General features: G+C 44.3%; 4 protein-coding genes across 5 annotated transcripts; 3 read left to right on the forward strand and 1 right to left on the reverse strand.

Moving 5' to 3' along the window:
* On the forward strand, positions 12,614 to 16,151 carry LOC109820559. Of its 2 annotated transcripts, XM_020386717.1 has the most exons (5): positions 12,614 to 12,844; positions 12,919 to 13,062; positions 13,157 to 13,222; positions 13,476 to 13,565; positions 16,042 to 16,151. In XM_020386717.1, exons 1-5 carry the CDS (start codon positions 12,629 to 12,631, stop codon positions 16,045 to 16,047), a joined length of 522 nt encoding a protein of 173 aa, XP_020242306.1. In that variant the 5' UTR covers positions 12,614 to 12,628; the 3' UTR covers positions 16,048 to 16,151. The 2 variants fall into 2 exon arrangements, 1 of the variants encoding a protein (XP_020242306.1); XR_002241896.1 differs by lacking the exons at positions 12,614 to 12,844; positions 12,919 to 13,062; positions 13,157 to 13,222; positions 13,476 to 13,565 and adding exons at positions 15,202 to 15,387; positions 15,474 to 15,781.
* On the forward strand, positions 16,386 to 18,327 carry LOC109821519. Its single transcript, XM_020387703.1, has 6 exons — positions 16,386 to 16,399; positions 17,176 to 17,260; positions 17,337 to 17,435; positions 17,522 to 17,752; positions 17,856 to 17,929; positions 18,090 to 18,327. The coding sequence occupies exons 1-6, from the start codon at positions 16,386 to 16,388 to the stop codon at positions 18,325 to 18,327; spliced, it is 741 nt and encodes a 246-aa protein (XP_020243292.1).
* On the reverse strand, positions 19,400 to 23,035 carry LOC109821520. Its single transcript, XM_020387704.1, has 4 exons — positions 22,728 to 23,035; positions 21,895 to 22,527; positions 20,024 to 20,665; positions 19,400 to 19,799 (listed from the first exon to the last, which is right to left on the reverse strand). The coding sequence occupies exons 1-4, from the start codon at positions 23,033 to 23,035 to the stop codon at positions 19,400 to 19,402; spliced, it is 1,983 nt and encodes a 660-aa protein (XP_020243293.1).
* Positions 24,161 to 28,497, forward strand: LOC109822395. The gene is made up of 2 exons (XM_020388592.1): positions 24,161 to 25,487; positions 28,208 to 28,497. Exon 1 carries the CDS (start codon positions 24,297 to 24,299, stop codon positions 25,440 to 25,442), a length of 1,146 nt encoding a protein of 381 aa, XP_020244181.1. The 5' UTR covers positions 24,161 to 24,296; the 3' UTR covers positions 25,443 to 25,487; positions 28,208 to 28,497.

Below are 71,502 nucleotides of genomic sequence, written 5' to 3' on the forward strand. Positions count from 1 at the left end.
TCAAATGTATTGTCTTGAAACACTGGGTGTATGTTTTGCTTTTTTGAACATGTCGTTATGACTTTCGCAATTGCAAAAAGACCATAACTTTGTTCAAATGTACTGTCTTAAAGTGTCAATGAGGTTTGCTCATTGTGCGTATTCTCTTTGGATACGTCGCTTTCCAGTGTCTTGCTCTGTAATTGCAGGTGATCTCGTATCGCGGGTGAAGTCCTTCATGCGGCGACAAGCCCACTTTCGAAGTTAAACTCTACTCTGGTGAGTTTACGCTACCGGCGAAACCAGGGCGACGTCGAGCTCACCGAGATGGTGAAACTCGGCCCCTGACGAATTCGAATTGCTGGTAAGGTGAAACTCAATTGGTTGACGAGTTTGTTTGTCGGCGAGACTTGATCGCAGCGAGTTTTGCTTGGAAGCTAAACTCAATTGTTGGCGAATTCTAGTAGAGGACTGAACTCATTTGCTGGCGAGTTTCGCTTAGAAGCGGAACTCAACGGCTGGCGAGTTTATGTTGCGGGCGAAACCCGTATAGTGTTGGACTTGTGTTGGAAACCCGACTCGATTCGCCTGGCGAGTTTGATCTGTAGGCGAAGTTTGAGCAGTAGCGAATTCGTCCGAAAATTGGAGATCCAACCGCGGGCGAAAACTCCTGTCACGTGTCGGTCAGCGGGCCCAAGTGCTTGCCAGCCAAGACTTTGCAGGCGCATTAATGCTCATTAATGGTGAAGCGACCGATCGCTTCGCCTCTCGTGCCCAATCCGATATGTCGGTTTGGGGTTTCGAGAGCAGCCTTAAAGGCGCTGAGTTCGAAGCGTCGCAGGGCGTTCTGACCGTTTGATCGCTCGGGGTGCCGAATCTCAGCCGTTGGGTTTCTTATAATATATCCGTATTCGTCTCTCTCCAGCAGAATCCTTACTGCTTCAAGAGAAATCCGCCAGAAAGAGCTTTCCCAAGAACTTCTCCCTCTATGGCTTCTTCTTCCGATCATAGTGATGCTGAGGGAGTCCCCCTACCATCACGCGCTTCCTCTTGTGGAAGCGGCCTTGGAGGCGGTCCGTCGTGCTGGCGACGCCTCGCTCACACGGCGATGTGAGCGAGAGCTTGAGCGGGTGGCGGGGTGGACGTACCGCCTCGAGGAGCTGTTTTACGAGGACTCCTCCGACACGTCCCCGCCCTCCTCTCTGTGCTTTCTGCTCGAGCGCGAAGAACGAGCGAAGCGGATCCAGGCGAAGGAAGCGGAACTCCGACGTCTGCAGCAGCGGCAACAAGCGGTGCTGGACCGGATGGACGCCTACCTAGACCGGGCTTTCTTCGAGGATGCCGGTTCCCTCCGCGGCGAGGCGAAGCTGGTGGAGCGCGGGCACGAGGCAAGGAGGCTCGGCGAGGTCGCCGCGAGAGTGGACCAGGAGCTCCGACTCCTTCATCAAGAGGAAGAAGCCAGCCAGGCGAATTTGGCCAAGCAGCAGCAAAAGAAGAAGGAGGAGGCGAGGATCCGACGTGCGGCCGAGCGTGCGAAGCTCAAAGCCAAGATCGGCTCGTTCAGCCTGCTGAAGTTCTTGTAGTCCACATGCCGCCTATGTCTTCTTTGCTTTTGTTCATTGTGTTAGCTTAATTGACATCTTAGGCATCCTAGTCAAACTGCAAACTTATGTAAATTATGGCCCGTAGTGGCCCTTTTGCTTGTTTTGGCTTTGTCTTGCACAATTTTCTGTCTTTATCTGTGCTATTTGGCGTAATTGAACTCGGCGAGCTTTAGACTATGGATTTAGTCGTTTTAGGCTCTTGCTCTGCCCTCTGTTGTTCACAGTGTGGGATCGGATTAACTCCGCTCTTCGCGATGTAACTCCAATGGGGTCAAGAGAGCAACACTTGGCTCGTAGCAAAGAACAAATGTTTGCTTCTGCGGCCAACTGAAGAACCCAACTTCGACTCGCCTTTCGGTGAGTTGTTGTTTGGGGTACTGTTCGACGATTGTCGTCACGTGGGAATGAGACAATTGATTGTGGTAAAAGTCATCGCCTGGTAGACTCTACCCATCAGTTATCCTAAAGCAATGTTAGGACATCCGGAACAGGTCAGATAGTTCAGGGACGTAGGAGTGTGACTATTGACAGAAGTAATGGCACGTCGCATGGTAGGCCATTATTCAGGCTATGCTATTCGTAAGAATAACGGTGCCAATCATCAGAGGTGATCATTAACTTGATGAGGTTTTGTCGCGATTGGAGCGACCGTGGGAGGGGGGCCTACCATTCCTCAGAATAGGAGTGGTAAGCGGATTTTGTCAGAGGTTTAATGTTAACGTGACAGGGGATGTTATTCGTAAGAATAACGGTGCCAATCATCAGAGGTGATCATTAACTTGATGAGATCTTGTCGCGATTGGAGCGACCGTGGGGGGAGGCTACCATTTCTCAGAATAAGAGTGGTAAGCGGATTTTGTCAGAGGTTTGATGTTAACTTGACGGGGAATGTCGTGATTGGAACGACTTTGAGGACCCACCATCCTTTAGAAGAGGATTGGTAAGTTGATTTTGTCAGAGGTTTGATGTTAACATGACAGAGGATGTCGTGATTGGAACGACTTTGAGGACCCACCATCCTTTAGAAGAGGATTGGTAAGTTGATTTTGTCAGAGGTTTAATGTTAACGTGACAGGGAAGGTCGTGATTGGAACGACTTTAATGGATCTGCCATCCCATTAGAGAAGATAGGCGAATTGAGTGGATTTGTCGTGATATGAACGACTTTAGTGGATCCGCCATCTCATTGGAGGAGATAGGCGAATTGAATCCCACAAGAGGCTTTCGCCAGAGCGGGCAAAGTAGGAACAGTTTAGCCTCGTGTACCAGTTGGAGGTTTTGAGGGCCAGTTTAGACTCATGCACTCTTGGGAGTTTGTGAAGGAGCACTATGGGTAGTACTTCTTCAGGTACTTGCCGTTGATGGGCATCATGATCTTATCACCGTTCGGTTTGACGAGGCGATAGGCACCGTTTGAGTAGACCGTCTCTACCACGAATGGCCCTTCCCATTTGGACTGGAATTTCCCCTTCTTCTTGGAAGTAAGGATCATTGGTCGACGGACGGAGAGCACGAGCTCTCCCTCTTTGAAGGCTCGGCGCTTGACTTTCTTGTCGAAGCTCCCGGCCATCCGAGCTTGGTAAAACTCAATCTTGGCCATCCGAGCTTGGTAAAACTCAATGTGCTGCTGAGCTTCCAGTCGCTTGTCGTCCAGTGCTTCGAGCTCTGCGAGTCGAAGTTGGTGATTTTCCTCAGTCGTCATCCCTGTCGCTAGGGCGACGCGCAGGGATGGAATCTGAATTTCTAATGGCAATACAGCTTCACAGCCGTATACCAACGAGTAAGGCGTGGTGCCAGTCGGTGTACGAACCGTCGTGCGATATGCCCACAGGCTCTCGCCTAGCTTTTCATTCCAGTCGCGCTTGCTAGTGGAAGTCAACTTGGTCAGGATCTTGATGATCGTCTTGTTGAAAGCTTCGGCCAGACCATTCGCTGAAGGGTTGTAGGCCGTGGACGAGAGGTTCTGTATTCGAAATTTGTCACAGAACCTGTTGAAGGCATGGCTAACGAATTGCGTGCCATTGTCGTGAATGATACGCCGGGGTACGCCGTATCGGTAGATGACATGGTGCTTGATGAATTTGATCACGTCGCTAGTCTTGACTTCTCTTAAGGGGATGGCTTCTGCCCATTTAGAGAAATAGTCGGTGATCGCGAGAATGAAGCGATGGCCTCTCGCCGATGGTGGAGAAATTGGCCCGACTATGTCCATCCCCCATGCCTCGAAGGGCCAAGATGCCCTCGTCGGATGTAGATCCTCAGGAGGCTGGTGTATGTAGTTGGCGTGGATCTGGCATTCGTAACATCGCTTAGCATAAGCGACTGCATCAGTAACCATCCCAGGCCAGAAGTAGCCCATCCTTCGTAAGCGATCCCAAAGCTTGGGTCCGGGCTGATGAGCTCCGCACACGCCGTCATGTGCTTCGCGTACGGCTTCTTGCGCCTCCGCTTTTGAAAGACAGCGAAGTAGCAGGCCGTCGTATGACCTGCGATACAATGTTTTAGTGGTCGAATCGTAGTAGAACCGTGAGGCACGTCGTCGGACCGACTCTCGTTCCTTCGAATCCTCAGGCAACATGCCGTATAGGACATAATCGATGATCGGGAGACGCCAGTCTTCCTGATCTGGCTGACCCGAGGCTTGATGAGTGGCGTTTGCTTCTGGGACGTCTTTGGGTCGAAAGAGTTTTCGGCTGGCGACAGCGACCTTTTGGGTCGTTCCAGGAGGCTGGGCTAAGTTAGCTGCCAAGGATGCGAGAGCATCCGCATGGGTGTTCTTTGAACGGAGCACGTGCTCAATACGGAAGCTCTCGAATGACTCCACTAGTCTGACCGCTGCTCGGTGGAGCGGGATAAGATCTTCATTCCTGACTTCGTATTCGCCAGTCATTTGTTTGACAATGAGTTGCGAATCGCCATAAGCCTCCAGATGCTTTATCCCGAGCTCTTTGGCTAACTCGAGCCCTATGAGCAACGCGTTGTACTCGGCTACGTTGTTGGTACATGGTTCCGTCAAGGAAAAGGCCCGGGGAAACACGTGACCATGCGGGGAGGTGAGGGCCACCCCCACTCCTGCAGAAATAGAGCCGCTCACGCCTGCGCGAGACGCGCCGTCGAAGAACATCTGCCACACCTCTGGCGACGAAGTCATGTTGGCTTCGGGAGGTTCATCCGGCAGATCTTCGAAAAGATAGGCCTTCACCCCCAACGGGTGACTAGCCATGAGATCGCAGATGGCTTGTCCCTTGACTGATTTCTGCGGCATGAAATGAATATCGTATTGAGAGAGTAGAAGCGCCCACCTGGCCAGGCGCCAGTTTAACGCTGCGGGTTGTGTCATGAAGCCCCGAATGGGATTCATCCTGGAGATGACATGGATGGTTTGGCCAACCAAGTAGTGCCGCATCTTTTGGATAGCGAACACCAAGGCTAGGCATTCCTTCTCGACCATTGGGTACCGTTGCTCGGCGCCCTGCAAGGTTCTGCTCAGGTAGTAGATGCCCTGCTCGTGGCCTGCATCATCGTTCTGAGCTAAGAGGGCACCCAGAGAATGTTCCATAGCCCGTATGTATATGAGGAATGGCCTTCCTGAGATTGGCGCCGCAAGGACAGGCGGATTCGAGAGATAAGCTTTGATCTCCTCGAAAGCCTTTTGGCATGGCTCATCCCAGACGAAGGAGGTACCTTTCTTCATCAGCTTAGAGAAGGGTTGGCACTTGCCCGAGAGATTCGAGATGAATCTTCGGATATAAGCCAGTCGTCCTTGAAGGCCTCTCAGTTCTTTAAGATTTCGGGGCGGTTGGAGCTCTTGAATAGCCCGCACCTTGTCTGGATCAATTCGGATCCCTTTCGTCGTGACGACGAAACCGAGGAATTTACCGCTAGACATTCCCAAGAATGACTTGGTAGGATTCATCTTGAGCTGATGAGTCCTCATGAGTTCGAACATAGCCTTCAAGTCTTGGAGGTGATCCTCCTTATGGCGACTCTTCACGACCAAGTCGTCCACATAGCATTCGACCGTCTTTCGCAAATGATCTCGAAAGATCATGCTCATGGCTCGTTGGTAGGTTGCGCCAGCGTTCTTGAGTCCGAACGGCATGACGGTATAGCAGTACACCCCCATGGGGGTCCTGAATGCAGTGTGCTTCTCGTCTTCGGGGTGCATTTTGATTTGGTTGTACCCCGAGAAGCCGTCCATGAAGGACATCCTCTCGAATCCGCACGTATTGTCAATGATGACATCCGTGATGGGCAGAGGGAATTCGTCTTTAGGGCACGCGGCGTTGAGGTTCCTAAAGTCGATGCAGATGCGGATCTTGCCGTTCTTCTTCAAGACTGGAACAATATTCGCCACCCAGTCGGGGTGTTGCTCCTCTCTGATGAAGCCGGATTCGATCAGCTTCTTTACTTCAGATTCGATCGCCTCCATGATTTGGGGGCGAAACCGCCTCTGCTGTTGTTTGACTGGCTTGGCGTCAGGGCTGATGTTGAGGCGATGCGTGGCGACCCGCGGATCCAGGCCAGGCATATCCTCGTAATTCCAGGCGAAGACGTCAATGTATTCCCGTACAAGGGCGATGAGATCCTCTTTTTCTTGAGGAGGCAGACTGCCGCTGATGAATATGGGTTTGGGATTCGCCTCGGTACCCATGTTCACCTGGAGGACTTCGTCTTCAGTTGGTGGTTCGCGCTGTTCGAAGCGACTGTTCCACTGGGCGCTAACATGGCGATCCCATGTCTCGTCGTAAAGTGGAAGTTGTTCGTCCCTCGCCATTTCGGCGGGGTCTACTGTAGCCATGTTGACTGTAAGGCCATCGAACAGATCCCTTACGCTGACGTCGGAGTCCCAGGCCGAGGTTGTTGACGACTGATCCCCTGAACATGCGTAATCGGAATCTTCGTCGACGTAAAAACAACACTCCGATGAGGAGGAGGAGTAGCCTAAGCCTCTCCTAGTCCTGTTGAAGTAATTTGAGGGCTTCCCTTTGGGGACGTAGGCGGGTTTGATGACCGTCTTGCGCCCTCGGCCGTAATTCAGGCCCTCTGAGCGAGTGAGGTCGTACCCCATGTTGCTCATTATGCGTTTCGCCACTCGACTGTATTGCGAGAACTGGGGCGCTGGGTCTTCGTCCTCAGATTCGTCCCATAGCGTGCGTAGGGGACGATCGATTCGACCGAAGATGATGTCTTTTCGATACCTCTTCCGTGCTGGCACGACGAACACAGCTCGCGATGGCTCGATCAGTCGCGTCTTGAAGACGTATGACGAACATACCGGCAAGTGTAGAGAAGACTCACTGTAGAGTGTCGACCATAGGTTATTAGGTGCGTCATCTTCGGACGAGGAGCAAGACGACAAATAAGCAAGGTCGGATTTCTCATTCATGATAAGCTTCTCTGCCTGAACGGCGTTAGTTACATGGTGACTCTCATAACCAATTACAATCGACTCAAAGTCGTTCAGAATTAAGCTGTCACCGTATTCAGGCTCGCTGTCCGCCTCATTACCACTCTCCAGTTCTTCCACTGGTGGCTGTTCGGGGTCCTGGTACAGCAGAGAATCCGCGAAGTAGTTCTCGACCCCTTTAAAGGGATGTTTGTCGGCCACTACCGTTCTTACTCGCTCGTAGTCGTCCACATACTTCAAACATTGGTGTAGTGTGGATGGAACGATCCGGTTGCCATGAATCCACGGACGCCCCAGGAGTATGTTGTAGGAGGGTTCAGCATCGATAACGTAGCACGTCACCTCTGTCTTCATGTCGCCTATCCGACATTTCAGGCGGATTTTGCCGAGTGGCCGAGTCCCAGTGGCGTTGAAGCCGAAGATGGTAGTCGAGGTCGAGGCTAGGCGCTTCGACGGTATCCCCAAATGCTTGATTAGCTTCAGGGGCACGATGCTCAGCGCGGACCCCGGGTCAACCTGGATCCGATCCACTTTCGCCGAGCCGACGTATCCTGTGAAGTACAGCGGCCGGTCGTGGGACGTGTTCTTGATGAGCATGTCCTCGGGGGTGAAAGTGATGCAGGGGATCTGTCTCTCGGAGACTTGGCAGCAAGTTGTACAGCCCTGTTCGATCTCCGTTTCTTTCGAGAAATGGGTCGAGAACGCCTCTGCGTCAGCCAACGCCTCTTGTAAGGCTTCCCGGGTAGGCCTAGACAACCGGAGGAGGTCGTACACGGTGATTCGCGCGGGTATGCTTTTCAATTGCGCGAGCACGTTGAACCGGTAAGGCTGGCGGCTTGAACTTGGCTCATCCGGATTGGGAGGGACTGCTGCGGCCGGCCTCGCGGGAGGTCCTGCTGGGTTTTCCGTCCTCGCGGGATATTGTTTTGCAAACTCCTTTCCGGCTCTCGTGGCGAAGACGTTGGTGTCTTCTTCAGAGTCGGTTAAGGCAGTCATCGCCGCGTCGTCTGTATCCAGGATGGCGGTGACAACGTTGCAATATTTCCTCTTAGCCTCCTTGGAAGGCTGTGCGGTCCACTGCTCGTCGTCGAGGAGGTCCGGATGGACCCACATCACTTGCCCTGATGGCAGAGTTTGTGGAACCAAACCCTTCTCCCGCTGGTTGTGAGGATCGTCGTTAGTGATCTTCAAAATCGCCTTGGGGATAGGAATTATCCCCGCCGGAGCTTGAACCTCTGGGAGACCCGTCCCAAAGCTCAAAGTGACCATGTTCGCCGTCACCTGCTTTTGGACCTTCTCTTTCTTCAAGACCCCCGCGTCGTAGAGGGCCTGGAGTTTGTCCTTGAGGACGTAGCATTTGGTTGTGTGATGCCCAAGGAATCTGTGATATGCACAGTAACTTGGGTCACCGGTTTTGTCTGCCTCTTCAGGCTTGGTGGCTTCCGGTAACTTAATCCGCCCACTCTTGAGTAGAGTGTCGAAGGTAGCTACCACCTGGTCTTCTTTGAAATCATATTGCCGCTGGGGGCGCGGTTCAAATTGCCTGGGTTTCGGCTTTTGAACGAACTTTGGCGCCGCGGCAGAGTCTACGGCCATAGCCTCTTTTCCCTTCGATCGGGGAGGGTTCTTTGGCGCAGCCGGCTCTGCTGCTCCCTTTTTGGACTGCGGCTCTTCGGCCTCCAGCCTCTTGATCATATTTTCGACTTGCTCACCTTGGCGAACAAGCTCCTTCCAAGTCCGGGTCTCTACCGCCCCTATCTTGGACAAGATATGGATCGACAGGTTGTTGCGGCACATCTCGATCAGTGTCGCCTCGGAAACTTGGTCCCGACAGTGGACTGATCGGTTCCGAAATCTCTTCACGAAGTCATTGACCGATTCCGACTTCCGTTGCTTCTCAGCAAGGAGAGTGGCCATTGACACCTCGGTGTCGTCGTCGAAGAAGCGGGCGAGGAAAAGCTTTTCAACGTCGGCCCACGCCTTGATAGAGCCGGGCTCCAATTTGCGGAACCATTCAAAGGCCACCCCCTTGAGGGTACCTATGAACAGTCGAGTGAGAATGGCGTCATTCCCGGTAAGGAATCCGGTTTGCGCCATAAAATAATAGATGTGCTGCGAGGGTGACCCCTTGCCATCAAACTGTAACAAGCTGATGGGTTTGAACTTCGCTGGGTATGGGACCGTGTCCCATTCCGTGGGGTAGGGACGTACCACCCCCAGCTTGTTCATATTTTGCTGAAGCTTCAGCGCGTTCAGCTGGTCTTGGAATTCATCGAACCTCTTGTCACGGGTGCTATCCGCAGTGTGCGACGTTCCTATTGATGTCTTGGAGGAATAATCGGAATGTTGATTATCCTCCGCCTCAGACACGGGACGGAGGGGAGGTACCCACTCCCTGTCTCTAGTTTGCCGGGGTAAGGGGCGTTGGGCCCTTTTCTTCTTTTTCTTCTTGTTCAGCAGTTGTTCCATCATCTCTCTTAGAGAGTCGATGGTCGCCTGCTGTTCCTCCAACTTTTGAGCCATTGTCTGCTCGTGGTTGGTATCGGTCATGTGTGCCCTCGCCTGCGCGTCTTGGCTTGAGCGCGAGGTCTGAGATGTGGCAGCGGCCGAATGGTCCTCATCTTCGCCGCAGGAGGGAGGTATTAGGTTGGAATAGTCAAACCCAATACTTACCCCCCGGCGACTACGGGTTCGCTGGAATATGCCTTCCTGCCGGCGTCGAGCGGACCGAGTGTTAGGTCTTAGGGCGGAATCCGAGTCTGGCGAGTCGGAGAGTACTGCCTTCCCTTTATCCGTCATGTTAACCGTGGCGGATGAGAGTTCCAAGTCATCGGCAGCGCGTCTTTTTTGGTGACGGCGCCTTTGACGGGAGGGCCTTGGTCGAGAGGACTGTTGGGACAGTCTCCCAAACACCGAAGGTCTCGCCGTTCCGACGCATTGACAGTCGGCGAGGACCGTGTGGATGAGTCTCTCGCAGTGGCACTGAGGATTCGCCTCATGGATAGTGCGTTTGCGAGTTAAATATTCTCTGAGGTCTTCTACGGGCGGTTGGTGACAACCCCCGGCCTCAGAAGAGTCGCTCTGGTGAGTCGACGAGAGGTTTTTGGGTGCGCCCTCTGGTGCGCGTTGGATGGAATGCTTTGGTGCTGGAGTCGAGCGATCTCGCCTTGACTGGCGAGTCTTCGCGTTTGAGCGAGCTCCAGTACGTGGGCGGGTTTCACCCCTTCGCCTGGAAGAACGGGTTCGCGAGGACTCGCCTACTTCTCTACCTTTACGTTTATCCGTCAAATGGTTATGACGAGGCTCGCCAGCCTTCGAGGATTCGCCTACTCGGGTAGGCTCACTCCTTGGGAGTGAGTTATTCGCATCAGGGATATGACCTGAGAAGCGAAGTCTTCCCGAGCGGGCGGCTCTGCCTTCCTCAGTTGGCGCTCCTGACTTGGAGGGCCTCCCAATGTCGGGCAGTTTGCCTTCTCGCCTAGCGTTCCTCGGGCCCGTATGATGGCTCAGGCCGTTATGAGGAACGGAGGTTTGGACCTCCTGTCTGACGAGTTCCTGCCGCCGCTGTTGGTTAGTTCTCCCAACGGGGAGAACGTCACCGCGAGCTGTGGCAGCGTGGTTTGTGCCGGAGTGAACCGGCGTTCCCTTCGGGGTAGGTGTCTGCGGGGATCGCTTGGCGACCCATTTGGCAGACCCTTGCCCTTTGCGCTCGACCCCCGGCTTGGCGTTGATCGATTGTGAGGGAACGGGTTCTTCCGATGAGACTCGGGTAGAACCCGTAGGTGCAGAGGCTTTGACCGTCTGAGGTCGGCCTCGACGCACGACTCTGTGACGTTTGCGGGACGCATCGCCACCAGAGGAGGAGGAGGACAAGTACTCTTCGTACTTGGCCTGGTCGAACTCAATTTCTAGGGACTCCACTGTCGTCCCTACAGCAACCTCATCAAACTGAGCCACCACCATTTCACTCGATGAAACAGCTTCTCCCACTGTGGTCGCCATCTTCTGTAGGGTGAATATTTGATTTCCCGAAAAAAGGGAGTTTCGTTTGTATTTATAAGAAAGCTTATTACAAACTAATGATCAAATAGTTACAACAGAAGCAGAGGGAAGGCCCTCTTTGTTTTGTGTGGGGACTTTTAGGTGGCTACAGGATGCTTCGCTCGATGCTCGTGTCGAGTCTGCTTCCCTTGGACCGTTCGAATGAGGTTGCTGGAGAGCTTCAGTTCGCAGTAGAAGCTCAACTTGAGAGAGTTCGGGTCTGTTTAGTTCGCCCCCCCCCGACTGCAAGCGAGTCGCTGGAGTACCTCTGCCAAACCGAACAGTGACGCTCGCTGGGATGTCGACATCATCATCTCACTCATCTGAATCAGCGAGGAGCAAGCCTGAGATGTAAGTATTAACCCAATCGTTCACATTTGACGATTTAATGTGTTTGGCACTGTGATTTTAGCCGTATTAGAACTCTAAGTTGAAGTAGTATCTGTTGTGTTATGTTTTACAGTACGCATGATATCAGAATTTCTTGCAATATACGTGGATATTGTACATTCATGGATGGAATTGCTCCACGGATGAGGGCTGAACATTGGAGGGCGTATGGATCCTCCAATTTCAAAAATTATGTTAGTTTTGGACCAATTCCAGCGGACAAGGCTACGATTATGTTGCTTCTAGATCATTTGGATTTAGCCACGGGGAAGTTCTTTTTCAAGGATAGCCAAACTAGGACTCCACAAGCGTATACTTTTGATGTAAATTGGGTGCGTAAACATACCCGGTTTAATGATGAAGGAGATAAACCCGAAGCCAACCGCGACACAGAGAATAGGATATGGAACACATACTTCTCCAACAAACAACAATCCCAATACAAGAGTGGCCGAGACTACCTTGAGGCCCTATTGGAAAGATTGGTTCAGTCAAGAAAGAGGACAGATGTTTCTGATTTTGTTATGCTTCAAATCCTCTATCAACTCACAATGATATGGACTCCGACCGCAAGAATGAATGCACCCCGGCATATGTTCAAATATATAGCTCGGATAGATATGGTTGATAATTTGCCATGGGCGACGATCATCTACAAGGAATTGTGGGACTCTTTCAAGACTGCGAAGATAGCGAAGAAGGGGCAGACATATCTCATCGGCTGCGCTCCCTTGCTATCGGTGAGTTATATGTGTTATTTGTAAGTAATATGTTGCATTTGCACCTTATCTGTGATCATTACGTTTTACATGTGATATATGACATTTATATGTGACATTTGTATCTAATTTGTATTGTTTAAGTTTCCTATTTATTTGTAGTTTGTATGTGATATTATCTTGTTATATGAGATTATTTCCAATTAAATGTGATATTATCTTGTTATATGTGATAAGTGTCTTCTACATGTGATATATTCTAATCATATGTGACGTTTGTTACCCATGTGTGACATTTGTCCCTGATTTGTAACAGTTGTAGTTAATGTGTGAATTTATCTTCTTGTAAGTGATTATTGCCATTTATCTATGACATTTGTATCTAATATGTTCATTGATTGAATGTGGCCTTTTTTTGAAGCTATGGTATTATGAGATTTTCTAACATCAAAGAGCCGGCAAGAGTGGATGAATCCAAGCCTCCAATGATAAATTGGACATTGGAGGGTAAGAAGGTGGGTTCGGTGCGGACTACAATGATTTTGAAGAAATCGGAAGCCGCAATCCACATCTTACCGGAGCAAGATGTGGCGAGGTATGTTCACGAGGAGATAAAGCCCAGTCCTACAACAGTGAAGGCTAAAGTTGAGGAGGAAGTTAGGGGTAAAAAATCATTGGGGAAGAAAAGAGTCCAAAAAGAGGTAATGTTGATGATTTGGATGTGTCATCCTCTTATTTGTGACTTTTGCTCACTATCAGTTTATTGTTAATGTAGGACGAAGCTTATGAAAAATTGGTGATGTTGAATGAAGCCTATGAGCAAGCACTTGTTGCTCGCGGCGTTGATATTTTGGCTATTAAAGCCGAAGCTGAGAAAAAATTTGCTGAGGAGAAACGTATAAGGCAAAACAAAGGAGAGGTAATAGCCTATGTCCTGTGTCACATGAGGGGGAAAAATTATTGAGAAAATATTTGCTGAATTGAAATTGGTTATTGTTTTTACATCTATGCAGCCACAAATAGAAGAGGCATTGAGTGAAGGTGATCAAACCCGAGAGATGGACATTGAACTGGAGGAGGTAACTCTCCTTTGTGATATTTGTTGTTTTCCTGTGACATTTACAGCTTATTTGTGATAGTTCCCTTTGGTATGTGACAATTGTCTGCCTATTGTGACATTCATATGTCTCTTGTGACATTTTGTCTAATAATGGGACGTAAACAGTTTAGTGTAATGTTTGGTTATTACTTGTGATAAATGAATATTTCCTGTGATATATATTCATGTCTTATTTCTGTGATATATATTCATTAACTGTGAGTGGTATACAGGCTAAAGTTGAGGCAGAGAAAGAAGAAGGAAAGGGAGAGGAGGGAGGCAAAGAAGGTGATCAAACCCAGGCCATGGGCAGTGAACAGGAGGTAACTTTCTTTTGTGATATTTGCTTATTGCATGTGACATTTACTGCTTATTTGTGACAGTTCCCTTTGGTATGTGACAATTTCTACATATTGTGCCATTCATATGTCTCTTGTGACATTTTATCTAATAATGTGACGTAAACAGTTTACATGTGATGTTTGGTTATTATTTGTGATATATGAATATTTCCTGTGATATATATTCATTAACTGTGATCTTTATACAGCTATGTGATGTAAAAGTTGCTGAGGATGTTCCCAAAAAGAAGAAGGGAAGGAAGAGGAGGGAGGGCGGCGATGATACTTTAAAAGCATTTGTTAGTGGGCTACGGGCAAAGAGCCAAAGAACAACAAAGAAGCCCAAGTTCTTAGAATCTCCCTTCCAAACTGAATTGCCAAAGAAGGGAAGGAAAGGGAAGAAAGGTGTCGTTGTGGTGGGAGACGACGACGACAAGGGGGAGAAGGATGAGGGGAAGCCACTTGCTGTTTCACACCTCGGTAGGAGTACATCTGTTGCAGAGCTATGGAAAAGGGAAAAAAGTGAAGAGGAAAAAAAATTATTAGAGACGTTGAATATGGGCATTCCTTCTTCACAAGACTTTGATGTCAGGCTACCGGGAACAATCAACGAAGGCTTTTACCATAATTTCACCGTTGAGGACATTCCTGATGTGTCGGCTGATGAGAACAAGTGGCTTCAACATTTTCTTACATTAAAAGTTGACAAGTAAGTATTAAGTGTTATTCTGTGATATTTATATTTGGTCTGTGATATTAAATGTTATTCTTGTGACATATAGTGTTTTCCTGTGACATTCAGTGTTTGTATGTGACATTTAGTATTTGTTTGTGACATTTAGTGTTTGTATGTGACATTCAGTGTTTGTATGTGACATTTAGTGTTTGTATGTGACATTTAGTGTTTTCATGTGACATATAGTATTTTCATGTGACATTTAGTGTTTGTTTGGGACCCTTAGTGTTTTCATGTGACATTTAGTGTTTGTATCTTTCATGTGACATTTAGTGTTTGTATCTGACGCAGTACATGTATGTGATATTTAGTGTTTTTCTGTGACATATGGTGTTTTCATGTGACATTTAGTGTTTGTTTGGGACCCTTAGTGTTTTCATGTGACATTTAGTGTTTGTATCTTTCATGTGACATTTAGTGTTTGTATCTGACGCAGTACATGTATGTGATATTTAGTGTTTTTCTGTGACATATGGTGTTTTCATGTGACATTTAGTGTTTGTTTGGGACCCTTAGTGTTTTCATGTGACATTGAGTGTTTGTATGTGACGTTCAGTACATGTATGTGATATTTAGTGTTTGTATGTGACATATAGTGTTTTCCTGTGACATTTAGTATTTGTATGTGACATATAGTGTTTTTCTGTGACATATAGTCTTTTCCTGTGACAGTTAGTGTTTGTATGTGACATATAGTGTTTTCGTGTGACATTTATTATTTTCCTGTGACATTTCATATTTTCCTGTGACAGTTTGGTGTTGATTAGAATATGTTGCTTATACATTGATTGTCTTCTACATTTTGTAGTCGGTTATGTTTTGAGGTTGAAGACCACACTATATGCAGATATGATATGCTACATCTTCAACGTGGTGGAAGATTAAAGGATGAGGTTAGTTTTTGTTTAAGTTGCGGTGTTAATCAAGTTTTGCACAATTACAATAACTTATTACATTTGCAATCATCAGATCATTGAAGCTCTGGTTGCAAGTCTTCGAACATGGCTCAAGCTGCCAATAAATGCCCATGTCGAAAGAAAATACGCTATTGTCACGTCGTATTTTAGTGTGAGTAATGACGATCATAATACAATTTGAGTTATATTGCATTTATATGACTTTCTTTTGCTTGCTGTATTTTCTGTTTTCAACAGATTTGGTTGCTAACTGCTTCAAATTTGGATGAGCGCAATGTCTATAAAAATTACATAAAGAAGCATATAGATGAAGGGAAGGATGTGTTGATAATTCCAATATGTCACGCTGACCATTGGCATGTCCTTGAGGTCAACTTGGGGCAAAAAAAATGCAGACATTATAGCTCCGCTGACCATGAGGCATGGGCTAGAGACGTGTTGACCATCCAGCTTTTTTTAGATAGGATGGTGAGTGGTTTCGATCAGGCGTCAACATTCAGAGCATTCCAATATGAAGCAGTCCCTTGTCGAACGCAAAAAGGCTCGTAAGTTTCTTATACTTAACCATGAGATTGTTGCATGGCTTGTTGTATGGCTTAGTGACATTGTCGGTGCAAATATTGATGTGATATTTGCGGACTACAAGTGACTTTTGGGCATGTTATGTGACAGTTTAGTATGCAGTGTGACTTATGCTGCTATTATGTGACATTTTGATATTGTATGTGACATATTAGGTAACTGTGTTTTATTCTCGTTACCCGTTACATATCCTGCTATTAAGTGTTATGTTATATTTTTACAGATATGATTGTGGCATACATGCGTATTTTTTCATTAAGGCGATCCTCGAGGGAAGGGAGGTGATGGACATTGAAGTCTTGCACAGGGAGTCGCATATGCTACGGGCTAGACTTGCTGCTCAAATTATATGTGAAGGGCGTGAATGGAAAAAGCTACGGTTGAAATTAGACAGTGATGATCCAGAATATCTATTGTACTTCGGGGGTAGTGATGCACCTATGATTGAGTGGAAGTATTAGACTCTAGATGTAATTGTTTCATTTGTTGGATGTCCTGTGATGGATGTTGGTCGTTTAACTGCTGTTTAACTGCTGTTTGTAAATGATAACCAGTTTACTAACATAGATGGATATGACCTGGTGATCTTTTCTTTACCATATTAAAGATGAACATGATCTTGGTGCTGTGTGTGACTTTTGGGTCTGCTGTGTGACATTTTAGAATGCTGTGTGACTTCTGCTCTTTTTATGTCACAGTTTGATATTCTGTGTGAGATTTTGGTGCTGTTATGATGCTCGGTTATAGAGTTTTTTTTGTCTTCTACATGCGTATTTTTTCATCAGGATGTTAATGTCACATAGAATGTTATGTCACATATAAGTAGTGCTGTTATGTTGCTCAGTTTGATATTTTTCCATCAGGATGTTGTTGGGTCCTCGAGGGACGGGATGTTATGTCACTTTTCATGTGACATTTAGTGTTTGTTTGGGACCCTTAGTGTTTTCATGTGACATTTAGTGTTTGTATCTTTCATGTGACATTTAGTGTTTGTATCTGACGCAGTACATGTATGTGATATTTAGTGTTTTTCTGTGACATATAGTGTTTTCATGTGACATTTAGTGTTTGTTTGGGACCCTTAGTGTTTTCATGTGACATTTAGTGTTTGTATGTGACGTTCAGTACATGTATGTGATATTTAGTGTTTGTATGTGGCATATAGTGTTTTCCTGTGACATTTAGTGTTTGTATGTGACATATAGTGTTTTCCTGTGACATTTAGTGTTTGTATGTGACATATAGTGTTTTCGTGTGACATTTATTATTTTCCTGTGACATTTTGTATTTTCCTGTGACAGTTTGGTGTTGATTAGAATATGTCGCTTATACATTGATTGTCTTCTACATTTTGTAGTCGGACAATTTTTGAGGTTGAAGGCCACACTATATGCAGATATGATATGCTACATCTTCTACGTGGTGGAAGATTAAAGGATGAGGTTAGTTTTTGTTTAAGTTGCGGTGTTAATCAAGTTTTGCACAATTACAATAACTTATTACATTTGCAATCATCAGATCATTGAAGCTCTGGTTGCAAGTCTTCGAACATGGCTCAAGCTGCCAATAAATGCCCATGTCGAAAGAAAATACGCTATTGTCACGTCGTATTTTAGTGTGAGTAATGACGATCATAATACAATTTGAGTTATATTGCATTTATATGACTTTCTTTTGCTTGCTGTATTTTCTGTTTTCAACAGATTTGGTTGCTAACTGCTTCAAATTTGGATGAGCGCAATGTCTATAAAAATTACATAAAGAAGCATATAGATGAAGGGAAGGATGTGTTGATAATTCCAATATGTCACGCTGACCATTGGCATGTCCTTGAGGTCAACTTGGGGCAAAAAAAATGCAGACATTATAGCTCCGCTGACCATGAGGCATGGGCTAGAGACGTGTTGACCATCCAGCTTTTTTTAGATAGGATGGTGAGTGGTTTCGATCAGGCGTCGACATTCAGAGCATTCCAATATGAAGCAGTCCCTTGTCGAACGTAAAAAGGCTCGTAAGTTTCTTATACTTAACCATGAGATTGTTGCATGGCTTGTTGTATGGCTTAGTGACATTGTTGGTGCAAATATTGATGTGATATTTGCGGACTACAAGTGACTTTTGGGCATGTTATGTGACAGTTTAGTATGCAGTGTGACTTATGCTGCTATTATGTGACATTTTGATATTGTATGTGACATATTAGGTAACTTCCATTTATTCTCGTTACCCGTTACATATCCTGCTATTAAGTGTTATGTTATATTTTTACAGATATGATTGTGGCATACATGCGTATTTTTTCATTAAGGCGATCCTCGAGGGAAGGGAGGTGATGGACATTGAAGTCTTGCACAGGGAGTCGCATATGCTACGGGCTGGACTTGCTGCTCAAATTATATGTGAAGGGCGTGAATGGAAAAAGCTACGGTTGAAATTAGACAGTGATGATCCAGAATATCTATTGTACTTCGGGGGTAGTGATGCACCTATGATTGAGTGGAAGTATTAGACTCTAGATGTAATTGTTTCATTTGTTGGATGTCCTGTGATGGATGTTGGTCGTTTAACTGCTGTTTGTAAATGATAACCAGTTTACTAACATAGATGGATATGACCTGGTGATCTTTTCTTTTCCATATTAAAGATGAACATGATCTTGGTGCTGTGTGTGACTTTTGGGTCTGCTGTGTGACATTTTAGAATGCTGTGTGACTTCTGCTCTATTTATGTCACAGTTTGATATTCTGTGTGAGATTTTGGTGCTGTTATGTTGCTCAGTTATAGAGATTTTTTTGTCTTCTACATGCGTATTTTTCTATCAGGATGTTAATGTCACACAGAATGTTATGTCACATATAAGTAGTGCTGTTATGTTGCTCAGTTTGATATTTTTCCATCAGGATGTTGCTGGGTCCTCGAGGGACGGGATGTTATGGAGATTTTTTTGTCTTCTACATGCGTATTTTTCCATCAGGATGTTAATGTCACACAGAATGTTATGTCACATATAAGTAGTGATGTTATGTTGCTCAGTTTGATATTTTTCCATCAGGATGTTGCTGGGTCCTCGAGGGACGGGATGTTATGTCACACAGAATATCATAAAGGCAAAATTAGTAAATGTCGCAACAAAATAGCGCAATTATCTATATGTCTAAACAGGTAATACGTCACACGAACAGGTGATATGTCACATATAAGTAGTTAATGTTACAACAAAATGTAATAATTTTCATTTACATGTAATACGTCACATATAAGTACAAAATGTCACAATAAAACGGCAAAAGTAACATGTAACAAAAAATAATCACAAAAGAGTCCGCAATCTGCCAGGAAACGTTAATCTTGGATAGGTTCAGTGCATGTGGCTCGGTTATGTCCTTCAGCGTGACATCTTGAGCATCTAATTGCACGTCTATTCTCAGATCTGTTGTTGATACGTCTATTCTTGTTCCTTCCACGTCTCTTTGTCGTCTTTGGGGGAAGAATGCTAACTGTTTCATCCGTTACATCTGGCTTATCACAATTTGGAACAGGAAAGAGAATTGGTTCGTAACTTTTCTTAAAAGCTTCAGTCGTCATGAACCAATCGCAAAACTGGTACACATCTCTCTATGCATAAAGTTGATAGCAGCACACGCATGTTTACATGGTATTCTCAATATATCCCATGCACGACACGTGCATGTTTTGTGATCCAAATCAACTTGTACTGATTTTTGTGATGATACCTCAAAGATTTCAGCTGTAGAATGCGATACTTCAAGAGTGCTTCCCTTGGTGACATTTTCTTGGAGGATTTTTTCCGCTTCTGGACATAGATAGCTATTCCAATTTGTTGCCATCACGCGGCGAGTATTCATTCTTTCCATAATTTGTACACGAATGTGATCCATCATATCACAAATGGGAAGTGTTCTCGCCACACGAATCCAACTGTTGAAAGATTCAGCAACGTTGGAAGTGATATGACCATATCTGTGAATCAAACAATAATTTCAAAAAATGAAAATTACAGCGTATCCGTCACATATAAATATCAAATGTCGCAGGAGAATGCTAACGATCACAGCGCAGGGCTAAGTGTCACAGTTAATGGCGTACTGCCACACGAGACATGTAAAGGTCACAAATGACTTTTAAAAGCTCAAATTCATATAAAAGCATAATGTCACAAGTAAAGGCAATGATATTTGACATACCTTATACCAGGAAATACGGAATTCGCCCAATTACTTGGTCCATAACTTAGAGCTACTTGGTAAGCTCTTTGATCTGTCATCCTAATCTGATGTAAAACAGCTTTAAATTCTCTTTCTGTGTACTTGTATGCAGCAAACTCCAATAATTTTGAAATACGTTGAGCCGCACTTGAGGCAAAACCCATCTCTCTAAGCTTCAATTTATAATTCTCAACAAGATGAAGTACACACCTAGAGTGGTACGCATCTGGAAATATATTTTTCAAAGATTGCTTTATTCCTTTGTCGGCGTCTGACAGAATTACAAGAGGATGGGGTGGATTGTATGGTTCTGTTCGATTGTACAATATATACCGCAATCCTTGAATAAACCAACTCCAATTCGCTTCATTTTCTTGGTCACAAACGGAAAATGCGAGTGGAAATATGCCTTGATTACCATCATAAGCAGTCGCACCTAATAGGATCCCTTTGTAGCGATCCTTCAGAAAAGTCCCATCTAGAAAGAGCAATGGCCTACATCCCTTGAGAAACCCCTGTATGCATGCACCATACGACACAAATAAACGTTTGAATCTCGTGTCTTCTTGTTCAATGGTGAAGACACTTCCTGGGTTTGTTTCCATCACCTTCATTTGGTACCTAAAAATGTTTAAATGTCACATATAAGGTCCAAACGTCACATATAAGGTCCAGATATCACATATAAGGTCTAAACGTCACATATAAGGACTAATTGTCACATATAAGGTCCAAATATCACATATAAGGTCTATATGTCACATATAATGTCCAGATATCACATATTTGGTCTAAATATCACATATAAGGTCTAAATGTCGAATAGTATATTGACATGTCACATTTACAGTTGGTCATATCACCTTCATTTGGTACCTAAAAATGTTGGTTAAATCACAAATAACTTGTTAAATAATGAATATCTAAATATCACATGTAATACTCAAACGTCACAAATAAGGTCCAAATATCACATAGAAGGTCCAAATATCACATATAAGGTCTAAAGGTCACATATAAGATCCATATGCCACAAGGAATGTCCATATGTCACATATAAGGTCTATATGTCACACAGAAGGTCTAAATGTCACGTACAAGGTCCAAATATCACGTTTGTTTCCATCACCTTCATTTGGTACCTAAAAATGTTGGTTAAATCACAAATAACTTGTTAAATAATAAATATCTAAATATCACATGTAATACTCAAACGTCACAATTAAGGTCCAAGTATCACATATAATTTCCAGATATCACATATAAGGTCGAAATATCACATATAAGGTCTAAATGTTATAAGGTCTAAATGTCGAATAGTATATTGACATGTCACATTTACAGTTCCCGTGTTTGTTTCCATCACCTTCATTTGGTACCTAAAAATGTTGGTTAAATCACAAATAACTTGTTAAATAATAAATATCTAAATATCACATGTAATACTCAAACGTCACAATTAAGGTCCAAGTATCACATATAATTTCCAGATATCACATATAAGGTCGAAATATCACATATAAGGTCTAAATGTCACATGTAATGTCTAAATGTCACATCTAAGGTCCAAATATCACCTATAAGGTCTAAATATCACATATAAGGTCCAAATATCACATATAAGATCCAAATGTCACATATAAGGTCTAAATGTCACATAGAATTTTGACATGTCATATTTACAGTTAAGTGTGATATAAATGTCACATATAAGGTCTAAATGTCACATAGAATTTTGACATGTCATATTTACAGTTAAGTGTGATAGATATACGTTCTAAAGGAGATTTACAGTTAAGTGTGATAGATATACGTTCTAAAGGAGACATCAACAATTCGCTTGGACTAACCAGGATAATAAATCATATGAATGCCTTGCACAACCAAATATTTGGTCTTTTGCCGTCTCCTTAGCACGCCAAGCTTTAGAATAATTAACTCTTAATCCATATTGAGAGTGCAATTCCTTTCTAATGTCAGTTGGGGTAATATATGGACGCCTCTTCATAACTGATTGTAGCATACTCGCAATCCACCTTCTTGATGCTCTGAAGTGACCAGCTGTGCTGTTATGTTGTCCGCATGTATGTTGAGGAACAAATTTTTTTATAGCAAAGGTTGACACATTCCTCAATGGTGAAGCGAAAAGCAACCACGGGCATTTTGTTTCTTTTCTGAACATGCAACTAGCACGAATACGTTTTGGCTCATTGTTAACATAATTAAAAGCAAACTTCTTAGCTATAGAGTAGTATATAAGAGCCATTCTAACTTCTTTTGCACTTTCAAATTGCTGCCCTTTTCCAGTAATTGCCTCGTGCCACCATGCTGGGATCCGTGACGAGTCACTTACTACATCGTTCATCATCCACACATGCTCTCCTTGAGGGTTGTCGTTTGGGATCCTCTCTGATTCCTCGATTGTGATCCTCTCATAAGGTTCCTCGATATGCTCTGATGACTGTGTGCTAACATTAGGAACACTGCAGGTTGAAAGATAAGGTCACAAGTAAGTCACGTGTGATACTTACCAGTAAAGTCACATATAAGACCTAAGTATCACAAATAAAGTCCATATGTCACAAATAAAGTCAACTTGTCACGTTGGATGTCTTCAGGTCACATATATAACGTAATATGTCACGTGTATCCAGAACCTGAAAATATATTTTTGAATACTTACCTAAGCTCCGTTTCTGTCCCTATGGCATGAGTGGGTCCTTCATCTCTTTTAGTAACAGTCATGGTTACTGTATTTAACCCCATTGAACGATGATAATCTATCATGTTGAGAATATCTTCATCTTTTGAAAGCTCAAATGAGACATTGGGAAACTTCTCGATAGAGTAACTTATCAACAAACTTTCGTACGATTCTCTAAAATTCTCTGCAACGATCATCTTCAATTCAGCAAATATTGTTGTCGAATTGACTTTAATGAGGGTTGCATTACTGTTAAATGAAATCACACACATTAAGGAATCTTCCATTGTGGTTGTTGAAGAAGTTAAGAGGAAAAAGTTAAGAATATAAATGGTTGTTGAAGGTCTTAGTAGTAGATCTAAAGAGGGAAGAGTATATATTACATTGAAATGAGGCATGAACAATTTTGGAGGGAACTTAGTATCTTTTTCCCTCCATTTTTCCCTTTTCCCTCCATAAAACCTCTCTCTAGCTAGAAACGGAAGTGACTTCAAATCTGACTTCCGATTTGATGGGTTGCTTTACTGGCCAACAAGATAAAAAAACTCACCTGGTATTCCCAAAATCGGAGGAGTACAAAGGGTAAAAAGGGCAATTGGCAAAAATACACTATAAAGTATATATACAATCTTGGGTTTGGGGTGTAAAAGCATTACAACTTGGGTCAAGGTGCCCCCGAGTGGTTGACTTTAGTTGGAGGGTGGGGATGAATGACCCAAATTAAGTTGGTTCCCCCAAGCAATTTTCCCTTAAATAAAATAGCTGAAGGAGGTTATCTGCAGCACCACAAAGTAACAAAAAAAAAGTTATTTCAATATTACTCCTTCAAATATTATAAATTAGCCTTTTCAAGTTATTAAAATTACCATTAGGTCTCCCATCTCTTAAGTTATTTTAAAACTATCCCTCAAATCAACGAAGTTGCTATTACCTCCGCCAATTTTAATAAATTATTTCAAATTTGTTCCTCTAAGTACTAATTCTATTTATAACCCGAAAGAACTAAGTTTAAAATAACTTGAGAATTAAAAGACCCAACAACAATTCTAATAATTTAAGGGATTAATTTCAAAATAACTTGAGAAATAGGGGGACACAATACGAATTTCAATGAATTAGGGAGTGGGTAACAAAATACAAACGATACGAGAGACCAACGCGAAAAACTCTTGACGAACCATTTAAGCCCCGTTTGGTTCCGGTTTTTTGGATGGGTAAAAGGGGGGGAAACTGCAAAAAATGTCAGCTTTTTAGCAGCTTTCCCCAAAATCGTCTCTATTAAATTTTAGTTTTTTGGCAGCTTTCACCCAAAATCGCTTCTATAATAGAAATGATTTTGGAGAAAACTGCTAAAAACTGACATTTTTAACGGCTTTCCCCCATTTTCCCCATCCAAAAAACCAATCAAAACAGCCCCTTGGGGCACAGAAGCAACAACCGTAAGGTTTCCATTTTATTTTTGAACAGAAAGGTAGGGAGGGCGGCAATGAAGAAGCGAAGCTCCTGATAAAGAGGCATGATTCCAGAGCTCAAGTGCCGAGAGGAATCATGTTGCCGCTTAGCATCAAGAAGAGCATCTCCGTCCTCCTTTCCGAAAATACCCATCTAATTCGGTTCTCCTCTGCACCGTCACCAGCCTCTAAAGCCCTGGACCCTTCATCTCCTACGTCCAACCTCATAGCTCAGTGCCTAATAAACTCGTGTGGGTTCTCCTCACAAAAGGCATCCGCTGTCGTCAAACACATCCCCAGGTCAACCCTCGTCGGCAACGCCCGCTCTGTGATGCATTTCTTCAAACACCACGGCGGCCTCACCGAAACCCACATTCGCAAGCTCATCTCCAACTACCCCTCCATCCTAAACGCCGATGTCGACAAAACCCTGAACCCCAATCTCCAAACTCTTCGGGAAATGGGCTTCGGTGAAGACGAGCTCCCGCTGCTCCTAACGTCCAATCCCCCTGTCCTTGTTAACCCTTTGGCAATCCCTCGCCTCGATTTCTGGCAATCCCTTATTGGAACCGTTAGTAGGAAGGAACTCGCATTTATCTTCAGTAGGAACCGGGGTCTCATCTCTCAGGTCATAGATTCATCGATTGCCCCGAAGATTATCCTTTTGAAGAGTCACGGCATTCCCGAGACCGAAATAATCCGAATAATCAAGAGGGGTCAGGGTCTTATCAGTAGGAGCTTGGGATCAATTGAGGCTCTGTTGAGGAGAGTACAGGAACTAGGGTTCGATGTGAAAACTCCGATGTTTGGGCAAGCATTATCCGCCCTCAGTGGCGTTAGAATGGATAATGTTGAAGAGAAGATGGAGTTCTTTAAGGGGTTTGGGTGGTCGGAAGAGGAGTTCCTTTCTGCAGTCACAAAAGCCCCTTACCTTTTGCGTATCGCAAAGGATAATGTAGTGGAGAAGATGGAGTTCTTGGTGAAGGAAGCAGGGTGCGAGCAGTCTTGCATTGCTTCGAACCCCTTGCTCCTAATGTTCAGTTTGGAGAAGAGGTTGAAGCCTCGGAATCTCGTGCTGCAGATCTTGAAGTCAAATGAAATTGTTCAGATACGGACCCTTTCATACATCATGTCCCTCTCAGAGAAAACTTTCTTACAGAATATTGTTCTCCGTCATAAGGAACAAGTGCCAAAGATCCATGAGATTTATCTCGCTGCTTGTGCTGGTAAACTGCCGATCTGAGTGATAACAGCGAAAGAGGCTTCTATTGCTAAGCTTCATTTTATAGTAAGTGACTTGCCGATTCTAATACCCAACTTCGTGTGTTTGCTTCACTAATCAACTCATGTGGTTGTGAGCATCTCAAGACTTAAGATTGGTTGTATCTACTTTCAGTATGCTATTCTTCAATCTGGCAGCTAAACGCCAGTTGCCTAAATTGATTGTTCTTTTGATAATAATATCCATTCAATGTTTTTACAAATTATGAACTTTATCCAATAAGATTCACAACTCCTTTTGGAGGGAAAACAAATCCATAAACTTGCTTGGCATCTAGAAATGTCTGCTCTAAACTTAGCGCACAACATATTATGATGTTCCTAAATTTCCAATTGGTTTTCGGATTTACTCTTCCTAGCGCTGATTCTAGACCATAGCATGCACCAGATTTTTCTGGACATTGCAGTAGAAAAGATGACCGGAGAGTTACGAGTAGCGAGTCATCAGAAAGGCAAGTCCAGTTATAGTCTTATGGATGCTTACATATATGTCGTTATAGTATCAATGTCCTTGTTCCTTAACCCATGTTCTTTGCTTTGGAGGTCATACATTTGTGGTTTATATCTTGGACTTCTCTTTATCTCTTTATGTCGATTTTGATTTTTTTAATGAATCTTCACGACGTGACCCTATGGCTACTCATGGGAGGATTATCTTCGCTCTAAATTTTAGATAATAGCTAAGGCAGTTTTATCTGTTTCTTTGCTCAACCTAAAACAAATGGAAATTACATTCAATTGCGATAAACCCTAGGTAGCCGCAGCCCATAGGAATGATGTGGTTGCCATGTGCGCAGATAATAGTATAGCATGATTGCTCTCATGGAAGCATAAATAGGGTGAACTTCTGTTCAATTTGGTTCTGTCTTTCCCATTTTATGGGAAACTAAAATAATATGAAATTGGACAAATTCAGTCAGTTTTGTTCGGCTTCTCAGTTTATTTTATAAATATTCATATATTTCTACAAGTTATTAATTAAATATTTTATATACTTGTTAAACACAGCCAATAATGTTGATACTAAATATTATACTTATGTGTTAGTTTGTTACCCTTGGAATGCATGATCACTCGAAAGAGAGATGACTTGATGATTATGGATGATCCGGGAGAGGAGGGAGGGAGATTCTTAAGTTATTTTAATTAGTACCTCTAATTAAGAGTATAAATAGCAATTAGAAGGATTGATTTGAAAAACCATATGAGAATTGGGGGACCCAGTAGCAATTTCAATGATTTGAGGGACTAATTCTAAAAGTTAAAAGATTCAAAGGACTAATATCAAAAAATACGCAAAATAAGAACAGTACACTATGCTTGGATTCCCACCGCCCCACCCCAACTCCCCAACCCCCCGCCCCCCCCCCAACCCCCACCCACTCAAAGACAAAAGGAAAAACCAATTAAAATTTCCGGCTTTAGTATTTCATCACAGCAGAGAAAATCTACCCAAAAACACAAAAGATTTGGTTTGCAAACAGGTAACAAAGGACATGAGACTACTGAATTAATTTATTTGAGGCTCTAAAGAACGAAGCGGTTGACAGGATATTATGGAAATATAATTTGTTTGGGCTACAAAGCACATAGTACTCCTGCGATTTGTCACTCGCTAGATGTAGTACTTATTTGTTGTGTTGCTGGCAAAGAAGAAATCACTGCACGTGTCTTCGTGGGCCCAGCTGGTATTTGCAGCTAGGAGGGAGGGAGGGATAATAATGCATAGCATATGGGATCTATTCATTATGATTTATGGGTTTGGAAACTTGGAAGACAAGTTAAATAATATGTAAGAAATATTTTTTTGGAAAGCAGTGGTAGTCATGGATGCCCAAATATTATCATTCCTGCATTCAGTTACAACTGTTTTAGTATAGAGTTATAGGTACTCAAACTTAACTATTTGAAAATTAGCTTCATACTTTAGTTTTTAGATCATATACTAGTCTAAAATGAAACATTGGAAAGTAGTAGTAGTAATGGATAGCATATGGGATCTATGCATTACGTGATTGGAAACTTGGAAGGCAAGTTAAATAATGTATGAGAAATATTTTTGGAAAGTTGTAGTAGTAATGGACTTCCAAATATTGTCATTCCTGCAACTGGTCACATCTGTTTTAATACAGAGTAATAGGTACTCAAAACTTAACTATTTAAAAATTAACTTCATACCTTAGTTTTTAGATCATATACAAATCTAAAATAAAACGTTATTCAGTTCTGGATGAAAATGAATAAAAAGCTGTTTTCATTCTTCAAAAAAGAAAATTTACTGTAATAGATATTGGTTATTTTAGGGGACATTAGTTTGAGATTTGGATCTGGAGTTGTAGCTTTAGTACAATAGAATAAAACATCTCAGCATGTGGAAGTTTTGGACTTGGCTGTTGGGTCAAGAAGAATCGAAGGGAAATTTATGCGGAGAAATATAAAAAAAAAAGATGAGGGAAAAATATTGGTTTTAGTGCAAAGCCTTTAAGCTAGCCAGATGTTTAACTTGCATAGTTTAGTCTTCGAAGGCTTGAATAGATGAAAGGTTGGAGAGTCATTCCAATCGTATAGGATCTTTATATACTTTAAACTTCTACTTTTAGGGAAATAAAATAATTTGATATCTCTAGATAACTTGCTGCCTGACAAGTGACAACTTAGAGAAATCTTTTACTTTAGGAATTTTTACTTGTCTAATTCTTCTGACATTGGTGCTTGACCGTTTTGTAGGTCCGTCACCTTGGGGGGAAAAGAAGAAGAGAGTAAGAAGATGGAAGATTCTTAAGGAGGTCATGCATCTCAGATTTAGTGGATCACTCTACGGAGATGATGATGGCGATGAAGATAAGTTGGATATGCACGATCCCAGGGCAAGCACCGGTAGATATGCCGATTCATAGGGAGGATATTGTAGAGATCAATATTGTTTGAGTTTAATTTTGGATCTATCAGTGATTTATGTGTACTTATTATTCCTTTTTATTTGTATATATGCATCTGATCATGTGTTTTCTTTTGAATTGTTCGTGCTTGGTTGATATTTACTATGATGTAAACTTTAAGAAGAAGGGGAGGAGGATGTTGGATTTTCACATTTCCACTAAAGAAGAGTCATGATATATGCAAAATTTACGGGGTGGTGCAGGATCATTGATCACTTTGAGGTCAAACCTTATTGCTGTCGTTGTTGCTATTTGTTTTCAGGGATGATGCCTAATGGTAATCAGATTATTTCGAAGTCTTTATATAGGTTTTTTCATGGCTTCTCATAATTATTCGTTACTTCTTAAACTATTTCCTTATTTTCTACAGTTGTGGCATTCATTGCGTAAACACGTGTTTTTTATTTCTCACGACGTACCATTTTTGTATATGAATAAGTTTGAACTAGAAAAGAAGTAAAGAGATAGAAATTTAAAGTGAATCTGTACAGCAGTGGTAAACAATGAATCTTGACATGTAGTTCAATATGAATCTTGATATGAAGTTAACAATACGGTGTGCACAGAGACAATATACTAGTTTTCGAGTCCTCGGCATCTTCTAGTTCTTCCAGCAAAAGATCCCTCACTGCTGCTGCTGGAGCTAGAGCTAAATTCCAAGCTAAATTCCCGATCCATGCTCGAAAGAATTTTCATGAGCCATAATTTCATTGTGGATGATAAGTATAGGGGAGTAGGAAGTAGAGATTGACGGGGGCTATTAATAATGTTCGCCATGGTTACTAGAAACTGCAGTTAGGAGTGGTTTTTGATGGAGAGGGAGAAATAGATGGAAAATAAAGGACAAGAAAGTGGAGTTTGCTCCTTTGTTCCGCCCGCTGCGCCTTCTTTGCTGTTGTCTAATGCACAACAATTGTCAATAAAGACACGTTTTGTTGTATTTTGTCAAAAATCGAGAATTATACAATGAACATGGAAAGTGGACAATCACCAGTGGAAAAAAAAACACAAAGCATCCTAGATAGACGGAAAAAAAACACAAAGCATCCTAGATAGACAAACCTCTGACACCCCAACTTTAGTCCCATATCGGGAATTTATAGCGAAATTGTGTGGCTTAAGTACGTAAGCCCAAGACTCATATAAAGCTCGGGCTCACAGGCCCATTGGAGCGTGTGAGCTGTATGACCCACTAAGTGTAACGCGTTGTTTGACTCCAACCGCTGCCAAAATCGATTAGGCGATGCTACACTTGAGCCTTGGGCTTACCTATTCAAGCCACACGATTTCACTATAAATTCCCGATGTGGGACTAAAGTTGGGTCTCACAATCACCCCACCTTACAAAGGCGACGTCCTCATCGCGAACTGACAATTGTGCACGTCCCAGTATCACCAGGCGACGCAGTGTAGCACTTCGACATGACAATTGACACAATCCAGTCTCACCAGGCGACACAGTGTAGCACTTCCCATTGAGTGTAGCATGTTGTTTGCCTCAAAACATTACCAAAATCAACTAGCCAATGTTACACTTGAGCATTGGGCTTACCTATTTAAGACACACAATTTCGCTATGAATTCTCAATGTGGGACTAAAGTTTTGGGGGGGGGGGGGGCCCCACAGGGTTCACACAAGGCTGCAGTCCAAGGTGAAAGCCGGGTTGTCAAACTTGCCATGCACCAACACCGTGCAACAACATGTTGCACCATCACAGTTACTATCTCTCTAGTAGAATCAACAAACAGGTGTAGGTACAAACATGCAAATAATAATGAAGTAGTATATGAACAGAACAATACAGAAGAAGTATGAGAATAAACACCACATGAGCCCAAATGAAATAATATATGAATATCTCTGAACTGTAACAGATGTATCATGTCTCAAAATAAAGAGTCAAAAGAAATCTCTCTAAAGCACTCAAATTCTACAAAATAAAATACAAGTCTAGAGTTTGAAAATAAACAACTAAATGTGGAGCTCTGAAATAACTACAAATATAAATAACTAGATGGAATCTAAGATGCAATCCCATCAACCTGCGACTCTCCATATGATGGACTCGCTGTCTGAAAAAGGGGGAATCAACGGGCGTTAAAGCGCTAGCGAGATCATTTCCACCGCCCCTAGGGGGAAGTGGTAGGAGTATATAAGAAAATATTATCAGTACATATAAGTATAAAAATCATTCATATAACTCTAAATGGAGATTGGTATCTGTAGGCTGTAGGGTCGAAAAAATTAATGTTGGGATGGATTTTCTTGTTTTAAGAAATAGGTTCGATCACTTGGTACGAAACCCTTACAATCACTCACACTCTCTCTCGATTACAGAGGAAGAGAATATTAATTCAGCTTCTCTTTTGTTTAAGGTGGGTTCTAGGTGGCGAAAGGATGCTTCCCCTAATGCTTGAGTCGAGCTTGTCTCCCGTTGACGATCAGACCAAGATCACAAGAGCTTCTGACGTAGGTTAACCGGTTGGAATCGAGGTTCGAACTCCGGATTGACGTGCAGAAACTTTAAGCTCTGATGATTCTCTAAGTCCAAGCTTGAAATTCTCCAATTCAGAATAATCAACCAACCCCTTTCTCTGTAGCCATCGATGGCTATTTATAGGGTTTTAAGCACGTAACCGACGTGCTACAATATTGGGGTCATGGGCGTAACTGATGCGCTGCAATTGTGGAGTCGTGGCGTAACTGACTCCTTGAATTTAGCCCACGTGTCTGACTGGGTCTTTGTGACCGTTACAGCCTGATTTAATGTGGGTGACGAACTTCACTGCATTGGCAAACCTCGTCCTTGATGTCGAGCCTCGCTGCGTGGCGAGCCTCGTCTTTGAAGTCAAGCCTCGCTGCGTGGCGAGCCTCGTCTTTGATGTTGAGCATTGCTGCGTGGCGAGCCTCGTGAGTTGACGAGCTTTAAATCCGAACTTCACTTCCAATGATGAACTCCGCACCTCGTATCCAATAACGAGCTTTGAACCTCGTATCTAATGACGAGCTTTATCTTTGACAGCTAGAGTTCAACTCGTGTCCAATGACGAGCTTCGAACCCCGTATCCACTAGTGAACTTCGAACCTCGTATCCAATGACGAGTCTCGTATTCACTAGCGAACCTCGAACCTTATATCCAATGACGAGCTCCGAGTCTTGTAGATCCGTTTCATTCAATAATGAACTTTATCTTTCGACGTTGAGTTTTGCTGCATGGCAACTCTTGTTTTCAAGGTTGATTCTTTTCTAAACAACGAACCTCGTTTCTGATTGAAAAGGGGTTCGTTTCCCTGACCTCTCTTTTCACCTTTCGAATTTTGGCATTTTTTAATGTCTACATAGGGGTCTAAAAATGCCTATAGGTGTCCGTACACAGCTCGAGACAGAAAAAATACAACGAACGTCGTTATCCGGGTCTAAGAGGATTATCTGTCGTCGACAAGCGCATGAAGCGAAACGACATCACGCGCGCGTCAATGAATTGGAGGACGTACGTCGGTCAACACGCGTGTGTCAATCAGTTCATGCGCATTGGTCAACACACACGCACATCAACCAACGTGCGCATGTCAACCAATGCGCGTTCGACGGTCAGTCCCGCAACGAAGCGTGCAAGTCAACCAAATACGCGAAATGGGAGAAACTACAAGTCCCGGAAAGTCAAAAAGTCGAAAAGTCAGAAGAACACACAGAAAATCGGATTCCCCATGCTCGCGCTGGTCGGATCAGTCCGACCCACGCAAGCGCGGGTCAGATCCGTCCGACCCACGCCCCCCCCCTCCGCGCTGTTTCGAACCCCAAATGCATTTTTCGGTTTTAAAGCCGTTTTTCGCACATCTTATCTGTTCCAGGAGTTCCTAACTGACTTAATCTCATCTACAAACGTGGTTAGGCCGTTATCAACTGAAGATAAGGCCAAATCCATCATTCTCATCCGAAAACCCCCCAACCGAAGCCTATAAATACAGGCCTAGGGGCTCATTTCACGGGGGTGGATTATTATCAAGAGGAGGAGGTCCTGTCGAACTCCAGAGCTAAGAGTCACGAATTTCAGCGAGGATTTAGCGAGATCCCAGTGAACTCCAGCATAAAAAAGGAGCTATTCGAAGGATCTGAAGCACGTACGTCCGTTCCTTGATATTAGGCTTTGTCTTAATCTCGAGAAGAGCTACTGATTTCGCTTGGTCGATTTCAGCGCTTCAATCAAAGAGAAGAGCTACTGATTTCGCTTGGTCGATTTCAGCGCTTCAATCAAATACTCCCTCGGTGAAGGCGAAGCTCTGCCCGGTCGATTTCAGCGCTTCAATCAAATACTCCCTCGGTGAAGGCGAAGCTCTGCCCAATTTTCCATCAACCGGATCCAGATCTAAGGCGGTCCACAGATATTAAAATCCCCGGCACAAGCAAAGATCCCGCATAAGCAGAAGACCGATAAACGATCTCCCTGCATTTGTTTTGACGAGAGTTGTAATTTTTGTTTTCATTGTGTAAGAGTCTTATAAAAAGACTATCTTTTTTGTTTTCATTGTAACGACTGAAGTTGTAATGAATACCGCAATGAAGAAATCAACTTTCACCGCAAACAGTATTTAGAAATCCACAACACGAGAAGTAGTACGTCGAGCGAAATAATTCAAACAAGGAAACCCTCATATATATAACATGTCTCAAACTATGAATCGCTAAATACCAATTCTGATCCTATGAATGAAAACAGTACAAGAAGAAAAATATTCCAAACCTCTACCAAAATGAACCAATGTCACATCTTGAACTACCTTAGGGTAGTTGGTACAGTCATAAGGAAATATCATCCAGCTCAAATATCATCATAAGTCATATCATGTATGTCATGTATCCAAAACATACCCTACACTTGGATAATCTAACATGGGAGCAAACTATCCTTATCACATAACGATACTTTTGTAAGGTTCTCACATTCACATGTGGATTCAATGTCCTTACTCAATCGTTCTGCGGCAATAGGTTTTATCTCCCCTATTCTGGATGATGCATTCAGATGATCGTACCGCAGAATAAAGGCATATCAGCCCAATCCGAAAACACATCGATCATCTTCGAGTATTGGTACCTGTTTTCGGTAAAAGTTGCCTTCATTGCTGAATTCATTATAATATCAATCGTTTACAAAGAATTCAAATTTTAACAAAAGAAAATGAAAGATTACAACTTTCTCAAAAATAACGCAAGATCCGTTCGTCATTTCTTGCTTGCGTGGGTCTTTAGCCGGTGACGGGGACGTCGATATCCGTGGACTACCTGACAATCAGATCAGATCTAGAACTCCGTCGATTCGTGAAGGAATCTAGAAGCAGAAGCGCTTATCTCGGCAACGACGAGATAATTGCTCTTCTTAGGATTATCGTAACGGGATAATCCTAAGGATCGGATACGGGTGGTGCAGATCTGAAGAATCTCTCTCTCTAGCGTTGAAGAACTCGATCAATCTTCAATCCGGCAGGGCTTCGCCAATTCTCCAAAATTCCAGATCCAGAAAAATGAGGGCCTGAGGCTGTACTTATAGGCTCGGGGGGGGTTCGGGTGGTTGAAACTGCACAAAAGCCCGTTTTTAGGCCTGGAGACACCCCTGGGTGTCTCAGCGAGGCCGAGACACCCTCGGCCTAGGCCGAGACACCCTAGGGTGTCTCGGCCTTGGCCAAGACACCTTGGGGTGTCTCGCTTGTGCCGAGACACCTCGGGGTGTCTCAACTCAGGCTGAGACGTTCTTTTCCGTGCACTTGTCCGTTTCCGCCGTAATTTCTTCTTCCGAACTCGGATTTGAGTGATTCAAAGTGCGTTGGAAAGCCGATGAGGAGTTCTATAAGATCTGATGATTAGATCATTGTGGATTAAGCTGTGATAGGAGCGTCATTTCATCTTTTGTAAGCGACGCGGGACTCCCGATCAGTTCTTGTCTTCGTTATTCTGAAATTCTGTTACTTCACGTAGTTCGTCGATTCACTTCAAGCGTTCATCAACGTCAATCAAGCTTCTATGACTTGGGTAGTGATGTTCCTCATCTCCTCTTAGCTTTGAGCTGCTCATGGAGACCTATAGGCAATTTTGATGCCTACAGATACCCCCTCCAAAGCGTTCCAGACTCGTTTCTTTTATAGAAGAGGCTGGAATACTTTGGATGTAATTGGTCCAGCCTTCGATCGGTATAAAGGACCTATAGTTAGCTTCGACTCTTGGCTCCTTCGATTTTCAGTCTATTCGATGCTTTGATGAATAACTAAAGTCCTTCCGGCGCTGCGTTTATCGTCTGGCCGTCATCAGAGTCTCGAGTCTAAAACTAACGAGTTGAGTTTGGCTCGTGTCATCGCGTTGACTTAGAACTGACCCTCTCTGTCGCATCAACTCTTTCATTGTAACGCATTGATTGGCATTGACCTAGGGTTACGCGTTGACCGGCGTTGACCTTAGGGTTTTGAACGTCGTACGTTGACTTTTGGTTGCAACGCGTTGACTGGCGTTGACCTAGGGTTACACGTTGACCGGTGTTGACCTTAGGGTTTGAACGTCGCACGTTGACTTTTGGTTGCAACACGTTGACTGCCGTTGACCTTAGGGTTTAACTCGTCATATGTTGACTTTTCACGGCAACGCGTTAACTGGCGTTGACCTAGGGTCACGCATTGACCGGTGTTGACCTTAGGGTTTAAATCGTCGTACGTTGACTTTTGGTTGCAACGAGTTGACTGGCGTTGACCTAGGGTCACACATTGACCGGCGTTGACCTTAGGGTTTAAATCGCCATACGTTGACTTTTGGTTGTAACGAGTTGACTGACGTTGACCTAGGGTCACGCATTGACCGGCGTTGACCTTAGGGTTTAAATCGCCATACGTTGACTTTTGGTTGCAACGAGTTGACTGGCGTTGACCTAGGGTTACGCGTTGACCGGCGTTGACCTTAGGGTTTTGAATCGCCATACGTTGACTTTTGGTTGCAACGCGTTGACTGACGTTGACCTAGGGTTACGCGTTGACCGGCGTTGATCTTAGGGTTTAGGATCGTCCAGTGTCGATTAGTGTTGATTTGGTCGAAATATCCAATAACCGACGAAGACGGGCGAAATACGAGCTTGAAAAACACAACCGGGGGCTCGAACTGGGTTGAGACACCACCTTGGCCGAGACACCCTTGGGTGTCTCGGTTCAAAAACCGAGACACTCTTGTGTCTCCCCCCTTTTTTGTTTTCTTTTGTATGGTGCACTTTTCCCTCCTTCAAATTTCAAAAAGAAAGTCCTTTTCCCCCTTAAACTCCATCTTCTTCCTCCTCTTATCCAAACACCATTGTTCTTATCCTTTAAGAACTCCAAACCCATTAAAACTTTCCCCTTTAAAACCCCTCAACCCCAAATAAAATTCGGATTTTATATCCTCCTCATTTGGCCGAAAATCCCTCCTCTCAAGCTAGGGTTTTTTCTTCATCTTCAAGCTTAAAGGAGGCTTCTTGATTTGGGTAAGTTCTCCTTCAAAACTCTCCTCTTTTTTTAAGAAAGATTGTAATTTTATGCTTGTAATGGGAGCATGACATGAATTTATATGCCAAGATCATAGCTTTTTGTTCTCATGAGAATTTTATGCTTGTAATGGGAGCATGACATGAATTTATATGCCAAGATCATAGCTTTTTGTTCTCATGAGTTAGGTTTTGTGAAAAAGATAGCATAGCTTTTTGTTCTCATGAGTTAGGTTTTGTGAAAAAGATAGGATCTTGATGATGGATTGTATGTATGAACCAAAATTTAGGGTATTTTATGCAATAAGTGCAATATGGCCGAAATTTAGGGACTTTTGTGCAAAAGTAGACTGAAATTTGGGGACTTTTGTGCAAAAGTGGACTGAAATTTGGGACTAAAATTTCACACCCATTTGGCCAAACTTTGAGGGATGTTTTCATACAAAAGAATCGACATTGTTGAATCGACATTGTTGAGGGGTTTAATTGCAAAAAAGGCAACCATATATTGTAGAGGGGTCTATTTTCAAAAAGGGCTGAAATTTTAGGGATGAAATTTCCAAAGTTTAAACCACAAATCTATGACCAAAATTTTGAGAAGGATATGCGGAATCTAGACCGAAATTTGTAGAGGGGTCTATTTGCAAAATTAGCCAAATTTTACAGAAGGGTTTATTTGTAAAATTAGCCAAACTTGTGAGGTATTGGGGGTGTTAGGTGAACAAACATGATGATCATGATCCAATTCGAGCGTGTCCTTGACTAGAATTTAGCCTTGAACACGAGGGGTATTTTGGGTATTTCACCAAAAATTTATCATGAGGGTTTACACCGCAAAATGAGCTCATTATTTTGCATGCATAAAACTCATAGGTTTAATTAGACTTCAACTATAAAATTCTATTTATTTTATAGAATTTTAGTTAAAGTTCTTAATTTCCCTTTTAACTTTCGGGTGTTCAGATTTATGATTGTACCTGACCCGTCGATTTTCATTGCAGGTTCTCCATGTCTCCGCGCCGACCACGATTTCATAGGAGTCACTCCCTTTCGCAGCACAGTGAGAGAGAGGCTCCCGCGGCATCTTCCTCCACGGCTTTCTCTTTCGGGGGTGAGCACGTGTGTTGTGTGCTTTCTGTATCCCCGATTGATCCCTTCGCGGGTCATTCGGGAAGAACCGACATCCTCCTTCGCGGGGATCGAGGTTTCAGGAAATTCATGGTTCTGCTATATCCTCGTTTGGCCCCTTCGTGGGTCATTGGGGAAGAACCGACATCCTCCTTCACGGGGATCGAGGTTTCAGGAAACTCGTGGTTCTGCTATATCCTCGTTTGGCCCCTTCGCGGGTCATTCGGGAAGAACCGATATCCTCCTTCGCGGGGATCGAGGTTTCAGGAAACTCGTGGTTCTGCTATATCCTCGTTTGGCCCCTTCGTGGGTCATTCGGGAAGAACCGACATCCTCCTTCGCGGGGATCGAGGTTTCAGGAAATTCATGGTTCTGCTATATCCTCGTTTGGCCCCTTCGTGGGTCATTGGGGAAGAACCGACATCCTCCTTCACGGGGATCGAGGTTTCAGGAAACTCGTGGTTCTGCTATATCCTCGTTTGGCCCCTTCGCGGGTCATTCGGGAAGAGCCGACATCCTCCTTCGCGGGGATCGAGGTTTCAGGAAACTCGTGGTTCTGCTATATCCTCGTTTGGCCCCTTCGTGGGTCATTCGGGAAGAACCGACATCCTCCTTCGTGGGGATCGAGGTTTCAGGAAACTCGTGGTCCTGCTATATCCTCGTTTGGCCCCTTCGCGGGTCATTCGGGAAGAGCCAACATCCTTTTTCGCGGGGATCGAAGTTTCAAACTTGTTTTGCTTGGCCAATTCAAATCTTCCAGCATATTGGGGCGATTTTGTGTTGTCTTATACTGTATAGGTCGGGGTATGTTACCACGTTGTTTACGTGATGATGCATATCGCTCTTCTAGTGTAGGACACTCGAAATCGTCTCGCCAATTGCCCAATGGAAGATCCTATCTCGCTCTATTGTGAGATGGATTTAATTCTTGTATAATTCATGGATAATTTTCTAACCCTGTCCTTGTTTTGTTGCAGTTGAATTCCCTGCGGATAGTCTCCCCCCTCATGCTACTACTGGTTGCGGTGGGGAGGTTTTCTCTTCTATTGCTGACAAGCAGGCTATTGGTCCACTTCCTCAGTTTGATAGAAGTCGTTCCGATGAGTCCTGCCGTCTGATACGAGATGAGGGACGCCGTTCGTTACGCCAGTTGATCACCGATGCTCCTTTTACCGCAGACTCCATTTCCACTCAGGCTTTAGAGAGGCCTGGTTATCTATTTGGAGATTCCGTTGAGGATCCGGCTAGGTTGACTTTTGCTAATGAGCATTGGTTGAATAATGACGAAGGAGCTCTTCTTTATATTCCTTCCATTCCCCGTCAGCATTCCTTCACTCATTTGGAGGGGTAGACTGTACAGCGACGGATGTCCTGGAATCTCACAAATGATGGTGACCGAGTTCATTACGGTTATATCTCCCACCATAAGACTCCAGGCTCCGATGGGCATAATTATATTCGCGGTCTTCGATCGGGGATTCTGGGTCTTGATACCGCACCCCCAGACGAGGTATCAGCAGCTGCTCCGACTGTGAGGAATCATTTGGCTAAGCTTGGGAGGAAGTTACCTCCACCAGATTTCAGATGTTTTGGTTGGGTTTACTCACAACCCAAGGGATGGTGGACCGGTATGACTAGTTACGTCTTGGGACGTTGGGAAGGTGATCTGAGAAGCAGCGGGTTGTATGCGCCTATACGAGCCACCATGTATGGATTCCCGGTCAGCTGTCGCCACTTTCTAGCATTGTTAGAAACATATGTCCCTGATAGTAACACCTTATTGACTTGCGGTGGAGAGCTAGGGTTAGCTTTGCATGAAATGCACAAAGTTTCTGGCCTTCCGATGGGGGATTGTCCGTACCAGGAGTACTTTCCCTCGAACATGCAATTAGAGTGGATGAAGAAGGATTCGCCCGATATGTACGACACGCTCTGGGATCTTACGTGTCACTATTACACATCTCTAATCAAAGTGACCCCTCAGGCAAAGAGGAAGAGACAGATCAGCTTGAAGCAGTTCACCGTTTATCTATTCCAGCATTTGGAGAGTGGTCCAAGCGAAACTATTCGTGAGTTAGATATTTTGACACCTTCTGCTATTAATGAGTTGATGGAAAAGGCCGAAGCTTGCTCCTATACTACTGCTGGTGTTGAGGGAGCTTTTCCCGCAGGGACCAAGTTTCGGACATTTCTTGGCCATGCACATAAGTCTATTCAGCCCAGGACTCTGTTAGCAGGCTATCTTGCCATCTGGTTGAAGAAGTGCGTCGTTCCATATCAGTTTTCTGACGCCTTACCTCTTGAGGTGCTCTTCCCTGCCGTTCAACTAGCTTACGGGAGGGAGCTTTCTCTGCTTCCGGCGATGGTTGCTGGCATCCATTATGGGCTTAGGTATTTGGTCGATGGTTTTACACAGGTGGGTCCTGAACCGTCGACTGAGCTTGTTTCTGTAAAGGTCGAGCTTCCGTATACATACCTGATGGCGTGGATCGTTCTTCATCATCCTGATTTGATGTCGGCGCCTAGTACTGCTGATGTCTCCGTTCCTTTTGTGCAGCTGTTGGAAAGGAGTAAATGGTTCGGGAAGACGTTCACTGATGTACAGCGAGAGCTTCAAGTTCGTAAGAGCTGGGAGTTCTTCAAGTGTTTTCCTCGCTTCTCGGGCCGTTACGATGATGTGTTGATTGATGAGGAGAAACCCCGGACTGGTCGGACTTCTCTGGACGCTGGTTGTTTCCGTTGGTTGGTGAACATCCGTGTTGGATATCTTGTTCTTCGGGTGAAGAACCGTTGTCACATAGAGCCTTACCTTCTGTGCCACTTCGCTCGCCAGTTCGGTTACGACCAACTGTATGTTGGGAATCCGAGCCGTGGTTTGAAGACTGAGGGAGGGCTTATTGACGGCGTTCGAGCATGGCTTTGGACTATGGTGGGCTGTACCGAGGCCTACTTCACTCTTCCTTCATCTAAGCGCAAGCCGTTGCTTACTTTTCTCAGCTGCAAGTGGTTCCTTTCTGCCAATGAGTTTATAGGCGTGAGGAGTCCTTCATAGTTGGATGCTAAGCACTTGGTTCAAATTACCATCAAGGCTGCTCGTAAGGCCGAGCTTTCGAAGAAATAGGGGAAAAGGCCTGCCAAACCTTCCCTTTTGAGCAGAGACAAAGTGGAGGATGATGAAGAGCTCCTTCCTACTGGCGATGAGGACGAGACTTCTGAGGAAGAATATGTGGACACAGATACTGACAAGGAAGAACCTAATGCAGGTTTGTCAGACTTTTTCTTTTCAGAATTAACTGATCTAGCCTTCTTTCGTTGGCATCAACGTCATACCCTTTCTAGGTCTCAATTGGCTTTTCACCAACCAGAGCGAAAGGTCTTATTCACTTATCCTAACAAGATGACTCTTATCACCTCAGGTAGAATGGTTGACGAACACGAGTCGCTTGCTTCTCGCTATGCGAGGTATCAACCTAGTGGCAAAGCTCCCGCACAGGTCGAGATGCGTACTAAGTTCATGCATGAACGACCTGTCAGTTCCGTAAGAGTTCGTACCCCGAAACGGAAGAAGACCGTTCATAAACCACATACTGGTCGGTAAGAGTTCGTACCCCGAAACGGAAGAAGACCGTTCATAAACCACATACTGGTCGGCGTACTTACAGGGCAGAGTTAGGAAGCACTGTTGGCGGGGAACACATACTGGTCGGCGTACTTACAGGGCAGAGTTAGGAAGCACTGTTGGCGGGGAAGAGGGTAATACCCCTTTGTCTTTATTGCTTTAAGATGATTCACATTTTGGGATTCGCTAAACTTAATCATGTTCTATGTTCCAGGAAACCATGACGAAGGTGAACTTCCACAGGATCCTGTATTCCCTGATTCTGATCATTTGGATAGTTTCGTGCAGCAGATGTGTGATGCTATTCATGATGAGCCCATGGATGTTGACACGAACATGGATACCGAGCAGGTTAATAGTGTTGACCCAACAATTCTATGCTCAGGTATATCTAAATCCGATGATACCCTACTCCTAAGGGACCTATAAGCAATTGATACCCTACTCGAGTAGCAGCCGAAAGAGTTAGGGAATTCAGGATTTATTTCTCCTTTAATTATTTCCGTGCTTTGCTTTCTTTCAGATAATCAGGATTTATTTCTCCTTTAATTATTTCCGTGCTTTGCTTTCTTTCAGATAACTTGAAGAATCCAAACATGGATGTCAGGGTAAAAGAATCTTCTGCCCCTACTACAGGTACATCTGAGCTCTTCCTTCTTTCCCCATCTTTTTTGTATATTTCCAACACTTAAATTATTCTGCAGGAGCCGTATTAGAGAGACCAGTTGAGGATGAGGCTTTTCATGATACAGGTCTTGAGGAACAAGGGTATGTCTCAGCACCAAGTTTCTCGGGATCCGACATTAGACTATTAGTCGACATGCTAGCTGAGCAGGCCACCAGAGGGACCGCAGGACCATCCTTTGAGGGTGATACGTCTGCAGGTATATATCTGATTCTCTTCATTTTGTCAGGTCTTTTATCTGAATGACAAAGAATTATAATCATAGGACCAGTCACTGGAACTGACTCTGTCATATCACCGTGATTTTTATTTGTCTGAATTTTTACTTGACTAATGGAGGAGTGTAATCTCAGGACCAGCCACCGGGACTGATACGGTTATGATTCCTGGCATTTCCAGTTTTCCGGAGGGTGATGGACCTGCGGGTACGCATATAATCCGATCACCACGATCCTCTTTATTTGTCTAAATTTCCATTTGACTAATAAAGAAGTGTAACCATAGGACCAGCCGTCATGACTGATGCGACTACGGTTTCTAGGACCGCTAGCTTGCATAACGATGGTGTCTCTCCTTCGCCGCCGAGAGGCACCGCCGATTTACCTAGAGAGGTTGATATACCCTCAACGACCACACCTGTTGTCATCTCGGAGCCCGCTGAGACTAGACTGACGGAGCCAACTGTCAGACCTCAGTCTGCGGGGACCTCTATTGGTATTGGTATGCTTGCAATTTGCTTTAAATTAAATTTTATCACGTTCGAGAATTTCTTACTCTTCAACATGATTGCTTGTAGGATCTCAGCCTTCTCCATATGAAGATGTCCTCGTCCTTTTGTCTGATTCCGATCCCAGTAGAGACATATTCCGAATGGATCTCAGCTCTTTCGTCGTCTTTTTTAACGGCATGATTGAGAAGGTTCTTCATCAAGGGTATTGCTTTGATCAGTTCAGACGTTCCCTTTCTCGCCACCTGACGATGATCAAAGAAGAGGGATATCCGGCGTTAGCTGACTCTCTTACTGCCGATTTTATTGTCTTGGAGTCTGAACTCCGAGAGTTAGAGGAGCTAAAGGCTAATGGAGCTTCTTCTTTCGTGTCCTCTCAGTTGGAGCACAAATTGTCACAATGGCGTGATTTGAGGTCTTCCATCGGCAGCGATCTTCAGTCACATGAGAATTCTATTGCACACCTGATGGCTAGTCTTGCAAGAAAGGACACTGACAGAGCCGAGTTACTCAGTTCTTTAGACTCCAACCGTGAGGAAGTAGACAAGTTGAAGAAGGCCTTGAAGTATGCCGAGGAGTCTGGTGCTATCATGGCAGAGGAGTTGGCTGAACTAGAGAAATCTCACGGACAGATGCTTGAGAGATTAGGATCTACGCAGGAGAGACTGATAAAGCTGAAAAATGAAGCCGCAAAGATCTTGAGCAATTCTGAAGAGTCTGTCCGAGTTGATCTGCAGGCTGAGCTTGAGCAGAGTTATGCAGATAGACTTTCTAAGTTAGAATTTCACATTCTTGCTCGCCGACTGCGTTCGGGCCAATGAGCTTTTTGTTGTATGCTTTGACTTGATCCATTAGTAGAGACCCAGTATTTGATTTAATACACTCATCTTTTATCATAATGTTTCTTTATTGATTGCGAATCTAATGGACACAATATTTACATAATTTTTGGCAAATCCCCAGCCATCAACGGGTTTGATGTGCCTTTACCGATTACCGTTTGAATCAGGCTAACATGCGGATTATTTTAGTCCGTTCCACATGTAACGTTGTGCTAAGAGCGTTAATTCACTTAGACTTGATGCTATGATTTTGAATACATAGACTTCACCGTTTCTTATGGGAAAAGGTACCCAGCAACGCGTGTTAGGCGATGACTTATCCCTTCTTAGGTTTCAGGATAAAATTCCCCAGACTTAGACTCTGGTGTCTTTTTCAATCGGCGAAAGACTAAACCGGCGATGTGTGTTAGACATAGACTTTAGGATTTTTGGTAAACCCCCAGCCTTCAATGGGTTTGATGTGCCTTTACCGATTACCGTTTGAATCGGGCTAGCATGTGAATTATTAAAACCCGTTTCACATGTAACGTTATGCTAAGAGGATTACCTATCTTAGACTTAGTGCTATGATTTTGAATACATAGACTTCACCACTTTTTACGGGAACATGGCGTCCGGCAACGCGTATTAGGCGTTGACTCATCCCTTCTTAGGATTCGGGATAAAAGGCCCCAGAATTATACTCTGGTGTCTTTTTCAATCGGTGAAAGACTAAACCGGTAACGCGTGTTAGGTGTAGGCTTATCTCTATTTAGGAGTTGTGATAAACTTCCCCGTGCATGAAGTGCGCGGATTGGAAGTTGGGAATTGTGTCTTTTCTCAGGGTAAAGACCGACTGGAAAATGGAAGAGGAAGAATTTTATATTCTATATTTCAACACTGAAGAGGAAGAATTTTATATTCTATCTCCAGTTAGAAAGGAAACTCGAGGTGGGATCTCCACCCCCAGAATCCGGAAAGATGAAACTAGGAGTGGGATCTCCACTCCGAGAATCAGGAAGATTCAAACAACCCTAACTTTTATAGGATTGATTGCTTGATTCAAGAAAAGAGTTCCTCATTTATTGAGGGGAAATCCCGGTTTCAATCCTAACTTTTATAGGTTTGGAAGGGAAAAGATAGAAGTTTTTTTTCGTTTATCGAAAGGGTTGACTTGATCTTAGTCCTAACTATCTGCATGTTTGACTAAGTGAGGTCGGAGACAATCCTAACTTTTATAGGTTTGATTGCTCGAATTGGAAGTGGACCTCTCGTTCATGGAAGGAATCGAGAGGAGAATTTGGCTTTGGCCCTAACTTTTATAGGTTTGACCTGAAAGCAAAGAGAGCGGAATACAGGAAGCAGTAGAAATACTGGTTTGTACTAGCCACTCGATGGGGAGGACCTAACATGTTGAGCCCGAGAACTGCCAATGACTGGCGGATAGAAATTTTGGTGGACCCACCGTCAATTGATTTGATCAGTGGACAGCTTTGCGAGGAAGGATTAATCTATCAAAGGATTGAATCTCATCTCACAAAATAACTCATGAGAGTTAGAGAATTTGATAACAATAAAAGGAAATATTCTGACATTCAGAGTTTAAATGTGGATCTCTTATTTGTCACTTTTACAGTGATTGGGTTATCCCTAAGAATACCACATGTGGTATTCTTCCGGGAACTTCCCGATACATTGGTTATCCCGAAGGTACTAAGGGTAGTATTTTTTTTTAGGAACTTACCGTTTATCGACATCATAAGCCGGTCGCCATCTTTGGTAACCAGGCGATATGCGCCACTCGAGTAGACTGTCTCTACTACGAATGGTCCCTCCCATTTGGGTTCAAATTTGCCTTTCTTCTTGGAGTTAAGGATCATAGGCCGTCTTTCAGTTAAGACCAAATCTCCTTCTTTAAAACTCCGTTGTCGAACCTTCTTGTCGAAAGCTCGGGAAATTCTGGCTTGGTAGAACTCAATATGCTATTGAGCTTCTAAACGCTTTTTGTCAAGCATCTCGAGTTCTTCGAGACGTTTCTGATGTTGTTCTTCGGTCGTCATCTGGGTCGTGAGAGCGATTCGAAGAGACAAAATTTGTATTTCTAACGGAAGAACGGCTTCACATCCGTATACCAAAGAATACGGGGTCGCTCCCGTCGGTGTACGCACCATGGTACGATAGGCCCATAGAGCCGCGCCAAGCTTGTCATCCCAATCTCGTTTATTCGTTTTCACGAGTTTTGACAAAAGCTTTATGATAGTCTTATTGAAGGCTTCAGCCAATCCATTTGCTGTGGGATTGTAAGCCGTCGACGAGACGTCCTGAATTTTGAACTTCTCGCAAAACCTGATGAAGGCGTTGCTGACGAATTGAGGACCGTTGTCATGTATGATTCGTCTTGGGACACCATGCCGGTAGATAATATGGTGTTTGATGAATGCGATGACGTTACTGATCTTAACTTCTCAGAGTGGAATTGCTTCAGCCTATTTGGAGAAGTAGTCAGTAATTGCCAGGATGAATCGGTCACCTTTGACTGACGGGGGATTTATAGGACCAACAATATCCATTCCCCAGGTCTCAAACGGCCATGATGTAACCGAAGGATGTAGATGCTCCGGAGGTTGGTGCATATAATTCGCGTGTATCTAACACGCATGACACTTTTGAGCATACGCGACTGCGTCACTCATCATAAAAGGCCAAAAATATCCCATTCTTCTGATGCGGTCATAAAGTTTGGGGCCGGGTTGGTGTGCACCACAAACCCCTTCGTGTGTTTCCTTAAGGACTTCTTCAGCTTCTTTAGTCGATAAGCAACGTAATAGCAAACCATCGTACCCCCTGCGGTATAGCGTTTGACTCTCCGTATTATAGTAGAATCTCGCTGCTCTTCGTCGAATTGAATCCCTCTCTTTCACATCTTCTGGTAAGATTCCATGTAAGACGTAATCGATGATAGGGAAATGCCAATCTCGGGGTTCAAACTCGACTTGAGTTGAATATACCTCTTGAACATCCTCTTCCTTGTCATCTTCATCGTAGATTGGCACTAAGAGTTGGTGAGTTCTTACCGTAACAAACTGTTCTGTTTCAGGAGGTTGCGCCAGAGATACGGCTAGTGCTGCTAAAGCATCTGCGTAAGCGTTCTGTAATCGCGAAATGTGTTCGATGAAGAATCCTTCGAATGATTCTGCCATCTCTACAGCCATCTTGTGATATGGTATTAAATCCTGACTTCGGACCTCATACTCCCCTTGAACCTGCTTAACTATTAGTTAAGAATCGCCGAAAGCTTCGAGTATCGCCATCTTATGATATGGTATTAAATCCTGACTTCGGACCTCATACTCCCCTTGAACCTGCTTAACTATTAGTTGAGAATCGCCGAAAGCTTCGAGATACTCAACCCCCAGTTCTTTAGCGAAATTGAGTCCTATGAGTAGCGCGTTATACTCAGCTACATTATTTGAGCATGGCTCGGTCAATGAGTAGGCTCGAGGCATGACATGTTTTCCCGGGGAAACTAAGACAACTCTAACTCCAGAAGAAATCTTAGAACATCCAGGGGTACTTGCTACATTAGCCGCTCGAGAAGCACCATCGAAGTACAAACGCCATACTTGTTGGTGTGAAGTTACGTTGACTTCATGGGTTTCATCTGGCAGATCGTCATATATCTCAGCAGTATCCGTAGTTGGGTTAGCTTCCAGGAGGTCACAGATGGCCTGTCCTTTTACTAACTTCTGTTGTTTAAAGTGCAAGTCATATTGGGACAAGAGTAAGGCCCATTTTGCTAAACGCCAATTCATGAAAGCTGGTTGTGTCATGAATACTCGGACTGGGTTAACTTTGGAGATAACATAAATAGTCTGTCCAACCAGGTAATGTCGCATCTTTTGAATTACGAATACCAAGGCGAGACATTCCCTTTCAATCATGGGATACCGAGATTCAGCGCCTAGCAAGGTCCGACTTAGATAATATACTGCATGTTCATGACCGTTATCGTCATCTTGTGCAAGTAATGCACTTAATGAGTGGCTCGTCGCTTTGACATAAATTAAGAACGGTTTGCCTGATTTTGGTACAACGAGTACATGAGGTTTTGAGAGATATTCTTTAATACTCTCGAACGCTTTTTGACAAGCGTCGTCCCATACGAACGATACGCCCTTCTTTGTGAGTTTGGAGAATGGTTGACATTTTCCTTAAAGGTTCGAGGTGAACCGACGGATATAAGCCAACCGCCCTTGCAATCCTCTGAGCTCCTTGAGATTTCTCGGAGGTTGTAATTCGTTAATTGCCTTTACTTTATCAGGGTCGATGTGAATACCTTTGGTGGTGACGACGAATCCAAGGAATTTACCACTGGATATTCCGAGGAAAGACTTGGTAGGATTCATTTTCAACTGATGGGTCCGCATCAAATCGAACATGGTCTTTAAGTCTTTAATGTGATCATTCTTGTCACGACTTTTCACGACCAGATCATCCACGTAGAATTCGACAGTCTTTCGGAGATGCTCCTGGAAGATCTTCAACATGGCTCTCTGATATGTGGCACCTGCATTCTTTAAGCCGAAGGGCATGACCGTGTAGTAGAAAACGCCGAGGGGTGTTCTAAACGCGGTATGCTTTTCATCATCTGGATGGATCTTTATTTGATTATAACCAGAAAACCCATCCATGAAAGACATCCTCTCGAACCCGCACGTATTGTCGATGATGACATCTGTGATAGGAAGGGGAAAATCATCTTTTGGGCAAGCAGCGTTGAGGTCTCTAAAGTCGATACAAACCCTGATTTTCCCATTCTTTTTAAGAACCGGGACAATATTGGCAAGCCATTCGGGATGTTGCTCTTCCTTAACAAAGCCCGAGTCGATTAACTTTTTAACTTCAGACTCGATCGCCTCCATCATCTGCGGACGAAACCGTCTTTGTTGTTGTTTGATAGGTTTGACATCCGGCTTAATATTATGACGATGCAATGCTACATTTGGATCGAGCCCTGACATATCTTCATAATTCCAGGCGAACACATCGATGTACTCCCTGATAAGATAGATTAACTCCTCTTTCTCATCGGGCGGGAGGCTGTCGCTAATGAATATTGGCTTCGGATTATCCTTGTTTCCCATAGTCACTTGGAGCACTTGATCCTCGGTAGGAGGTTCTCTTTGTTCAAACCTATCGCTGTACTGCATGTTTAGGTGATGAACCCAAGGATCTTCCTAAGTCGGTATCTGATCGTCTTCCTCTATTGTTGCAGGGTCGACCGTAGCCATGTTCGACATTAGCTTTTTGAACATTTCACCAAGACTAGCATCGGAATCCCAAGCTGAAGAATCAGAAGAATCCTCGTTTTTACCTTTGTTAGCAATTTGATCGATGACCTGCCAGCAACACTCGTCATCGGATGAGGAGACATAACCTAAAACTCTTCTATGGTGATAATAATCATCAGGTTTTCCTTTTGGTACATAGGCCATTCGAGGCGGAACTCGCGGACCTCGACCAAAGCAAAGACCTTCTCCGAGCGTGAAATCATATCCATATTTTTCCATTAGATCGCGCGCTTTTGTGTTATACCTAAATAGATGAGGGGCAGGTTTATCATCATTGTCTTTCTCTTCCAAGAAGTGGTCTGGTATCGAAAATTCTCTTCCTTTACCGTAGATGACTTCCTTTTCACCCCCTGTCTTTGCAGGGACGACAAGTGTCGTTCCGCATGTATCATGTACCTGTTTTTTTGTCATACAAAATGATTGAAGTGGCATATACAAGCCAGGGTTATCATACAGCTCCTTAGTGATGTTATCAAGACACAGCGAGTACTCTAAATCATCATTTATTGCAATATCTTTGGCAAGTTACCAGTTACAACTACTTTCCGATGATTCTTCATCGTCAAGATTGATTACAATGGGTACAATGTCATTAAGTACAAAACCACCATCATAATCAAACCCAGCTTCGGTATCAGCTTCATCCCCGCTGTCCGTTCCTTGGGCCGATGGTTTAGTATCGGATTCGGCACCGTATAGAAGGGAATCGGTGAAATAGTTCTCCAACCCCTTAAACGGTTGCTTATCCGCGACCACCGTCTTGACTTTATTATTAATGTCCACATATTTGAGGCACTGATGAAGAGTTGACGGGACTATAAGATTACCGTATATCCAGGGTCGACCCAACAGTAAGTTATAGGATGGTTCCGTGTCAATCACGTAACAGGTGACTTCTGACTTCAAATCCCCGATCTGGCATTTTACTCGAATCTTTCCCAAGGGTCTGGACCTACTGGTGTTGAATCCATAGATCGTAGTGCCCGTGGAGGCTAGTTTACTAACCGGTATTCCGATATTATACATCAATCGGAGTGGCATGATGCTGATAGCGGAACCCGGATCGACTTGGATCCGGTTAACAACGCTGGAGCCAATATGTCCGGTGAAGTACAAGGGCCGATCATGCTTTGAGTTCTTCATCTGCATGTCTTCTTTAGTGAAAGAAATGCAGGGAAAATGGTACGCCGTGAGATTGCAATGTTGGACCGGCGGCTCTAGTTCTTCAGGAGATGGCTTGATCCGAGTCAGGAAAACTTCAGAATTGGACAAGGCCTCTTGTAACGCTTCCCTTGTGTCCTTTGAAAGACGCAACAATTCATACAGCGTTATTCTAGCTGGTATATTAGCTAGTTGCGCCATAATATCAAAGTGATGTGGAGTACTCGAAGTCCCCGGTTTATCTCTTCCAATTGGTAGATTGAATCGAGACTGCTTCGGGTTTTGGACCTCCTGGTGCAAAGGCTCTTTCCCTTTTTGCTTTTGTTGGACTTTTTCTGCAACTACGGGTGCCGAGGGAGTCGCGATCACCCCCATTTCCGCCAATGTCTTGGAAGGAATAGCTTTGGTCACCCCTTGTTCAGCTAACTGCTCGGAGGCATCCGGATATTTGAAGTAGTATTCATTCCCACTCCTGGTAACAAAGGCTTCATGTTCATCTTCAGAAAGTCGGAAAGCAGGAATTCTGTCGTCGTCTCCTTCTGGAATGGCTGCGGCTCCACAACAAGACTTACCTTTTCCTTTTGACTTTTTCTTGGAAGAGGATCTGGTCCATTGTTCATCTATAATTAGATCGGGGTGAACCCAGAGAATCTCGCCATTTGGAGCCGTGTGTGGTACAAGTCCTTTCTGGCGTTGCTTGTGAGGATCGTCATTCACTGTCTTTACCGCCGCATTTATTACTGGCTCAGGCTGAAACCAGTTCAAAGGAATGGATCCAAAACTGATCGATACTGCATTCGCGCCCACCTTCTTCTCTTTAGGTTGCTTCATAGTGATGACCCCGACATCGATTAAAGCTGGTTGCTTCATAGTGATGACCCCGACATCGATTAAAGCTTGGATCTTATCCTTGAGAGCGTAACATGCCTTGGTAGGATGGTGCACCGCTCTACGACATCGATTAAAGCTTGGATCTTATCCTTGAGAGCGTAACATGCCTTGGTAGGATGGTGCACCGCTCTATGAAATGCGCAGTACTTCGGGTCGAAATTCTTTTAGCATCTTCCTGATCTTGGATCGGAGGCAGCTTAATCTTGTTATTCTCTATGAGGTATTTGAAGATACAGGGGACTTCATCCTCTTTGAACGAGTAGACTGTAGGCTGTCTAAAAATCACAATAGATAGCTGATCCTCATCAAACACCGATGATGGAAGTTATAATCTGACGACTTCTAGAAGGCTACAATTTGAAGACTTTCACGTAGATCGCTGAAGGTTACAATCTGACGACCTTCACGACAACCGATGAGAGCTCTAGTTTAACATCCTTCACAATCAACATCGAGAGTTACAATCTGACGACTCTTGCATATCAAAGAGCTAAAGTAAAGATTACAAAATGACGATCTTTGCAAAACTTCGATAGAAAGAGACTACAAATCGATGGTCTCTTCAAATCAATACGTGGAAGTTCTCCCCGCGTACCAGCATCAAGATGCGCCGCGTTCATAGCCATGAACGCAGCTCAAATGCAGCTCCAAAAGCTGCAAACGCAGCTCAGATTCGGCCGCCAACGTAGCTCATGTTCGGCCGCAAACGCAGCTCCAAAAGCTACAAACGCAGCTCAGATTCGGCCGCCAACGCAGCTTCCAAATCGCTATAAACGCAGTCTTCAAACGCTGTAAACGCAGGTCACATCTAGCTCTAAACGCAGCTCAGATCCGCTGCCAAACGTAGCTCTTAAATCGTACAAACACAGCTTCCAAATTGCTGTAAACGCAGCTCAGATCCGCTGCCAAACGCAACTCTTAAATCGCTGCAAATGAACTTCCAAACGCTGCGTCCGAGCTTCCAGATGCTGCGTTCAAGCTTTTAGGCATTGCGTTTGGACACAGAATTCATGCCAGAACGCGGGCCTGCGTTTGACTCGTTCAAACACGAGCTGAACGGTTCCAAAACCGTTTCCCACGATCTGAGGGGATCACAACTCCACTCAGGGGTGATTTAAGGGGCGGTTACATCTCATTAGCCCCACTTAGGGGCGAATTAAGGAGGTGGTTACACCCCTTAATCCCCTATAAATAACTGAAAATCAATTCAGTTCAAGGGCGCGGTCTGTTGGGACTCCTTGGCAGCAGGGGCTTCGGTTCTGATCCTTCGGTTGGAACTTCTTGGCTCATCAACAGGATCCTTAGAGCATTTCTGGAGCTTGGGAGATCTGCAACAAGAGCTTCTTCATCCTTGGCTTGAGAACCGATTCTCGGTTCAAATTAACTCTTTTTCAAGAGTTAGCTGGTCTAACCAATTACGGTTAAGATCAATTAACTCATCAAGAGTTCTAAAACTTGCCACGTAAGTTCTCCACAACGTCAAATAGTGAGGAGAAGATACTGTTCTAGTGAATCAAAATGTCGGATCGTCAACGGAGAGCAAACTCAACGCGAGCATTCGAGGGAGGCATCTCATCGCCACCGTGAAGAACCCAGAATTAAACAAAGGGGAGAATCCAGATCATTCTCTTCTCTTTTGTAATCAGGAAATCCAAATTGTAATCGATTTTGAGAGAATACAAGTCAATTTTCTTTCACTGTCTTTTTACTGTAAATTTTCCAACAAACATAGACCTTCGAGAATTTTGGTTCCGAAGCCTTTTGTTTCTGAGGCTGCTGTTGCCACCTTGATTGTTGAGGCACTTTCTGTTGTTGTTACAGTTGCGCTTGTACTTCGAATGTTTGGTTCGCGTCCACCGCATTCGCTTGTGCCTTTCCTTTACCTTTAGGAACAAAGTTCTGTTGTGGAGTATTATTTGCCGCTTGACCCCTTTTAGTCTTCTTCCTTTTAAGGAATCTTTCGGCTCGTTCTCCTCGCACTTTCAAATCTTTCTAAGTCTTTGGTGGTGCCATTCTCATAGCTTCGAGGATATCCAACGAAAGATTATTGTGACAAGTCTCGAGGATGAAGTCTTCACTGACCGGATCCCTGCAGTTCATCGCTTTGTTCCGGAATCTCTTGACGAAGTTTTCAACCGTCTCACCATTTTTCTATTTCTCGTCAAATAATGTACTAATTGAAATCTCAGTGTCGTCATCGAAGAAGTTTGTCAAAAACATATCCTCCATGTCATCCCAACTGTTGATACTCCCCAGCTTAAGACGACGATACCAATCGAAGGCCGCTCCTCGAAGAGTGCCAATGAATGACCGCACCATTAGAGGTTCATTCCCGGAGATTATTCCTAAGTGAGACTTAAAATATATTAAGTACTGGGTAGGGGAACCCTTTCCATCAAACGGCGTGAAATTGATCAAATTGAACTTCGCCGGGTATGGAATTGATTTCCACTCCCTTGGGTATGGACATGGTATTCCGGACCTCTTTACTTCTTGAGCATTCATTAACGCGTTGATTTTGCTTTCCAAATCCCTCATTTTCTTATCTTCACTCGTATCTGTCTTTGAGTGGTTTCGGGGAGAAGTAATGTGGTCCTCCTTCGTATTGTTATCATCCGAGGGGCCACTCCCATTATTATTGTTGACGGGAGGGGTGTTCATGTTGGCATTATCCTCTACTTCTCGTTCATCATCACCTTGGTTAGGATTATTGCGACGACTGGATTCTTCTTGATGAGTCGTCAGTGCCGCGATTTGCTGGTCATGCATTTCTCTCATCTGCTGCATGGCCATTTCCATTTCAAATTTAAAATTTTCTTTCTGCTTAGTCAAAGCATCCTCCAGTATTTTAGCCATCTGTTCGGCGCTAATCATGAGTGATTCGTAGGGTTGTCCTGCACTTGATGCGGTGTCATCTGAAGCCATCGCTGAGCAACCATCCGAGCAAGCATCCGAGCAAACATCCGAGGTTTCATCATCTGAAGGGAGCCCCTTCTGCATTCTCTGGTAATCCCTTCGTCTATTGGTCCCCGATCGCAATCGAGTTATACGCTGGGACACTGTGGCAAACTGATCCGGACTAAAGCGTCGCGTTGATTTCCCTCACCCGATCATTTTGACGGACACTTCTTGAAATTCCTCCTCTTGAAGAGCAGGTTTCCTTTTACGGAAGTGTCTTGGTCTGGCCTCGGACGTTCTGGTGGAGATTCTCTCAAACACAGAAACTCTTTGTGGGGCTTTAGAACAGCAGCATTCTGATAGCACTGCCTTGATTATGTTGGCACACGGACAATGAGAATCCGTGTCTCGAATGTTTCTTTTTCGAGACTTATTCGTACCCCCAGCCCTATAGTACAACTCGTCAGTTTGATGATTGGAGCAACCCATAGAGTGTTGGCATGACTTCCCAGGTATAACATTATCATCATCAGACAAATGTGTTTCCCTCTGGGGATACGACTGTTTGTTGGAAATTTGCAGTAAAAAGACAAAGAAAGAAAAATTGACTTGTATTTCTCTCAAAATCAATTACAATTTGGATTCCGATTACAAAAGAGAGGAGAATGAATTTGATTCTCCCCTTTGTTTAATTCTGGGTTCTTCACGGTGGCGATGAGATGCCTCCCTCGAATGCTCGCATCGAGTTTGCTTCTCGTTGACGATCCGCACGTCTTGATTCACTGGAACGATGTCTTCTCCTCACGATTTGACGCTGTGGAGAACTTGCGTGGCAAGTCTTAAAAATAACTCTTGACGAGTTAATAACTCAGAGTGAGTTTTAGAAGAACTTGCAGAGCAAGTTTTGAACTCTGATCGAGTTGATAACTCTGACGAGTTTTAGAAGAACTTGCAGAGCAAGTTTTGAACTCTGATCGAGTTGATAACTCTGAACGAGTTTGAACTCTTGAACCCCCCCCCCCCCCCAAAAAAAAGGGCCCGAACTCAGTTGAGTTTCCCACTATTTATAAGGGATTAAGGGTGGTAACTACCCCCTTAATCCACTCCTCAATGGGCTGAGTGGGGTGTAACTGCTCCCTCTTAAACAGCTCCCTAAATAGTGGGGAAAACGGTTTTGAAACCGTTCTGTTAGTGTTTTGAACGAGTCAAAATGCTGAAAACAGCGTTCTGGACCCGAACTGTGCGTTTCTGGACCTGAAACGCAGAGTTAGGCCTAAAAACGTACAGTTGGGCCTGTTTAAAGGCTGAAAACGTACAGGTCGTGCTGTTTTAGAGACGAACTCTGCGTTTTAGGCTGAAAACGCAGAGTTAGGCCTGTTTAAAGGCTGAAAACGCACAGGTCGTGCTGTTTTAGAGACGAACTCTGCGTTTTAGGCTGAAAACGCAGAGTTGAGCCTGTTTTAGGCTGAAAACGCACAGGTCGTGCTGTTTTAGAGACGAACTCTACGTTTTAGGCTGAAAACACAGAGTTGAGCCTGTTTTAGGTTGAAAACGCACAGTTGGGCCGTTTTAGAGGTGAACTCTGCTTTTTAGGCTGAAAACGCAGAGTTGGGCCGTAACTCTGCGTTTTGATGTTATATCACAAGGATAACCTCTGCGTTTTGAAGTTATAACGCTGGTTCGACCTGTGCGTTTTGACTCTGTAATGCAGAGGCGAACCTTAGGCGGGCTTGGCGAGCTTCAGGCTAAGTCCAATGTTCTGACGAAGTCCAGTCTTGCAGACGGACTTCAGAACATAACTTGCTACGAAGAACAGGTCATAACTTTCAAACCGTAAGTCGGAATTGGGGGCCCATCCGAACCGAGCCAAAGGCTTCGGTTCGCTTCCTCCGTTTCGCCAAATTCCTTACAGTTTGAGAGATATCTGCATTCTAATATGAAGAGACCGTCAATTTGTAGTCTCTTTTGCTAGAGCTTTGCACAGATCGTCCTCTTGTAATCTTCGTCTTGGCTCCTTGAAAATATGAGAGTCGTCAGATTGTAACTCCCGATGTTGATTGTGAATGCTTTTGAATTGGGGCTTTCATTAGTTGTTGTGAAGGTCGTCAGATTGTAACCTTCTACGTGAAAGTCCTCAAATTGTAGCCTTCTGGAAGTCGTCAGATTGTAACTTCCATCATCGGTGTTTGATGGGGGATCAACTATCTATTGTGATTTTTAGACAGCCTACAGAACCCTCTCCAAAGTTTTCGAAAGTTCGCGGTTGACTGGGACGAATTTTCGGAATACTTTGGATCTCAACTCTGATCTTGGAGCTGTTGATTCCTTATCACAAAGGAGTTGTTCTCTGCACTCGCTTCGAAAGCAGCTTGGTTGAACGGATTTTCCATGCAGGACCTGTGTGAAGGTATGTGCCATAATCCTGCTTCTGGAATGTGGGGGTGGACCCTGCATTTTGAACTTGAGATGCGGGTTTCACCATTGCATGTTGAATTTGGAACACAGGTGTGACCTCGGCGTTTGGTTTTTTGCATCGCGGGTCAACATTTTGACTTAAGACATGGAAGTGGCTTCCGTGCATTTTTGACTAAGTCTTTGAGACTTGTCTTTGGCGCATCTGTTTTAAGTCTCGACTCACATCTATTAAGCTGATGGGCCTGCAAATGTGCGTAGGATTTTTGGCAAACCCTCAGCCATCAACGGATTTGATAAGCCTTTACCGATTACCGTTTGAGTCGGGCTAGCATGTGAATTATCTAGGTCCGTTCCACATGTAACGTTGTGCTAAGAGAATGAACTCTCTTAGTCTTGATGCTATGATTTTGAATACATAGACTTTGTCATTTTGACGGGAAAAGACTAACCGGCAACGCGTGTTAGGCGTAGACTTATCTCTATTTAGGGATCAAGATAAAGTCCCCCATGCGTGTGAGGCATGGATTTTGATGTCCTTTTCACGGTAAAAGACTAACCGGCAACGCGTGTTAGGCGTAGACTTATCTCTATTTAGGGATCAAGATAAAGTCCCCCATGCGTGTGAGGCATGGATTTTGATGTCCTTTTCACGGTAAAAGACTAACCGGCAACGTGTGTTAGACATTGACTTATCCCTACTTAGGATTCAGGATAAAATTCCCCATGCGTGTAAGGCATGGATTTTGGCGTTATTAATAACGACCTGCTACGATATTGAATACGTAGGCTTTTGCTATTATTACGGGAATAGGCTACCCGGCAGCATGTGTTAGATGCAGACTTATCTCTAATTAGGGATCGAGATAAAGTCCCCCATGCGTGAAGGCATGGATTTTTGGTGTCATTTCTTCCTGTGTAGCTTGAAACACCGAAAGAATTAACAAGTTCATTGGGGGGTTGACTGTTAGAGGTGTTATGTTAACATAACAGTATTTTATGGACCTATCGCTCCATTGAAGAGAGTCGATAAGTGGATTTTGTCAGAGGTGTGATATTAACGTGACAAAAAGAATTTGCGATCGGGCAATTTTGAGGACCTATCGCTCCATTGACGAGAGTCGATAAGTTGATTTTGTCAGAGGTGTAGTGTTAACGTGACATGATTTGTGTTGCGATTGGAGCAACTTTGGGGGAGAGAGTCGATAAGTGGATTTTTGTCAGAGGTGTAGTGTTAACGTGACAAGAAAGATATTGCTATGGAAGCAATTTTGAGGACTTATCGCTCTATTGGAGAGAGTCGATAAGTGGTGGATTGTCAGAGGTGTATTGTTAACGTCATAAGATTTGTGTTGCGATTGGAGCAACTTTGGGGACTTATCATCCTATTGACGAGGATTGATAAGTAGGTTTTGTCAGAGGTGTATTGTTAACGTGACAAGATTTGTGTTGCGATTGGAGCAACTTTGGAGACTTATCATCCTATTGACGATGAAGCAACTTTGGGGACTTATCATCCTATTGACGAGGATTGATAAGTGGGTTTTGTCAGAGGTGTAGTGTTAACGTGACAAGAATTTGGAGTGATGCAAACTGAATGCATACTCTGTGGGGATGATGATCGTCAGAAGTGTAATGTCAACTCGACGATGTGAAAGATTCGTTACTCTTAATCCAGTGGATTCCAAGTAATCAACCCCCAGTCTTGATTAAGACTTAGCAGGGGAATAAACAGAGGTAGACAAGACACATCACCTAGTTAGGCACTATCCATGAAGTCGGAATAGAGTCACATCATCAGGTAGGTCATTATCTAATGAGTTTGACTATCAGAGGTAACTGTTAACGTGATAGTTGTTGGACCCGCCATCCTACTGAAGAGGATTGACTTCAGTGGCCGTAGTATCTTTCCCTTCTGACTGGGAAGATTGAGCCTGGTCCGGTTGCTCAGGAGAAGATTGGGCTTGGTCTGATTGCTCGGGCTGATCCTGCCTACTTTGTTCTTCAGCTTTGATCCCGGCAATGATTTTTTGAGCCTGCTCGCCTTGAGAAATTAGTTGTCTCCAAGAACGGCATTCTGCAACTCCTATTCGGGCTAGGAGGTCGGTTTGCAAGTTGTGTCGACAGGTCTCTACTAAGGTAGACTGTGTCATACCTGACGAACACTGGAGAGCCATGGTTCGGAACCTTTTGATTGAGAGATTAGTTGTCTCCAAGAACGGCATTCTGCAACTCCTATTCGGGCTAGGAGGTCGGTTTGCAAGTTGTGTCGACAGGTCTCTACTAAGGTAGACTGTGTCATACCTGACGAACACCGGAGAGCCATGGTTCGGAACCTTTTGACGAAGGCTTTGATGGACTCCCTCTTCTTCTGCTTAGTAGAGAGAAGGGTCTGGATGGAGACTTCTGTATCCTCTTCAAAGAATCTTGACAGGAAGAGTCTCTCTAGATCCGCCCACTTTTGGATACAGCCCGCAGGCAGTTTCCTGAACCATTCAAAGGCAATTCCCTTGAGGGTGCCAATGAACAATCGAGCCAGTATGGCATCGTTTGATATTACATTTCCAGTCTGTGACTTGAAATGATAAATATGTTGGTTTGGTGATCCCGTGCCGTCAAAAGTTTGTAGCGTCGGGACCTCGAACTTTGGAGGATAAGGGGCTGCATCCCATTCGGCAGGATAGGGCCTGATAACTCCCTCATCTTAGAGCTCGCTTCTGTTAGCAATGGATTTGAGGCGGGCTTCCAATTCTTCCATTTTGGCAGACTGAAGATTCTGCTCGTTCTCGGTCTCTCTTCCTTCATCAGAGGAAGATTCAAGGCCGTGGGCTTCTTGGTCAGAAGCCGCATCATCAACCATTTTCCCCTTCCCTTTGCTTGTGTGAGGTCGGGATGAAGACGCTTTTCCTCTCCGGGAAGATTCTTGCCTAAGCGGCGAATCTGTCTCCTGAGATTTGGCCTTGTTTGTGACGATTTGAGTCAACATGGCCATGAGTTCATTGATGGCCTCCTGTTGAGATTTGAGCATGGCCTCTTGCTCATCAACCCTCTTTGAAAGATCTTCAGAATGTTCTGCCATGTGGGAGAAGCTCTCATGCCCAACGAAAGAGCTTGATGATTGGGACTCCGCAATGGCTGAGTGTTCATCATCGGAATTAATTCCTCTGGCTAAACTCCGATAGTTGATAGGAGGAATGGCTCCTGTTCGAGTCCGAGTATGTTGGTAGATTCTTTCAAACTCATTAGTGATTTCTCTGACGCTTGGAGAACGATCTGTCTCTGACTCGTCAGAACTAGGGGTTGATGATCTCCCTCTGCCAACCATGTTAGAAGTGACCCCAAGGTATTCATCCTCTAAAGTCTTCTTCCTGTGAGAATGTCGTCGATTATTGAGCAAAACGACGTTCGTCGGAGAGGTAGGGCTGCTCGAGTAATCTCGGCGACTAAAGGAGAGGGTTTCCTTTGGCATAGGAGCAACCTTCACAGAGCGTGAGGGTAGAGATGGAACCCCCTGTCCGTTAAAGGATGGGACTGGTTCTTGGTAAACATGAATTTTAAATCCATGTTGATCATTTTGAACACGACGAATCACATCGCGTTCCAAAGAAGGAACACAAGGGTCGTGTTTAGCTTGATTAACGCAAGACCAAAGTCTGCGTTTTGCTAGTGAAACGCAGTCCTGCGATCTGCGTTCGGATTCTGAAACGCACTCCTGAGAGTTGCGTTCAGTTTGTGAAACGCACTCCTGAGAGTTGCGTTTTGGTTCTGGGACGCACTCATGAGAGTTGTGTTCAGCCAGATCAACGCAGTTTTGATGTCTGCGTTTAAATATTGGAACGTACTCCTGAGAGTTGCGTTTTGGTTCTGAAACGCACTACTGAGAGTTGCGTTCTGCCAAATCAACGCAGTTTTGAGGTCTGCATTTTGATGTTGGAACGCGCCTCTGAAGGCTGCGTTCTATCTGGAAAACGCACACCTGAGGGTTGCGTTTAGCTTGGCTTATGCAGAGCTCATGTTGAGGCTCGCAAACACGGAGTTTGCGTTGATTGGAGGATCGGCTTTCTTGGAGTTGTGCCGAAGTCGAGTCTTCTCCTTTAGAGAGGGGACTGTATGAACAGTGCAACCCCCATGGAAGATAGTCTTTAGATGAGTTGGCCACAACTGGAGCTTTAGTCTCCTCGAAAACTTTGTGGATCTTGCGCATAGCCTTGGGGCTAAGGGATCCGGAGAAGAGTGCCTTCTCAAACTTGGCTTGATCAAACTCGATAATCAGAGTTTCAACGGTCTTTCCAGTGAGATGAACATCGGATTGCGCCACCACTTTTTCGTCAGAGAAGCTAGTCCACAGCAGAGTCGCTATCTTTTGTTTGTTGGAAATTTGCAGTAAAAAGACAAAGAAAGAAAATTTGACTTGTATTTCTCTCAAAATCAATTACAATTTGGATTCCGATTACAAAAGAGAGGAGAATGAATTTGATTCTCCCCTTTGTTTAATTCTGGGTTCTTCACGGTGGCGATGAGATGCCTCCCTCGAATGCTCGCGTCGAGTTTGCTTCTCGTTGACGATCCGAACGTCTTGATTCACTGGAACGTGGTCTTCTCCTCACGATTTGACGCTGTGGAGGACTTGCGTGGCAAGTCTTAAAAAATAACTCTTAACGAGTTAATAACTCAGAGCGAGTTTATCTCTATGAAAGAGTTGATTTAAACCGAAAGTTCGGTTAATAAGCCAAGGATGAAGAAGCTCCTGTTGCTGGTCTCCAAAACTCCAACAATTCCCCTCAAAAGCTAGCCGAAGATCTCTTCTTTGCTCCCCCCCCCAAAAAAAAGGGCCCGAACTCAGTTGAGTTTCCCACTATTTATAGGGGATTAAGGGTGGTAACTACCCCCTTAATCCACTCCTCAATGGGCTGAGTGGGGTGTAACCGCCCCCTCTTAAACAGCTCCCTAAATAGTGGGGAAAACGGTTTTGAAACCGTTCTGTTAGTGTTTTGAATGAGTCAAAATGCTGAAAACAGCGTTCTAGGCCCGAACTGTGCGTTTCTGGACCTAAAACACAGAGTTAGGCCTGAAAACGCACAGTTGGGCCTGTTTAAAGGCTGAAAACGTACAGGTCGTGCTGTTTTAGAGACGAACTCTGTGTTTTAGGCTGAAAACGCAGAGTTAGGCCTGTTTAAAGGCTGAAAACGCACAGGTCGTGCTGTTTTAGAGACGAACTCTGCGTTTTAGGCTGAAAACGCAGAGTTGAGCCTGTTTTAGGCTGAAAACGCACAGGTCGTGCTGTTTTAGAGACGAACTCTGCGTTTTAGGCTGAAAACGCAGAGTTGAGCCTGTTTTAGGCTGAAAACGCACAGTTGGGCCGTTTTAGAGGTGAACTCTGCGTTTTAGGCTGAAAACGCAGAGTTGGGCCGTAACTCTGCGTTTTGATGTTATATCACAAGGATAACCTCTGCGTTTTGAAGTTATAACGCTGGTTCGACCTGTGCGTTTTGACTCTGTAATGTAGAGGCGAACCTTAGGCGGGCTTGGCGAGCTTCAAGCTAAGTCCAATGTTCTGACGAAGTCCGGTCTTGCAGACGGACTTCAGAACATAATTTGCTGCGAAGAACAGGTCATAACTTTCAAACCGTAAGTCGGAATTGGACGAATTATATATAAAAATCGGCTATCTCGACGAGACGGGGTCATCCGAACCAAGCCAAAGGCTTTGGTTCGCTTCCTCCGTTTCACCAAATTCCTTACGGTTTGAGAGATATCTGCATTCTAATATGAAGAGACCGTTAATTTGTAGTCTCTTTTGCTAGAGCTTTGCACAGATCGTCCTCTTGTAATCTTCGTCTTGGCTCCTTGAAAATATGAGAGTCGTCAGATTGTAACTCCCGATGTTGATTGTGAATGCTGTTGAATTGGGGCTTTCATTAGTTGTTGTGAAGGTCATCAGATTGTAACCTTCTACGTGAAAGTCCTCAAATTGTAGCCTTCTGGAAGTCGTCAGATTGTAACTTCCATCATCGGTGTTTGATGGGGGATCAACTATCTATTGTGATTTTTAGACAGCCTACAACGACGCTTTATTAGTGTCCCCAAAAGTCACTCGTTCAGGTTTACGCTTTTGTGAGTGTGAAAACCTAACGGGCTCTCGAACTTCAACCCGCAATCCAATGCGGTCGGTAACAGGGGCTTTCCCTTTATTATCTTTCTAGGGGGATTGGTACGACCCCCAATCTGGATTGTTGTTTGGGGACTTTTCGACGGTCCTAATCGTTCCTTTACGGATGCTTTACCTCGATTTCCAGGTAGAGGACCAAGGCGACCTTTCAAAGAAACTCTGGATTTTGTGAGATCCACGCTATTACCCGGCTCCGTCGGAGGTGCAGGGACAGGGGAAACGGGATCTGGATTTGAAGAAGACCGGACAGTAACTTCGTCCACTTTTGCCTTAAGTACTGGTTTTGCCTTTGGTACCCACACTTGTTTGTGTCTGGGCGGCTTCTTAACCGTCTCTTCTTTTTGCATCTCTTCCGCTTTCTGCAGAAGGACTCGGGCATGCGCGAGCAATGCGTGGCGTTTCTTGATTTGCTCCTCGAGAGTAGAGCGAGTCCTCTTGACGCAGACCCATTCGCTCGTCTCCGCCTTAGAGGAGGGGTTGGCGGTTCGCCGTTGCTGTTCTCGGCGCTGCCTTGATTTCAGATCCTCATTATAGCGGATCCCGTCCATCGACTCCGAAGTTTTGGCCAATTGTCGCGCAAGGCGTTGACGCCGTCTTTGGCGTGCCCTCTTCCACAAAATTGGAACACCTTCATCAGTTATCTTCTTGGCGGAGGAGTAGTCTGGATCTACAGCTTCGACCTCTTTGGATGCCGTAGGGACGTCGCGAGGCATGGGTGCAACGGCGGTGAGGGGATCCTTGATCTTCAAGTCTGACACCCCGCGGGTGTTTCTGGAAGAGGAGACCTTCCTACGCCTGCTTGGAGAGGCGGATCTGGGGGAGGAGGAAGAGAGGTACTCTTCAAACTTTTGTTGATCGAACTCGTATTCGATCTCTTCATTGACCCGGATCTTGAATGTCGGTTGCGTCACGACAGCCTCAGCAGCGAGGTTGTTGGCTCCCACTGTGGTCGCTAGTTTGTTTTCGGTAAAAGTTGTCTTCATTGCTGAATTCATTATAATATCAATCGTTTATAAAGAATTCAAATTTTAACAAAAGAAAATGAAAGATTACAACTTTCTCAAAAATAACGCAAGATCCGTTCGTCGTTTCTTGCTTGCGTGGGTTTTTAGCCGGTGACGGGGACGTCGATATCCGTGGACTACCTGACAATCAGATCAGATCCAGAACTCCGTCGATTCGCGAAGGAATCTAGAAGCAGAAGCGCTTATCTCGGCAACGGCGAGATAATTGCTCTTCTTAGGATTATCGCAACGGGATAATCCTAAGGATCGGATGCGGGTGGTGCAGATCTGAAGAATCTCTCTCTCTAGCGTTGAAGAACTCGATCAATCTTCAATCCGGCAGGGCTTCGCCAATTCTCCAAAATTCCAGATCCAGAAAAATGAGGGCCTGAGGCTGTATTTATAGGCTCGGGGGGAGTTCGGGTGGTTGAAAATGCACAAAAGCCCGTTTTTAGGCCTGGAGACACCCCTGGGTGTCTCAGCGAGGCCGAGACACCTTAGAGTGTCTCGCTTGTGCCGAGACACCTCGGGGTGTCTCAACTCAGGCTGAGACATTCTTTTCTGTGCACTTGTCCATTTCCGCCGTAATTTCTTCATCCGAACTCGGATTTGAGTGATTCAAAGTACGTTAGAAAGCCGACGAGGAGTTCTATAAGCTCTGATGATTAGATCATTGTGGATTAAGCTGTGATAGGAGCGTCGTTTCGTCTTTTGTAAGCGACGCGGGACTCCCGATCAGTTCGTGTCTTCGTTATTCTGAAATTCCGTTACTTCACGTAGTTTGTTGATTCACTTCAAGTGTTCATCGACGTCAATCAAGCTTTTGTGACTTGGGTAGTGACGTTCCTCATCTCCTCTTAGGTTTGAGCTGCTCATGGAGACCTATAGGTAATTTTTGATGCCTACAGTACCGCCGATGTCTCATTACGGAATGACGTCCAAATACTCCTAGTGTGGTGCCGCCGAGGTCTCGTTGCGGGATAAACATCCACACCGAAACATCCCCAACAGATAAGTATACATTATCATGTGTTATACCAACACCAATTAACTCGAACATGTATTGTGCATCTCCACTATGCATATATATTTATTTATGAACATAACTCAAGCATTAGTGCACGTATCTCAATGTGCATGCCCATATTTCATATTCACCAACATCTCAGGTGTTAAACAGGTCATAAATATAATATTACATCTCAGATAGATTGAGAAAATCCCTCGAAAGTGTCACATGCGAGTCAAAAACATGCACATGCCTCTGCATGTCTGGCGGTCGAATGTCAACCCGCTGACCTTAACGTCGGTCGATACGGACAAACCGCGCATTTATCAGCGCGATAGGGCTTTCTGCTATCTGCGGTTGACCGCGCAGTGGCGGTCGACCGGACCGCGATTTCCAGCATGCTCTGCAGGTTTTGTGATTCTGTGTTCGTACGTGTTTTTCGTGATTCTAACTTATTTAATTCATCATAAAACTTGTGTAGAATATTTTAAACACTAGATTAACATCTCTGAAGATCATTAAACATGATTAATTGCATGATAAATCATATTTAAACCCTTAAACATGCACAAAACATCGATACGAAGAATAAATCATCAAAGCCCAATTAAACAACGTGGTTAAATACTTTCAGATCTTAAAACATCTCTGGAAATTCGTTCTTAATATTTTAAACATAAAAAGATCTGGTCTTTATTCATATAATATAAAAGATTTGCTTTTATACTCAAATTAGTCGATTAGGCTCAATGAAATCACATTAAAACTCATTAAAAATGTTTAAAAACTTGGGAGTAGGGTTAGCAGAGATGAAACTCGCCTGAGACTTGTTGAAAAGCATGAAATTTGCAAATCCAAGTCAGAACCAAAAGCCACAAACCAAACAATTCTCCTTCACGATGAAAATTCGTTTCACAAGCACTTGAAAACTCAAAAATAGAACTAGGGTTTTAAAGAGGAGATGATGGCTGCAAAACTTTAAAAACTCTCATAAAAATCGTGATAAAAAGGTATATATATAACCCCACATGAAACTGGGCCTCAAAACAAACTGACCCGAAACCAACTCATATCAGAAAATTGGATTCCCGATCTTCGGTCGACCGGGAGGTAAGCGGCAGTCGTCCGGACCGCAAAATTCTAGTTTGTGCAGGTTTGCTTTTTGTGCATGTTTTCGACTTGTTTCTTTCTCATTACTGACTTGTTTATACTCGAAACACTTGTTAGTGTACCCATACACCATTTAATGATATTTATCACAATAAATATTCACTTATCATAATTAATCACATATTAATCATATTACCTTCAAATTTTCAGCGTTTTATAGGGGGTCTCACAATCACCCCACCTTACAAAGGTAACGCCCTCAGTGCGACATGACAATTGACACATCCCAGTATCGCCAAGTAATGTGGACTCTAGTAGACTCTAGAGGTGGCTCATACGGGCTCTAGAGGTGGCTCCCACCGCACTCATGCAGTGTAGCACTTAGCCCTGCATAAACTTAGTTTTACACTTTTGACTGGAAAACCGCTCTGATACCATTTGTCACATCCAGGCCTGGGCCCGCAAGCTCATTGGAGCGTGTAAGTCATGTTACCCATTGAGTGTAACTCGTTGTTTGACTCAAACCACTGCCAAAATCGACTAGCCGGTGCTACACTTAAGTCTTGGGCTTACCTATTTAAGCCACACAATTTCACTATAAATTCCCAATGTGGGACTAAATGTGGGGCCTCACAAAACCCATCCAGGGTGCCGAAGTTTTGTCAAAGATGAGTATCCTTGATGGGCTTCCACCTAGGAAGATCTATCAATTGATGCTTCTATATGCGGCATCCTAGACGAAAATTCTGATCCCTCAAAAGAAGACACCCGTCATCCCTCAAAGGAAGACACTCTTGACGGATATTCCTATGAAAAACATCCTCAGCGTATGTTCCATCTAGTCTACGTCATCTTGAACAGATCTTTCCTCTAGGATGCTCTAAAAATCCTTTTTTAAAAATATCTGCGTAGGATGAGACTCGCCTAAAAAATAAAAAATTGTATACATATATGTGAATAATATGTCCTTAATATCACACATACAACTTCTATACACATTTTTATCCAACACAATTTGACAATCACATCCAACGCGAAATCAATCACAACATAAACCACATAAATTAATATCTAGCACAATATTATCCAACACAATAACTGCATCAAGAAAAATCCATCAACCTTATATTAATCTACAATTCATATTGAAGTACCTAGTACAGTCCTGAAGTATACAAACTGTTGAGAATTTAACGCCTAAATCCCTAATTGCAACGGAAACGCGGTATAGAAAAGTACACCAAGATTTAACGAGGTTCGGCAACTGCCTACGTCCTCGGGAGCCACACAGATAATTTCTTATTAATCAAACAAGAAATTACAAATTTAGGAGCGTATCTCAAAACTGAGATTTCTCAGATAAACACTGTAGCTACAGTGTTAATGATTAAAGGGTATGAACCCTATCAATTATCAACTTGAGAATAAATGAATAACCCCACAATATAAAACCCCTATTTAATTCCCCCTTCTCTCTCTCTTCTTAAATTCCTTTTTCTTAATCTCCCCTCAAAATCAATTGAGCGCTGGAGATGAGAACGCTGCTGCGTTCTTGGTCGCCGCCAGAAGAAAAATCGGAGGAGGGGTAAAAAGCTTGAGCCACCGAAACCCTAGCGGGGGGTTTAAATAGGCGAAGGGGGGATGAGCTGGCGAGGTTCGAGCCGACGCAGAGATCGGATCCGCAGTGACGCAGAGTTCGGGGGAGGCGAACGCAAAGCAAAGTGGAGGGTTCGAACGCAGAGCTCGGGGTGGGTTCGAACGCAGAGTTCGCCTGGACCTCACCTGCGTCGACATCAAGCTCGTCGGAGCTTCTCGCCGGCGGTCCTCATCGAAATGAGGTTTGATCTACATCCCCATTCTAACAATCTCCCACTTGGAGATCAAACCGCCGTCAATCAGGCTATCTCATCAAGCTCCTCTCCTGTGTGGCTCCGCCCTCATCATCTATGCATGAAGGCCAACTGAAGTTGCGCACAACTCCAGTTTCTGAACTGTCACCGTCTTTGTTAACATGTCTGCTGGATTCTTACTTCCTGGAATCTTTTCCAGTTTCAACACGTCATCTTCCAACAGGGATCTGATGAAGTGGTACCGAAGCGCAATATGCTTCGTTCTAGAATGAAATGCTGAATTTTTCGCCAAGTGTATCGCACTCTGGCTATCACTGTGCAAAACATTCTTCTCCTGTTTGAATCCCAGCTCTGTCAACAAACCTTGAAGCCATATCATCTCTTTACTGGCTTCAGTCACTGCAACATACTCAGCTTCTGTAGTGGATAGGGTAACGATCTTCTGTACCTGTGACATCCAACTAACAGCTGTAGTTCCAACGGTGAATACATAGCCGGTGGTGCTTCTTCGGTGATCAACTTCGCCGCCGAAGTCTGCATCTACGTACCCTTGCACTTCTACCTCTCCCTTACCAAAGTGCAAACACTTCTGTGTGGTGCCTCGTAGATATCTCAGAATCCACTTGACCGCTTCCCAATGAGCTTTTCCTGGATTCGACATAAACCGGCTGACCACTCCCATTGCATGGCCAATATCTGGTCTCGTACAGACCATAGCGTACATCAAGCTTCCGATAGCTGAGGCGTAAGGAACCTGAGCCATACTCTCTTTCTCTTCTTCTGACTGAGGAGACTGATCCTTCGATAGACGAAAATGGTTGGCCAAATGTGTGCTCACAGGCTTGGCGTCGCCCATGTTGAATCTCTGCAAAACACGGTTGATGTACTCCGTCTGAGATAACTGCAAGAGACCTCTCTTCTTATCTCTCGTGATTTGCATTCCAAGGATCTTCTTCGCTGGACCCAAGTCCTTCATGTCAAACTCCTTTGACAGCTGCTGCTTCAAACTCTTGATATCCTCCATATCTGCTCCTGCAACCAACATATCATCAACATACAGCAGTAGGATGATATAGCTGGACTGATATCTTTTGAAGTAGCAACAGTGGTCGGCGTTGCACTTCTGGAAACCTTCCTTGTGCATGAAGCCGTCAAACTTCTTGTACCACTGTCTTGGGGCTTGTTTCAGGCCATACAAGCTCTTCTTGAGTCTGCACACCAGGTTCTTCTTCTTTTCTTCTGAGAAACCTTCTGGCTGGTGCATGTATATCTCCTCTTCTAGATCTCCGTGAAGAAACGCCGTCTTCACGTCTAACTGCTCGAGATGAAGATCTTCAATTGCTACAATACTCATCACGGTCCTGATAGTATTTAGCTTCACCACGGGAGCGAAAATATCGGTGTAGTCAATTCCTTCCTTCTGCTGGAAACCTTTGACAACTAGCCGGGCCTTATATCTTCTGGAACCATTTTGCTCCTCTTTCACCCGGTACACCCATTTGTTGTGGAGTGCCTTCTTACCCGTGGGCAACTCAGCTAGTTCCCACGTCTGGTTTGATATGAGAGACTTCATCTCATCTTTCATTGCAAGCTCCCACTTGCTCGCATCTCCACACTGACAAGCTTCATCAAAGCTTTCAGGCTCCCCACCATCTGTCAACAACAGATAGTTCATGTATCTCCTGTTGGGTACAGGAGGACGAGAAGATCTTCTTAATATCGGAGCTGGTGCGTCGGGCTCCTGCGCACCATCTTGTCCAACAGGCTCTTCTTGCTGAGGACCCTCTGCATTGGGTTCTTCCGAGAGGTTACTCGGGACATCATCTGCATCTACAAATATTGACTCGCTCTCTGAGTCATCTGTCTTGTGCATGTCCTTGTACATCACCTTCTCGTTGAATATCACATCTCTGCTCCTGATCACCTTCTTGTTTTCGTTGTCCCAAATGCGGTAGCCGAACTCATCTTCACCATAGCCGATGAAAGTGCATTTCTTTGACTTGGGATCAAGCTTATTCCTGCCTTGATCACTAATATGCACGTAAGCTACACAACCGAAAACTTTAAGATGTGAGAGTTTTACCTCCTTTCCGCACCATACCTCCTCTGGTATTCTGTGCTCCAATGGAACCGATGGACCTCGGTTGATCAAGTAAGCTGCTGTGTTGACCGCTTCTGCCCAGAACTGCTTCGGTAGGCCTGACTGTACTCGAATGCTTCTGTCTCTCTCTGTCAACGTTCGGTTCATTCGCTCAGCTACACCATTTTGCTGAGGCGTGCCGGGCACGGTTCTCTCCATTCTGATCCCGTGCTCATAGCAGAACTTCTTGAATCCGGTGTCTTCATACTCACCACCATTGTCGGTCCTGAGCTTTTTTATTCTCAGACCGGTCTCATTCTCGACCATAGCTTTCCATCTCCTGAAAGCTTCAAATACTTCTGACTTATGCTTCAGAAAGTAGACCCACACTTTCCGAGAGTGATCATCGATAAAAGTTGGTCCCCAAATATCTGAGTGAACGAGCTCTAGCTTCTGCTTCCTGGGGGTTCTGCCACTTGTCTGAAAGCTGACTCTCTTCTGCTTTCCAAGTATACATTCTTCACACATATCCATCTCCACTGACTGCAGTCCTGGGAGTTTTCCCTTTGTGTGCATGATTTTCATCCCCTTTTCACTCATATGACCAAGTCTCTGATGCCACAGCTTTGAAGTCTCATTGCCTGCTGCAACTGAGATCGAACAACGTGCACCTGCTGTCATATATAGGGTACCAGTCTTTCTGCCTCGGGCAATCGTCATTGCACCCTTTGAGATCTTCCAATCATCTCCATGGAAGGTTGTGGTGTATCCTTCGCCAGCCAACTGGCCTACGGATATTAAATTCTTTCTCAGGTCGGGAATATGCCTGACATCCTTCAGCTCCCATACTGACCCGTTCAACTTAATTTTCACCACACATTTGCCCATAATAGCACACGGTTGATCATTACCAAGATATACGTATCCAAGATTTTCAGGAACATACTTCTCGAAGAATTCTCTCTGAGAGGTAGCATGGAACGACGCTCCTGAATCTAACACCCAAGATTCCTCCTTGCTCTCCAAAGAGCATATCAATGCGTCGTCTCCTCCTGAAATGGAGGTGACATTCACCTCTGCCTTCGCCTCCTTCTCTTTGGGCCGGGCCAGAAACAGCCCATGGTTTTGTTTTTCAATATTTTTCCAATTTTCCCATTTTTAACTATATTAGACTTGTAATCCGAGATCGAGGGAAAGAAGAAGGGCCAGAATCTTCATTCTCAATGCATCCAATTTCGAACTTTGGGGAATCAATAGGAGTTCGTGAAGAGCTATCATAGTTTTTGGGTAAGGATTTGGGAGAAGGAGGCTAAAAAGCATGAGGGTTCTCCACGACAATGCACAGGGAGGGAGGGAGGGAGGGAGGGGGAGAGAGGGAGAGAGAGTATTAAATTAAATAGTAACAAACAGAACTATAAAAAAGAAAGAGACATATTTTAATGTGATTGAAACCATTCATGTCGAGGCTGAGTGTTTTCAATCCCCTAACTGTCCACTATGCCATAACAAATCAAATGGTCATATTGGAAAATTCTTTTAACCACATAGACTGATGGTTCTTATCCCCATATGTTTCCAGCATGCTTATTTTGCTTTTACTGATTTGACATTGAATGCAAGCACACAAAAAATGCTATATAATATACATGCGTGCAAAAAATGTTGGGAATTTAACGCTTAAATCCCCTAATGCAACGGAAACGCGGTATAGAGAACAGTACACCAAGATTTACGAGGTTCGGCAACTGCCTACGTCCTCGGGAGCCACACAGATAATTTCTTATTAATCAAACAAGAAATTACAAATTTAGGAGCGTATCTCAAAACTGAGATTTCTCAGATAAACACTGTAGCTACAGTGTTAATGATTAAAGGGTATGAACCCTATCAATTATCAACTTGAGAATAAATGAATAACCCCACAATATAAAACCCCTATTTAATTCCCCCTTCTCTCTCTCTTCTTAAATTCCTTTTTCTTAATCTCCCCTCAAAATCAATTGAGCGCTGGAGATGGGAACGCTGCTGCGTTCTTGGTCGCCGCCAGAAGAAAAATCGGAGGAGGGGTAAAAAGCTTGAGCCACCGAAACCCTAGCGGGGGGTTTAAATAGGCGATGGGGGGATGAGCTGGCGACAGCCTGTCGCCAGCGGCCCGCGGACGCAAGGTTCGAGCCGACGCAGAGATCGGATCCGCAGTGACGCAGAGTTCGGGGGAGGCGAACGCAAAGCAAAGTGGAGGGTTCGAACGCAGAGCTCGGGGTGGGTTCGAACGCAGAGTTCGCCTGGACCTCACCTGCGTCGACATCAAGCTCGTCGGAGCTTCTCGCCGGCGGTCCTCATCGAAATGAGGTTTGATCTACATCCCCATTCTAACACAAACATAGATCAAAATATCCGATAAATGTCAAAGTAATAAAAAGGTGACTCGCTCGTCAATCCTCATACTCATCGTCAGTAGGGACAAGGCAGCATAGGGCATGGCGCTGCTGCTCCCAAAGAAATCACCATCCCAAATGAAACAAGTTTATGTTAGAAATTAACACATAATTTATGCATACACGTGTATGCACATGTTTATACATTAGGCATATCTGTGAACCAAACAATCCACCAACGAGAATTTATTGTGAGGGACCGTTCTTGTTGTCTATTTTGGATGATGTCTTCTTCTAAT

This window comes from Asparagus officinalis, chromosome 8, assembly GCF_001876935.1.
Source record: "Asparagus officinalis chromosome 8, Aspof.V1, whole genome shotgun sequence".
Classification (NCBI taxonomy): domain Eukaryota; kingdom Viridiplantae; phylum Streptophyta; class Magnoliopsida; order Asparagales; family Asparagaceae; genus Asparagus; species Asparagus officinalis.

Bases quoted from the DNA above. Each gene is read 5' to 3' on its own strand.
- LOC109820559 (XM_020386717.1), top strand. From the start codon at position 12,629: ATGATAAATTGGACATTGGAGGGTAAGAAGGTGGGTTCGGTGCGGACT. The intron at 12,845-12,918 runs GTAATGTTGATG...TTGTTAATGTAG, and splicing joins AGAAAAGAGTCCAAAAAGAG to GACGAAGCTTATGAAAAATT. The intron at 13,223-13,475 runs GTAACTCTCCTT...AGTGGTATACAG, and splicing joins TGGACATTGAACTGGAGGAG to GCTAAAGTTGAGGCAGAGAA.
- LOC109821519 (XM_020387703.1), top strand. The intron at 17,436-17,521 runs GTGAGTAATGAC...TGTTTTCAACAG, and splicing joins TTGTCACGTCGTATTTTAGT to ATTTGGTTGCTAACTGCTTC. The intron at 17,753-17,855 runs GTGAGTGGTTTC...CTTAACCATGAG, and splicing joins AGCTTTTTTTAGATAGGATG to ATTGTTGCATGGCTTGTTGT.
- LOC109821520 (XM_020387704.1), bottom strand. From the start codon at position 23,035: ATGGAAGATTCCTTAATGTGTGTGATTTCATTTAACAGTAATGCAACC. The intron at 22,528-22,727 runs GTAAGTATTCAA...TTCAACCTGCAG, and splicing joins GGGACAGAAACGGAGCTTAG to TGTTCCTAATGTTAGCACAC. The intron at 19,800-20,023 runs GTATGTCAAATA...TTTGATTCACAG, and splicing joins TCCGTATTTCCTGGTATAAG to ATATGGTCATATCACTTCCA.
- LOC109822395 (XM_020388592.1), top strand. From the start codon at position 24,297: ATGTTGCCGCTTAGCATCAAGAAGAGCATCTCCGTCCTCCTTTCCGAA.